The 72,089-nt window shown below is 36.9% G+C and overlaps 2 protein-coding genes across 3 annotated transcripts; one reads left to right on the top strand and one right to left on the bottom strand.

Annotated features, from left to right (window-relative positions):
- Window positions 1-37,051: 37,051 nt before the first annotated feature.
- On the bottom strand, window positions 37,052-40,802 carry LOC141542863 (transmembrane protein 176B-like). Its single transcript, XM_074267508.1, has 7 exons — window positions 40,622-40,802; window positions 39,670-39,882; window positions 39,097-39,207; window positions 38,685-38,741; window positions 38,240-38,464; window positions 37,678-37,797; window positions 37,052-37,467 (listed from the first exon to the last, which is right to left on the bottom strand). Exons 2-7 carry the CDS (start codon window positions 39,865-39,867, stop codon window positions 37,375-37,377), a joined length of 804 nt encoding a protein of 267 aa, XP_074123609.1. The 5' UTR covers window positions 39,868-39,882; window positions 40,622-40,802; the 3' UTR covers window positions 37,052-37,374.
- Window positions 40,803-46,325: 5,523 nt separating this feature from the next.
- On the top strand, window positions 46,326-56,300 carry LOC141542862 (transmembrane protein 176A-like). Of its 2 annotated transcripts, none has more exons than XM_074267506.1 (7): window positions 46,326-46,464; window positions 47,599-47,823; window positions 52,297-52,407; window positions 53,075-53,131; window positions 53,376-53,585; window positions 54,469-54,600; window positions 54,936-56,300. In XM_074267506.1, the coding sequence occupies exons 2-7, from the start codon at window positions 47,608-47,610 to the stop codon at window positions 55,014-55,016; spliced, it is 807 nt and encodes a 268-aa protein (XP_074123607.1). In that variant the 5' UTR covers window positions 46,326-46,464; window positions 47,599-47,607; the 3' UTR covers window positions 55,017-56,300. The 2 variants fall into 2 exon arrangements, with proteins under 2 accessions (XP_074123607.1, XP_074123608.1); XM_074267507.1 differs by having other exon boundaries at window positions 54,469-54,664; window positions 54,899-56,300.
- The last annotated feature ends 15,789 nt before the right edge of the window (window positions 56,301-72,089 follow it).

Genomic DNA, 72,089 nt, shown 5'->3' with positions numbered 1-72,089 from the left:
AATCTTTTAACACTTCAACACTGTTGTAGAGTTCTTAATTTATTGCATCTTCATTTTCTTATTTCCAACTTATTTTTCTTTTTCTATATGTGCTTGAAACCTATCAGTCCATTCAGCTGTCAAGCATAAAGTGCACTCCATTGCAGAGCAATTTTCCAGGACTGTGGATCTAGGATTACATGTAAGCAATATTTGTATTTGGCTCATGTGTTTCAACAGTTTGACAAAAATGGTCACATGTTCTTATATTCAGTGATCATATATATTGGATTTTCTACTGTAATCTTAATTTCAAGAAAAGTATACTTTTTTTACAAAATTTTGTTAAAAGAATATCCTTTGTCAGATCATGTGTTTTGGTTTTTAGCTTAGAAAATTTGTTCAAGGTAGCTGTGTAACAAAGGATTATTGTCCCCCAGAGCTATAAAAGGGAAGTGTAACTCATCCATTCATTCAATAGATATTTTAATCAGATGCAGTACCATAGAAGTGAAAGGGACCTTAAAGATCATCTAGTAGTTCCAAAACTTTTTGGTCTCAGAACACCTTTACACTCTTAAAAATATTGAAGATCCTCCTTTCAAGAGATTTTATTTATGTCAGATTATTATGTTTATCAGTATTTATCATAACAGAAATTTAAATTCCTTACATTATTACGGAAATAATTTTCTTTTTTTTAATTTAATTTTTATTTTATTTTATAATTATAACTTTTTTTTTGACAGTACATATGCATGGGTAATTTTTTACAACATTATCCCTTGCACTTACTTCTGTTCAGATTTTTTCCCTTCCTTCCCCAACCTCCTCCCCCAGATGGCAGGCAGTCTTATACATGTTAAATATATTACAATATATTCTAGACACAATATATGTGTGTAGAACCGAATTTCTTGTTGCACAGGAAGAATTGGATTCAGAAGGTAAAAATAACAGTTTACACTCATTTCCCAGTGTTCCTTTTCTGGATGTAGCTGATTCTGTCCATTATTGATCAATTGGAATTGGATTGAAGGAGTCCTACCAAATTCCTTTTATGACACAGACATGGTACTGATATCTAAACCAGGTAGGTTGAAAACTGAGAAAGAAAACTATAGACCAATCTCCTTAGTGAATATTGATGCTAAAATCTTTATTTTTTCGCTTTTTAAATTAATTTCATAATTATAACTGTTTTTTGATAGTATATATGCATAGGTAATATTTTATTTTACAACATTATCCCTTGTACTCCCTTCTGTTCCAAGTTTTTCCCCTCCTTCCCTCCATTCCCTCCCCTAGATGGCAGGCATTCCCATACATATTAAATATCTTATAGTATATCCTAGGTACAATATATATGTGCAGAACCGAATTTTGTTGTTGTTGTTGTTGCAGAGGAAGAATTGTATTCAGAAGGTAAAAATAATCTGGGAAGAAAAACAAAAAAAATGCTCACAGTTTACACTCATTTCCCAGTGTTCCTTTTCTGGATGTAGCTGATTCTGTCCATCATTGATCAATTGGAATTGGATTGAAGGAGTCCTACCAAATTCCTTTTATGACACAGATATGGTACTGATATCTAAACCAGGTAGGTTGAAAACTGAGAAAGAAAACTATAGACCAATCTCCTTAGTGAATATTGATGCTAAAATCTTTATTTTTTCGCTTTTTAAATTAATTTCATAATTATAACTGTTTTTTGATAGTATATATGCATAGGTAATATTTTTTTTTACAACATTATCCCTTGTACTCCCTTCTGTTCCAAGTTTTTCCCCTCCTTCCCTCCATTCCCTCCCCTAGATGGCAGGCATTCCCATACATATTAAATATCTTATAGTATATCCTAGGTACAATATATATGTGCAGAACCGAATTTTGTTGTTGTTGTTGTTGCAAAGGAAGAATTGTATTCAGAAGGTAAAAATAATCTGGGAAGAAAAACAAAAAAAAAATGCTCACAGTTTACACTCATTTCCCAGTGTTCCTTTTCTGGATGTAGCTGATTCTGTCCATCATTGATCAATTGGAATTGGATTAGCTCTTCTCTATGTTGAAGATATCCTCTTCCATCAGAATATATCCTCATGCAGTATCATTGTTGAAGTATATAATGATCTCCTAGTTCTGCTCGTTTCACTCAGCATCAGTTGATGTAAGTCTCTCCAAGCCTCTCTGTATTCCTCCTGTTGGTCATTTCTTACAGAACAATAATATTCCATAACATTCATATACCATAATTTATCCAACCATTCTCCAATTGATGGACATCCATTCATCTTCCAGTTTCTAGCCACTATGAATAGGGCTGCCACAAACATTTTGGCACATACAGGTCCCTTTCCCTTCTTTAGTATTTCCTTGGGATATAAGCCCAGTAGTAGTATGGCTGGGTCAAAGGGTATGCACATTTTGATAACTTTTTGGGCATAATTCCAGATTGCTCTCCAGAATGGTTGGATTCTTTCACAACTCCACCAACAATGCATCAGTGTCCCAGTTTTCCCACATCCCCTCCAACATTCATCATTATTTGTTCCTGTCATCTTAGCCAATCTGACAGGTGTGTCATGATATCTCAGAGTTGTCTTAATTTGCATTTCTCTGATCAATAGTGATTTGGAACACTTTCATATGAGTGGAAATAGTTTTAATTTCATCATCTGAAAATTGTCTGTTCATATCCTTTGACCATTTATCAGTTGGAGAACGGCTTGATTTCTTATAAATTAAAGTCAATTCTCTGTATATTTTGGAGATGAGGCCTTTATCAGAACCTTTAACTGTAAAAATGTTTTCCCAATTTGTTACTTCCCTTCTAATCTTGTTTGCATTAGTTTTGTTTGTGCAGAAACTTTTTAATTTGGTGTAATCACGGAAATAATTTTCATGGATCCCCTGTCAGAGTCTCAGGATCCATTGGACCACATTTTAAAAAGTACTATTCTAGTCCAGTCATTTTTTTTAACCGATGAGAGAACTGAAACTTGTGAGGGTGAGATCTGCAATAAATGAGGAAGCAAAATTTGAACTTCTGAGTATATTGATTTCTTAAGCAATGCATGTCAATTACATAATAAATCAGGAGCAGACCTCAGCTTTTCACTGGACCTGGAATACAAGAGGAGACAGATTTTTAGGTATTTTTTTTAAAAACAGGTTATTAAACCCAAGGTACAAATTAAATAATCTGATTTCTGAATGGAGTGATGTAATGATTAGGGACTTACCAAGTTTAGAAGGGGAGAATGAAAAAGTGCAATTCCCTGAAATTAGAAAAAGAGGTATCCCATTCCCCCCAAATGTGTATATTCAATCAAAGGAATATGGAAATAATAACTGATTAACCAATTTGGAACCAGTTTTCAGTTAAGGCATATGGGTTGCTTGAGGTATATAATTGTGAGAAAATTCCTTGCATCAATCTTCAAATCTGACTCTGCTTCTAGTCAGCATAAATTAGGTCCTTAGTGAAAGATCAATAAGCAAAAGGTAAAGATGGTTCAGTTTCCCAGACATGGCTATGTTCAAACAATGCAAGAAAATTTTCTCACAATTCCTATAATTGAATAAAGTTTCTCACCAGACAAAAATTAGACCAGACCAATAACTGAATAGAAATAAATAAAAATAGAAATAAAACCTAAAAATCTAAAAACTGCAAGATTCTTTGCAAACCACCAGTCCAGTAGACTTTTTTGTTTGGGTTTTTTTTAAGCTACTAGTCCCAAAATATTTAGTGATAAATCATCAAACATTTGTTGGCTACCTATGTTGCCAAGGAGATATAATACAAAAATAACCAGATTGGAAGTCTGGATTCTAGTAAGGGATTAGTCTTTTCGATACTCAGTTGTCAAGGTCCGGGCTAGCTGCTCTGAAGGGCTCAGAATAAGTCCTGGCCCCATAATGTCCTGTCGTCTCTAAGTTATTATCCTTCTCTGGGAGGAGATCTCTTTTCTGTAAAATCTTTTCCTCTATGAGCAGGTTTCTTGGGAAGCTTCTGGAGCCTCCAGCCAGAGCGAAGGTAGAATCTGGAATCCTCTTCTTCCTGAATCCTGGCTCTGAATCTCCTCAAGCTTCCCTGAAGTTCTCCTGAGAAGTCTTGTTCTTCTCCCAATCTAGACTGTCCTTCCAGACTGCCATCTAAACTCAATCTCCCAGTCTAAACTCCCATCCCAACTCAATGTCCCAGTCTAGACTGACTCTTCAGACTCAATGTTGCCTTCTTTTATCCTCCCAGAGAATGGAATTGTGAGAACTTCCAGGCGCTTGTGGGAACTCCTTCAACCAATGAACAGAATTCTCCTTTTAAAGGTTGTGTAAACTCCTTTTCAGAACTCCTTTTAAAGGTGTAAACTCCTTTAAATGTATAAACTCCTTTTCAGAAGTCTAGAGGTGTAAACTCCTAAAGGTGTGAACTCTGAGCTAGAGAATTGTTTAGACAACCTGAGTTATCACCTTGTAATCCTAACACTCAGTTTTCTCATCTTTTAAAAAATGGAATTAAATTCAATCAGTTGCAAGATCCTGTTATAAAATTATATGATTCTATGATTGCAAGATACCATATATCCCAACTGATAATATAGCTCTTATTGGTAACTTTAATTACCATTACCACTATCCCTTTCACATCAAAACCTTGGAAGTTTCCAAAAATTCTAGGATCCTTGGATCCATGTACTGACCCAATCTTTAAAAAAAAAAAAAAAAAAAAAAAAAAGCTTTTTAGTAAGAATTATCCTCCAAGAGAAATATCTGGCTCAGACAAAAAATAGATAGCAACTTATAAGCCTAGTGGAAATTGTAATACTACCCCCAATATCTTTTGTGAAATAAATGTGGTATTGTTTTTTAGATCAGGCAAAGATAACCATCAAATACAATCAATCCTGTTGTCAAGCCACATACACATTCCTAAAAGTCATCTCATTGTACATGGTAAAAATTTATAAAGATAGTTTACATAGATAAATGGTCAAGTCTCTGAATTGACAGAAGGAACATAATTGTTAATGATCACTTGAAAAATGCTCAAATCCACTTATAAACAAAGAGGTGAAGTGTATTATTTCACACCCATAAAAATTGGCAAAAAAAAAAAAATTAAAGAAATGAAATTATATTGATGGGATTGTAAAGAAACTGGCAAATTTATTCATTGCTTGTGAAATTGCAGACTTGCAGAATGTTTCTGGAAAGCCATCTAGCTTTATGCACTAATTTTTTTAGTTATTCAGTGATTATATTCTTAGAAATATTCCCCAAAAATGTTATTTAAAACATTTTAAACAATTTAAATTTATTCACAGTATTTTTTATAATTACAAACAAATGGAAATGACCTAAACATCAGTAGCAATTGTCACATATTACTATAGAAATGCTATAAAGAAATATTTGAAAGTTCATATGGTTATAAAGAGTCATGTTCAGGTACAACAAATAACAACAAATGAGGAATATGAAGAAATGTGTAAGGACCTTTATGAGAATGCAAAGAAGGGGGGAAAAGTATAACAAGAAAAAGCAAGTACACAATAATCCTAGCTGAATAAGAAGAGTGAAGGGGAATCAATCCTGATGGATTTAGAAGTGGAATTATACTTACCCTTGAAGTCAAAAAAGACACAGGTTCAAGTCCGTCCTTTGACACAAATTAGTTGCATGATATTTGGTAAGTCAATAAACTTCAGGCTGAGTTCTAAAATTATAGAGCAGACTCTGACTTGATTTGATAGAAGTAATTGAATCACTAGTAATCATTGGGTCCAGAAATCATGCCTGATCCAGAAAGAAAATATTTGAAAATAAGTTTAATTCATTATATTGGTATTAAATATTCTTTAAAAATAAGTCATTTTTTAAAGTAGTTAAGGATGTATCAGGCAAACCCAAAAAGGCAGTGTAGAGAAAGCTCTACAACTGAGATCTCTCAACAATCCCCTCCAAACAATTTTAAAATAATTCCTCAGATCAAATTCTGGAGTGGCATAGCCAACAACAGATCAGGATAAAATGTATTCCCAGACAAAACAACTTAGGGAGTTGGAAGAAAAAATCTGTGCCACTGGGGTAGGGGGCTGGCCTCTAGCATACATGATAGCAACATCACCTGTGGAACTTAGTGGCAACAGCAGCAGCTTCAAGAGCTCTTGGTCTGAAGATGGTAAGGGCATGGGACAACTGATCAGAAAGAGATTACCAGGGACTCTTTGCTAGCACTGGGCATAGGACAGGACATTGTTTGACATCTCCATTACTCATACCCACTTATAGGCTTGGCAATTTTAGGATAAAGAGGAATGCTTTCAGGGGACAAGAGAACAGAGACCCTAAGAAATATTTGCAGTCATAAGGGAAAAGATACTGTCTGAATATGAACTAGAGCGCCAAACAGAACCGTTACCACATTTCTCCCTGGATAATAACACTTTGAAGCATCCAAAAAAACAAAAACAAAAACAAAAAAACAACCCAGAATTATCTCAGAAAATAGTAATATGAAAAAGTTTAAAGCTTAGAACAGTACCTCACTCACTCACGTGAACAGAGCCCAACTTTGACATGAAGTTCAAAGTTAGCAGTAGGTTTGGAAGAACAAAAAAGAACCTAACTATAACATCAAGTTTTTATGGTTATTATGGTTACAGGAAAGATCAAGACACAAATTCAGAAGAAAATGATTCAAAAGAACTATAAGCCAAGTCTCAAAAAATGCAAATGAGATCAAGCCCAATAAGAATTCCTGGAAGAACTAAAAAATTGTTTTCATGATCAAATAAGAGTTAGAAGAAAAGTGGGATAAAGAAATGAGAACAGAGCTATAAAATTATGAAAATACAATTAACAACAGGTTTAAAAAGAAGCACAAACATGCTAAAGAAAATAATACCTTTAAAAACATAATTGGCCAAATAGTGAAGAGATGCAAAACTTCACAAATGGAAATAATTTTTTTTTTTTTTTGGCTGAGACATTTGGGGTTAAGTTACTTGCCCAGGGTCACACAGCTAGGAAGTGTTAAGTGTCTGAGGTCATATTTGAACTCAGGTCCTCCTAGCTGCCCCAGAAATAATGCTTTTTTAAAAAAAGAATTAAAAAAAAAAAGAAAATAGTTATAAAAATTCACTGAAAAAAATCTTTTAAAATTAGAATTAACAAGTGGAAACTAATAACTAAGACATCAAGAAACAACAGAGTCAAAAGAATAAATAAATAAAAGAAAATGTGAAATGTTCCATCAAAAAAACAAATGATATAGAAAATAGAATGAAGAGTGAAAATTTAAGAATGATTGTATTACCTGAAAATTATGATTTTAAAAAGTCTAAAATATTTTAAGAAATTATAACTGTCCCAGTAGCTTAGAGCTAAAGGGTAAAATAGAAATTGAAAGAATCTACTGATCAACCCTTTTTTTTTTTTCAACCCTTTTGATTCTCAAATGAAAATTCCTAAAAATACTCTAGCAAAATTTCAGGGCTCCCAGATCACAGAGAATATGCTAAAAGCAGCCAGAAAGAAATCATTCAAATTCCTTGGAGTCTCAGTTAGGATCATGCAACATTTAGCAGTTTCCAAGTTAAAGGGGCAGAGGGCTTGGAATATGATATTCTAGAAAGCAAAAGAGTTAGGTTTATAATCCAGAATAATCTGTTCAGCAAAATTAAGTATAATTTTATTCAGCTAGATGGCACAGTGGATAGAGCACCAGCCCTTAAATCAGCAGGAATTTGACCTCAGACACTTAATACTTCCTAGCTGTGTGACCCTGGAAAAGTCACTTAACCCCATTCTCCTGGGGGGGGGGGGGATATAATTCTTTGAGGAGAAATGAATATTTAATGAAATAGAGAACTTTCAAGCATTCCTAGTGAAAAGAACAGAGCTGAGTAGAAAATTTGGCTTTCAAATATAAGACTCAAGAGTATCTTAAAAAGGCAAACATGAAGGTAAATTCAAAGATAATAAGGTTAAATTGCTTATATTTTTATATGGGAAAATGATACATATAATACTCAAGTACTTTCTTATTAAGACAGTTAAAAGAAAACTACATAAACAGAAATCACAGATGTGAGTTGAATTGGTTTGATCTTAAAAAATGAAGGAGTAAAGAATGAGAAAACAGAAGAGGAATAATAAGTAAAATCATTATACATAAAAGAAATATTCAAGGAAGAGATTTTCCAGTGGGGGTGAAAAGGGAGAAAGAGGAATGGACAATGAACCTAACTGTCATTTGAACTGAGCTGGGAGGGAGGGCATAAATGCATACATACATACATACATACATTTAATATATATATACACACACACACACACACACATATATATATACATAAACTTGGGTACAAAAATCCAGCTTACCCTTTAGGAAAATAAGAGATGAGTGATGTTTGGGGGGGGAGCACAAAAGGAGAACAAATAAAAGAAGGCAGTGGTGAGATACAAAATGGACTTTTAAGGAAAAGGGTTAAAAAAATAAAATGATAAAACAGAAAGAAAATGCACAGTGATCAAAACTATGAATGTAAATAGAATAAACTCACCTATAAAATGGAAGTTGATAACAAAATGGATTAAAAACCAGAATCCAACTATATATTGTTTACAAGAAATATACTTGAAACAAACACAGTTATAAAGATTCTGACAGAGGCCTCATTTCCAAAATATATAGAGAACTGACTCTAATTTATAAGAAATCAAACCATTCTCCAATTGATAAATGGTCAAAGGATATGAACAGACAATTTTCAAATGATGAAATTGAAACTATTTCCACTCATATGAATGTTCCAAATCACTACTGATCAGAGAAATGCAAATTAAGACAACTCTGAGATACCACTACACACCTGTCAGAATGGCTAAGATGACAGGAACAAATAATGATGAATATTGGAGGGGATGTGGGAAAACTGGGACACTGATGCATTGTTGGTGGAGTTGTGAAAGAATGCAGCCATTCTGGAGAGTAATTTGGAACTATGCCCAAAAAGTTATCAAATTGTGCATGCCCTTTGTTCCAGCAGTGCTAACTACTGGGCTTATCTCCCAAAGAAATACTAAAGAAGGGAAAGGGACCTGTATGTGCCAAAATTTTTGTGGCAGCTCTTTTCGTAGTGGCTAGAAACTGGAAAAGGAATGGATGTCCATCAATTGGAGAATGGTTGGGTAAATTATGGTATATGAATATTATGGAATATTATTGTTCTATAAGAAATGACCAGCAGGATGAATACAGAGCGACTTGGAGAGACTTACATGAACTGATGCTGAGTGAAATGAGCAGAACCAGGAGATCACTATACACTTCAACAATGATATTGTATGAAGATATATTTTAATTGAAGTGGATATCTTCAACATAGAGAAGATCCAATTCAGTTCCAGTTGATCAGTGAAGGACAGAAACAGCTATACCCAGAGAAGAAACACTGGCAAAGGAGTGTAAATGTTTGCACTATTGTCTTTCTACCCAGGTTACTTATACCTTTGGAATCCAATTCTTACAGTGCAACAAGAAATTTGGTTTTACACACATATATTGTATCTAGGATATACTGTAACACATTTATTATATATGGGATTGCCTGTCATCTAGGGGGAAGGAGTAGAGGGAGGGAGGGAGGGGAAAATTTGGAAAAGTGAATACAAGGGATAATGTCGTAAAAAAAAAAAATTACCCATGTACTGTCAAAAAAATTATAATTATAAAATTAATTTTAAAAAAAAGGAAAAGAAACAGTTAAACTAGAGCAGAATTTATTATGCTTCAGCTGAGATAAGAAAAATATTAGGCTAGGGTAGCAATTATATACTCAATCAAAAGAAAAGCAAAAAAAAAAAAAGACAATTAAAAGTAATAATCATGATGAAGGAATGCTTTATATAATATTATTAATAATATCAGGACTTAATTCCATAAGAAAAAAGTTCCAAATGTGGTATCTTACCCATAAGGGACACCTTACCTTGCAGCCATAGTTACTGAATTGGAACTAATAGTATCATATATTTAAAGGTGGAAATTACTTGAGTGCACAATGAGTCCAAACTACTTATTTTGTAGATGAGGACACAGAAGTATGAAAAGTGACTTGTCCAAGGTCATGTGACTAAGTATCTAAAGCACTTATTCCTGACTCTTTTAATTCAGTCTATCAACTATCTATGTGATGATGTAGGTCAAAACACTGATTTTATTATGCTTGATATATATCTTTCCTGCCTAGACTTAAGCTCCTACATCAGCCTGCCTCAGGTTTCTCATTAAAGAAGTTAATGGAATTTTTACATTTGTGAAGAAACATTAGCTTCTAAAAGTGTGTGTTTTGATTGCAGGATGAGCAACAAGCAAAATATTCATTTAGTAAAGGAAGAAAACAAAATATTTGAAAGAATTTTTATGCTTTGGAAATAGCAAGAAAAATTACCCAAACTTGAACATCTTATTTTAGGTATAACATGAATATTAGAATAAATATGGATATAATGATAGAATATGAAAGAAGCCTTATCTTTGAAGTTATTGTTGACATATCTAAAGGCTAAATAGCAATACTTAACTAAAGTTTAAAAAGAAGACATTGCAGCTATACACAGAAATATGAAAAACTAGGGAATTGGCCTCAAAAGACCTGTTTGCACCATATGAATATTTTTCTTCATTCACCTATTTAAGGGCTTTCTGGAATATCTTCCTTTTTTTATGGGATTTCCATGTATCAGGAAAGGGATTTGTACTAGAAGCAAATGATTCCTGCAAATAAATACTGGGGTCTCTAAATTCATCCTTAAAAATAGTAGCTAAAACACTTAGCACATGCAATCTTTTATCTTTATGAATTTTTAACCCTATTTTTTAAAACCAGACCTTCTTGCTCAACTTTCAGAAGTCTCTGAGATATCAGGTGTGTATGCATCAGAAACATGTTGAGCTTCTCTCTTGGGAACTGAACATCAAGCCCAAGCATTCCTAAATTAACTGCTACCATTGGCTGAAGATAGGGGAAAAAAATCACTTGCCAAGATTTGTGTCTGGTCATGCCCCAAGGAAGCACCTCCTACTTCTTCCAGTCCAACCTGGAAGAAAAGAATTTGCTTTAGTGGCCCCACTCAAAATCAGGGCCTGGATAAAGTAAACAGGATAATGCTTTGCAATTCTAATCCCTAACCTCCCAACCCCAATTTATTTTACCTTAAGTACTCCAGGAACAAATATAAATTTCCTTTTCACTTCTCTATTTTCCTCTCAGGAAAAAAAAAAAAAAAAAAAAAAAAACCTCTTTATTGCTCTTACTGTACTTATGTTATAGTAAAAACAATAAAACAGATAATGTAGATAATGTGCTCTGCAAACCTTATAAAAGTTTATAAAAATGGCAGCTGTTGTTGCCAACTGCTGATAGCTGCTATTATTTCTTCCTAGCCTTTCACAAGTTCCAACTTGAAGACGTGACTTCTTCCACAGTCCTTCCCATCCTTACTTTACACAGAAAGGGGAATAGAAAGTGTTAACTTCAACTGAGCTTTTCTTGAACCCAGAGGCATTTCCTTTTTTCAAAGTTTTGGCTTTGTTCTGCTTCTTGCATGATTTGGGACTTTTGCTGTTTTCTTTGCCATCTGGTTTTTTCTATTTTCAAGTGCTTTACAAAATAGCCAACTATAATAATTTGATCTGCATTTGGCTGCTGTTTAAAAAACACAATGATAAACAGCTAGTTGTTTCTGCTTGCTCTCTGTTTAAAAAAAGAGAAACTATAATAACCTCAAATTTCATCATAGGAATTTTCCACTGAGAACAGGATTTAGAGGAAAGGATGTTAGAAAACACTGACTTCAAACCCCTCCTTTTATGGATGAAGAAACTGAGGTCCAGAGAGTAAGGCAGCTTTTTCATTTTCAAATAGCAAATTAGTAGAAGAATGAAGACTAGAAATCAGATCTTCTCCTTATAGCCCAGTGCTCTTTTACATTGGATTTCAGTATTGGGCATGCTTTCATATGCTTCCACCCTTTCATCTCAATAACCAAATAATTAATTCTTTAATACTCATGATGAAGTTAAATGAAGTTGATGAGGTTTAGATTTGGGGTACCCAAATGAAATTAGGGTTTCTGATGGTCAGAGAGTTAAATAAGATCTAGTGGCAGCACAAGGGTAGGGAGTTCTGAGGATTCCCTTTCTGGCAGCACAGAGGTTCTCTGTAAAGGAATTTACAGACTCAGAAATCTAGATTGATAAAAGAGGTTTATTATGGGGATTGGAAGTAAAGTTAAAGTCTGGTTAAAGTTTGGTCTAGGAAATAAGTGAGGGTAAAGAGAGGAGGGCACTGGAAACAGTATTCCAGGGGGAAGATGCTCCTTAGGGTGTCAAGCATGGTGTTGTCATGTTTGGAACCTCTGCAGAGAAAGGGTTTTAGTTTGGCTCTTTTTTGTAATGAGAGATTTAGCTAAAGAGGCCCATGGGTGGAGTCCCAAGTTGACTCAGATCTGGTGGGGGCTGGGACAAGCCCTATTGAATCTCCTATTGGAATTCAAAGGGGGGCTTTTGACCAGGATTTGTGAATCAAAGGTGCAGGCTTAATGCTGGGTGTGTTTCTTGCCTGAGGGCAGGTGTTAGCCAGTCCCAGGATTTGAAAGGGAAAAAAAACACTTTTAGGAATGGACCTATCTAGAGAGTTGGTGGGTGGAGAGATTGGAATTCAGCTAATCTATTCAGAGTTCAGGTTTTGAGACTGAGGTATTTTTCCTAAGCCCATTGTGCCTCTGTATTAAGAGACAACTTAAAGGAGAATGAATCTCTAAGAATGGAGAAAGGAAGTTGACCCATCTTGTCAGAAGCCCCAAATTTTTCCCTTTTACAGTGTCCTTCTTTAGATGTCTCTAGGAAGGTGAGACAAAAAAAAACTTTATCGATCTGCAGGTATTTCTCTGCCCAGGCATCCCTGGTGGTGAAGACAAGCCTAAACCAACGCACAAGGGCTCTTGGGATAGCTCCTTCCAGTGACCCCTGGGTATTTTGAGCTGTCCCCCCACTATAGAAGGGTGATGTGGGGGGCTTACCTCAATGAAAAAAACAAACAAATAAATAAATAAATGAATGAATAAATGAATAAACCTGGTGGGAGGGCCACCAATGATGAGGGTAGGGTGGAGAAGGAGAGGTGTAGTAGGAATGGGTGTGACATTTCTTTGTTCTCCATTCAATAGTTCCTCGCTTAACAGTATTCATATTCTATAGCCCCTGGGCTCCTTGAGCCATAATGCCAGAAAAACTGAGAACTGTGATACAACAGAGCAAGGGAGAATTTGTCAGGGACCAGGTATAGAACAGAGAACAAGTCTAGAGAGAGCTTGAGAAAAAGACAACAGGAAAGACAGACCTCTTTACTTAAAGGTGTTCACTGAATTGAAGTGAAGGAGTTTTGAAAATAGCTTCAGTTTCTCCCACAGACTTATTTCCTGCTGTAGTCAGGGAATGAGAGGAGAAAAGAAAGAAGTCATATTTACTCTCTTAACAATTTAATTTGCCTTGATTTGGAATTTTATTACCCAGCCATTATTCCAAAGGTCTTTCTTGAAGCTACAACCTGGCCAGGGTTGGAGCCTAGAAAATAAATCTTTAATTGTTGGCAGGCACATAGAATGCCAATCCAGAAAAAAATAAGACAGTCAAAAAGTCTTGGGGACTGAGAAAATTAGGAGCAAAAAAGTTCCCACCTGTAAGTTTGGGTAGAAAAATGAGAGAGGGGGGGAGGGGAGGGAGAGGGAGAGGAAGAGAGAGAGGAAAAGGGAGGAGAGGGAGAGGGAAACCCTGGTTTAGCTAGGCTATTCATCTCTCCACCAGCAGCTGAGGAAAAGTTTAAGCAAGTGCCCTGAGGCTAGGAAAAAAAAACTGAGAGTGGTTTGGAATCCCCTGTCTTTGTTGGCAGGTGGCAGGGATTAAGGGTCTAGGAAGGGCATGGCCCGCTTGTTCAGATTGCTGGTGAAGTTCTGTTTTAAAAGTTGGTGAAAACTTTTCCTGAGATTTGAGGAGATTAAGATTGAGTCCCCAATCTCCCCACTGTACAATACCCCAATAAGGGGGAAGGATAGAAACATTTAAATGGCAGGTTGCCAAGCCATATGGAAGAGGTCTGAAAAAGGCCTTAAGTTCTGTGATCCCCATTCCATGAGGGAGGGGGAGGAAAGGCCAGAGCAAGGGTAGGGGAGAAAGAGGTGCCATCTTACCTGGTGCATTCAGAATCAAGGACCCCTCTGGCGATTCCATGCTAGAATTTGAGGGTGAGGGGTAACTCATCTAAGCCCCCAAATCTTGCTGGGAAAGCAAGACCTGAAGAAGAGGCTACTCACCCTTGTCCAGGGAGTAGTAGCTATGGGTAGAGACATATCTCCATGGTCACCCCAATTCAGTACCTTTTTCCTTGTGGCTATAGCTTGACCATTAGAGACTTCATTGTATCTAACAGTGGAGTGGAAGAAGGGCCCAAACACGGCTCCTCTTAAGTTTCTCCTGTTATCTCCCTAGAACTGATCAAAGAGAGTGCTGGCCTGGGACCCCCCCCCCCCAGAGGGGTGGGGTCCCCAGAACAGCTATGTGTCTTCTTGGTCTGGGGTGGGGGGTATTAAAGAGACACTTCCTCTCTTGTCTTGGAGTTCCTGCCTGAGAGCAGGGCTTTCTGGAAAGAGAAAAAAAGTTTAGAAATGCTTGAGATGTAAAGGAAGGTCCTTTGTCTCTGAAGGAGTTTGACAGATACTTTATTATTTTTGTCTACCAACAATCATTTCAATTTGATTAACATAATAGCATGAAAAGTGCTATGCTGGAGTATGAGATTACAAAGATGAAAAATTAAGTATTCTGTCTTTAAAAGATTATAGTTAATAGAAGGGAGAAGATTTGAACACATTTAAATATAATAGGTAATCATACTTTGGGTATCCACTGAGTAATGTAAGCATAAAATGTGAAGTGTAAAGTGTCCAAATGATTACATATCCTACCCTCTTGAAATCTACTGAAAGACAATATTATCCACAGAAGAAATATAATTTCAGTTGTCCATTGGCAGGAACAGATAAAGGGGGGAAGGGTACACAGAGTCCAAGAAGGCACCAGTGCATAGAATCTCAAGTGAGACACATTGTCCAAGGCATGACACTACACCCAGAACCTTCTCAATTCAGGTTGTGTGATGGCATAAAATATGCTACCCAGTCATCAAGCATTTAACAAAGATGGTTTTCTTTGCCCTGACATAGTAAGAATATGCAACAAAGTTGATAATACTGTGAGGGATAGAAAATCCTATCCAAAAATGACTACTCAGAGATCACTCATAGAAAAGCAGAATTATTTATTAGAATCTCGAGAAGCAAACCCCATCCTGGTCTGTGAGCCAGATTCACAGCAGGAGAGAGCCACTCCCTTGAAGATGTTTACAACTTTTATACATTTCAGACAAAGAACCTCCGAAATCCCACCCTCCATAGGTTGTGATTGGTCATATTTGGTCAGTGGAATGCAGCCGACAATGTGATTTATAGCCTCTTCGGCCACATATAGGTTAATCTCTATTTGGGCAAAGGAATGCAGCCTAGGCCTTCACGTGACTGACCAATATGTGCTTAATCTGTAAGTTCTTCACCATATCTTACTCCACACAATACTATGCAACCTATTTACATGCCACAAAGATACAATGGCACTTAAACTTCCCTATTCGCATCATAGTTCTTTAGAGTATGTGATTTATGTGGTTTTAAGCACCCACCAAGTCTCAGAGACTTAACCTCCAAACTGCGGATGAAAAATGCCAGTTACACCCAGAGAGAGAACTATGAATTGAATCATGGTATTTTCACCTTTTTTTTTGTTTCTTTCTCTTAGTTTTTTTTTTTTTTTTTCTTTTTGGTCTCATTTTTCTTACACAACATGACAAATATGGAAATATTTTTTAAAGGATTGCACATATTTAGCCTATATCAAATTGCTTACTATCTTGGAAAGGGGGGAGATAAAGGCAGGAGGAAGAAAAATTTATTTTTTAATTTAATATTTTCCCCAGTTACATGCAAAACAATTTTTTACATTTGTTTTCAAATTTTTGATTTCTAGATTCTCACCCATATCCCTACCCACAATTAAGAAACCGCTTGTGAAGTTATGCAAATATTTCCATAAAAGTCAAGTTGTGAAAATAAAACAAATCAAGGGAGAAAAATTTTAAACACAAAGTTTTACAAAAAAAGTATGTTGAAAACTATCTTTACATGTATTTGGAAAAATAAAATACTATTAAAAAAAGAAAAAAGGAAGTCCTCTTCTAGGAGAACTCCCAACATTTAAAAGTATTTAGATCTTTTACTAGATAGTTTCCTGTGTATGGGAATACTAAGACAAAAGGGGAGAAAAAAAATGGACAGAACAAAATTAAGAAACTCTAGACCTTTTCTTCCCCCTTCAGAAGGACCAAGTCTCCAGTCTTACTGATTCATGTGATGGATGATGCAGATGTTTGCAATTCACAGTTGGGTCTCCTGATACAAAATAGTAACAATGAACCAGAGCACCCCTAAGAACAATACATAAGTTATCTCCATTGTAGAAACAAATTTTTTCTTCTAATGGGAGGTAGGATCAAGAGTAACTCTAGCAACAGCAGGGACACTAAAGTCTTAATTCTGCATTCCACATCAGGGTCATCTGTTCTAAAGTAGCAAAATAATAAGCCATCTGTAGGATGCATACAGTCCTATCCTATTCTAAGTTGAAATGAAGGTTTTCCCCTTTACCCACTCAATATCTACTGGCCCACCTGCAAAAACCTCTCCAACAGCCACTTCAGGGAAATGAAACAAAATCTATACCTCCTTAAACCTCTGTGAAGGGGCTGCCCTCTACTTCCACAGTGATTAAGGAAAGACTCTGCCATACCTTCATCCAGTGACTCAGAATTACAACCAAATTAGCTAAGGGATGCCTTTTCTTCCAAGAAAATACATACCAATGATAGCAACAATTTTATTTCCTGCAATCTATTAGGAAAGCAAGAAGCTTCTCAACGATTTCATGCCTTGATGTCCCAAGCCTTTCCTGGGAAAGCTTTTCAATTGAGAGGGATATGAGCTATTTTTCCAAGATATATGGAGCCCCTTGAGAGGATAAGGACCTTGATGGAAAGGCAACTCCTTGCTGAGAAAGGAATAAGGAAGATCCAGAGTGGATCAGCCACAATTGTGGCCTGAAACAGTTCATTCTTATCAGGCAAGTCTTACTGGAAACTATATTCAAGCAACCACTGGACAGAGAGACCTTCCTCTTTCCTCAGTAGCATTGATTAATCACAGAAAGGGCTTCTGAGAGATTGGATACTTGACCTGGTCAATCAGATACATATTTATACTGCTCCTGTTCAGCATGAGCAAAACCTCTTGGCCTAATAGGATAATGCCATTTTGCATTTGGGTAGAGTTGAGGGTCCCTTGAGTTTAGGGATAGTCCTTGTTAAGGGACTATGGTAATGTTTCCAGCACAGCATATATCACCACCAAAATTTCCTATTTGTGTTGGGCTTTCCCCAACTTTTGTGGTTCTTATAACACCTCCAATACCATGATAGGTACTGACATGCTTTGCAACTTTATGAAAGGGACCATCAGTAAATTATTCTGTTTTGATCCTACAGGCATCTTTTGAGTGTCTGATACTTTTCTCTTCCTGGCTCCAACTTCTTGGCCAGACTTACGACCATTAACTAGGAACAAGTATAAATGAAAATATTCCCTGCTTCTGATCTAAAAGAATCCTCAAGGCTCTCTCACATACCAGCCATGCAGCATAGAGTTCAACTCACTGTAAGGACAGCTGGATGCCTACTCCTTAGGACATGGATCAGCAAACTACAACATAGCTAAATCCTGCATTCCTCTATAAAAGGTACTCTGCTCACAGACCATACAAAAACAGGTGATGGGCAGGATTGGACCCTTAGTCCATAGTTTGCCAACCTATGCCCTGGAGTATCTCCCATTACCAGATTAATGACTACTGAAAACCAGTGGCATATTCTTCTTGTAGCAAATGGAGCCATCAAGCCATTCTCAAGAACTACTGTGTCAGCACAAGAGGCAGTATTCCAAGATGTTATTTGTCTGTGAAAGGATGCTAATACCAAAAGGCTAAGCAATAATGATCTCTAATTTATCATTTTTATTTAGCAATAGGGCTCCTCATGCTGTTCCCATCTTGCTAAAGGGATCATCTTGCATCACTCAACTCATAATAGGCAACTCTGGACAAAAGAAAAGAGCCAGAGTTAGATCTGAGGTTACCCAGGTGGGGGTTTCAGCCAGAAGGCATGGCTTAAATGACTGAAAGGCTAAACATTTGTGTGTAAATTGGGATGAGGGACACAAAAAAACAGTCTATCAAACCAATATGCTATAGAATCTTTCTCCCTTTTAGATCCCTGTCAATGGCAGATTCCTGCCATAGGAATTTATCTTTACAAGACTGAATGAGAATAACAACCCATCTTAACTATATAAAAGATCCAAAGAGTTTTCCCAGTGTAGAGGAAAATTTAGTTGACTTTAGACTTTCCACCCCACCCTCCAGGCTGTGGAAAAGCCCAAAAAGCCTTTCAGTAGATTACATTAGGCTATTCCCTCAGAAGCCACTCCAGGCACTCCTCATATTTCTGTTTGAACCTCTCTTGCATCCATCTCAGTTCCTTAATGGAAATGGTCTCTCCCCCCCCCCCACTGAGTTCCCCACAACCACCCCCAATTGCTCCCTCAGAAGAAAGTGTTGTCCTTTCACTTGGGAACAGGGATAAAATAAACTTTCTACCCAACAGTAGGAATTCCCTAGTCTCAGTCCCCAGTCTGCTGCTCTCTGGTCTCCTGGCTCAGGAGGAACTGAAATCTCTGGGTCAGAAACCATAGGGTGATTTCCTGGCTAGGCTTCCTCTTTTCCCACTCACATCAGAATAAATCTCTTTACTTGTGTGACCAGCAGCCCCATTAACTACACCTTGGCTTTCACTAAATGATGGTTGAAATCTGAGTGCCTTGTGTCTCAGGGCTACAGAACGTGCAGGCTCAATTTACTTTCAGTCTTATTATGCTGGCAATCCACCTTGCAGAAGAATCAACAGCATCCAGAGAATGCTGGTCTTGTTGCTTTCTTTACCCATCAGAATGGTCTCCTTCAGCACCCAGTAAGCCAATACCCCTCTGCCTGAGCTGCAAACTTAAAGACTCAAAAAAAAAAATGCTATACACATCAAACTCCCAAGAAACTAATTTACTGACCTAGAAAAAATAACAACAAAATTCATCTGGAAGAACAAAAGGTCAAGAATGTCAAGGGAATTAATGGGGGGGGAGGGAACGCAAATTGAAGGTGGCCTAGCTATACCAGATCTAAAACTATATTATAAAGTAGCGGTCATCAAAACCATTTGGTATTGGCTAAGAAATAGACTAGTTGATCAGTAGAATAGGTTAGGTTCACAAAACAAAACAGTCAATGACTACTGTAATCTAGTGTTTGACAAACCCAAAGACTCCAGCTTTGGAATAAAAACTCACTATTTGACAAAAAACTGCTAGGAAAATTGGAAACTACTATAGCAGGAACTAACATTGACCCACACCTAACACCATATACCAAGATAAGGTTGAAATGGGTTTATGATCTAGACATAAAGAATAATATTATAAACAAATTAAAGAACATAGAATAGTTTGCCTCTCAGACTTGTAGAGGAGGAAGGAATTTGTGATCAAAGGAGAACTAGAGATCATTATTGATAGAAAATTTTGATTATATTAAGTTTAAAAGTTTTTGTATAACAAAACTAATGCAGACAAGATTAGAAGGGAAGCAATAAACTGAGAAAACATTTTCCGATTTTGATAAAGACCTCATTTCCAAAATATATAGAGAACTGACTCAAACTTATAAGAAATCAAGCCATTCTCTAATTGTTAAATGGTCAAAAGATATGAACAGTCCATTTTCAGATGAAGAAATTGAAATTATTTCTAGCCATATGAAAAGGTGCTCGAAATCACTATTGATCAGAGAAATGCAAATTAAGACAACTCTGAGATACACTCCACACCTGTCAGATTGGCTAAGATGACAGGAAAAGATAATGACAAACGTTGGAGAGAATGTGGAAAAACTGGGACACTGATGCATTGTTGGTGGAGTTGTGAATGGATTTGACCATTTTAGAGAGCAATTTGGAACTATGTTCAAAAAGTTATCAAACTGTGCATAATCTTTGACCCAGCCGTGTTTCTACTGGCCTTATATCCCAAAGAGATCTTAAAGGACGGAAAGGGACCCACATGTGTAAAAATGTTTGTGGCAGCCCTTTTCATAGTGGCAAGAAACTGGAAACTGAGTGGCTGCCCATTAGTTAGAGAATGGCTGTATAAGTTATGGTATATGAATGTTTTGGAATATTATTGTTCTGTAAGAAATGACCAACAGGATGATTTCAGAAAGGCCTGGAGAGACTTACATGAACTGATGCTGAGTGACCAGGAGAACATTATACATGGCAACAAGACTATATGATGATCAATTCTGATGGATATGGCTCTCTTCAAAAATGAGATGATTCAAACCAGTTCCAATTGTTTCAGTGATGAGAGAGCCATCTACACCCAGAGAGAGGACTGTGGGAATTGAATGTGGAACACAACATAGCATTTTCACACTTTCTGTTATTGTTTGCTTGCATTTTTGTTTTCCTTCTCAGTTTTTTTTCTTTCTAGATCTAACTTTTCTTGTGCAGCAAGATAACTATACAAATATGTATACATATTGAATTTAGCACATATTTTAACATATTTAACATGTATTGGACTACTTGCCATCTAGGGGAGGGGATAGGAGAAAGAAGGGAAAAATTTGTAATAGAAAGTTTTCAAGGGTCAATATTGAAAAATTACCCATGCATATGTTTTGTAAATAAAAAAGCTTTTATTAATCAACTCTCTAAGGAAAAATCCCCAGGACCAGATGGATTTTCATGTGAATTCTACCAAACATTTAAAGAACAATTAACCCTAATGCTATATAAACTATATGAAAAAATAGGGAATGAGGAAGTGCTACCAAATTCCTTTTATGACACAGACATGGTACTGATACCTAAATCAGGTAGATTGAAAACAGAGAAGGAAAATTACAGACCAATCTCCCTAATGAATATTGATGCTAAAATCCTAAATAAAATATTAGCAAATAAAAAAGCTTTAATAAAAATTAAAATTAAAAATAAAATAAAAAATAAAAATAAAAATAAACAAACAAACAAAAAAGACTTTTTCAACAGGAAGCCATGCAGCATATTGCCATCCAATCACACCATACTATTCTCCATAGGCTAGGACTTTTTTATGTTCCTCAGTGATTAGAAAGTAAAGCAGGACTAAGGTCAATCATGTCCCAAGGACAACTCCGTCTTTTTTTAGTTAAACTTATCACATATAGAGACCTTCCTACCCAGTGCTGAGGAATTTTTCACTCCCCAGTCTGGACTCTGCATTTATCATTCTCTCTTTAAAAAAATACTAAAATTAAGAAATCTGGGGCTCTGCCCACACTTTGTGTGGACTTTCTTTTATTACCCTAAACTTACCCTCTCCAAATTAGTATATGAAGTAAATTTATAATTAGCTAGTAGAAAGTAACAATAGTAGAAAGATTGCAAAGGGGAACTTAAAAGTCTTTCACAAACTACCATATAAATTAAGGAAATATAACAGTTACTTGCAAACTGTCTCATAAATTAGAAAGCATAGAAGCCCCTGGCAACTGCCTCATAAATAAAGTGTGGTCATATCCTGAGATTGGGTGCCAAATTAAAGGAAGCCATTGGGATTTTGGTCTGTAAGCTTCAAATAAACTCCAGATACAAATAAGACAGCAAAATACCAGTAAAGCATTATGCCAATGAACTAACTCTAAACCACTGCTATTAACTTCAAATTGATAAGGATATATTCATGATTTTCATCTTGGGAATTCAAACACCTCCCCATAGCTAAAGGTCCATGATGCACCTGAATGCTCCCAAATCTGATCTTCATTTATTGTACATGTGTGGGACAAGACCACTGGCTCAAATAAATCAAATAAATTAAGGAGATTTCTCCAGGCAAAAGCAGACAGGAATTTTATTACAATCTAATGAGAAAGGTCATCTCCTTCTCCACAAGCAGGCAATGAGAAGTAAGACCCAGTTAACAGACAAGAATTATATAGGGGCCTGGGCTAACACTGCCTATAGCTGGATCTTTTCCCTGATTATCCAGGACAAATGAGCTCACATTCTAAGTCATAAATGAGGAAAAATTTTCAACCCAACCACATCTAGAATTACTAAATTACCTTATATGGAAGTTTCAATTCCAAGGTGGCCCCAACTTAGTCTCACAAAGAAAAGGTCCCACTCCTTGTAAATCACATGATTTCTGGAGAAAGCTGGTCCTGGGGCACAGCTGACCTTCACTCAGTCTTTAGAACATTTTCTCCATCTTATGAGACAGCTTTCACAGTTCACTTCACCCATAAATGACTCTGTGCCCTTCCACCTCCCCATTCTTTTTCCCACAATAATTTCAAATAAGTATACCAAGAGGAATTACATTGCAGGTTACTGAAATAAATGGTGAATTTGATTGCTAAACAGTTGTCAATGAGCATTCAAAGTTCATGGAGAAAAAAGAGATGCCATGGAACAGAAGAAAAACATTGACCTGATTTTGATTGATAGTATCTTTGTGATTATACCATATGTAAGTAAATAACATATTTCTTTGTAAAAGTTCCACTATGTTACATACATACATAATAGATGGCTCAATAAATATTTATTTAACAACTGAAGGTTGAAGTGTTTGCTAGAATTAGGGCAAAGCATAGGCAAAGATTTCCCTCTCTTCTATGTGATCCTAGACCAGCGATCTTTAAGGGAGAAGAAATTGAAATCTAGGATCTGGTTTCACTTCTGCAATCAACTAATTTTTTGACCACAGGTAAATCATCTATCTGGAACCTCAGTTTTTTCAACTATAAAATGAGTTTCGATTCCTCTATCTGAACATAAGCTTCTATCCTAATTTTCTCTCTACCTCATTTCTGCTAAAGCGGTTCTTCATATCCACAATTCCTCTCAGTCTATCCATCTCTAAGTATTTTTTCAGACCACAACCTCCAGTCTGGCTTCATTTTCTTCCTTTCCCAATCTTGACCCTATAGCCAATGTCTTCAATTATATTCTGTTCTCTCCTAGAGAATTTCTTAGTTCCCTTGTCCTATCACTTAATCACACCAAGTTAAACTCCAAGCCAGAAATACCTCCACACTATATTCTCCTCTTATACTCATGAGCTGCCAAATAACCACTGGAGAAAATTATATGATCATACTGCGTAGGTAAATTACAAGTTGCCAAGCTGCCTAATTGCAGGCAGATTCAGGTAGGTCAAGTAGCAATGTAATCTGTTAAAATCTAATGACTACCATTGTAGCTGTTCCAAAATTTCTTCTCTCCTCAAGCATACCAATCTACTTTCCTTTCAGCAGAGGATTTTATCTTATACTTTGTTAGAAAACAGCATCCATTTACCAGTTTCCTCTTCTCACATTTTACATTTCATATTCCTTGACATCGTCCTCAATTCTACCATCTTTTGCCTCAGATGAAGAGATAGCCATTCTTGCAGAGATCAATCCTTCCAGTTGTATTGTTGGTCACATCTATTCCTGTCTCATCAAGCATCTTGTCCCCATATTCACCCACTCTCTAATTTTCAGTCTCTCCCTATTTACTGGCTCCTTTCATGTTACCAACACACCCAAGGCTTTTTAAACCTCTTCATTTGACCTTTCTAGGTTCTTGAGCTATCATCCTATATTTTCACAGTCAGATTTCTAGGGGGAAAAAAAAACCACTTGTTTATATTTGTGGCTTCCCACTTCCTTTGCTTTCACTAACTTTTCCACCCCCATAAAAATCTGGCTTCTGGTCTCTTTACTCAAATGAAACTATTCTCTTCAAAATTACCAATGATCTCTTAATTTCAAAATCTAATGCTATTTGCTCAGTCCTCAACCTTCTTTACTCCTCTGTAGTATTTTGTAATGTTGACTTTTCCCCCTCCTGCAATCTTCTCTCAGTTTTTGAAACATTGTTCTATTCTGGTTCTTTTCCCCATTCTCTGATTCCCCTCAGTCTCCTTTAGTAGGTCATCATATATATTTCATTCACTACGTGTGAGTGTATAAGATTCCATTCTGGCCTTCTACTATTTTTTCTCAACAAAGTGGGCTCAATGATTATTTCTTTGCAGATGATGCCCAGACCTATACATCCATCCCCTGTGGCTTTCTAGAGTTCCAGTACTATATTACCAACTGCTTACTGAACATAATGTAATTATAGTTCCCATCCCTAAAATCAACACAAATGAGATCTTCTTACCAACCCTGAAAAAAAAAAAACATTGTTCCTAATTTCCTAACTTACATAGTTCTACTGAGAGCAGAAACTCCTCTAATCATCTGAGTATGCAATCTTGGAGTCAACCTTGATTCCTCACTCTCCCTAACCCTCACATCCAATAAATTGGGAAGTTTTGTCAAGTTATATCCAGTACCTTGCATCTGTCCCCACTTGCACAGCAAGCTTTCATCATTTCTCATCTTAACTATGGCACTGTTCTCCTCAATGGTTTTTCTACATCAAGTCTCTTCATTCCACCTGTCTTCCACATAGATGCCAAAATGAGATTTCTAAACTACAAGTTCTAAAGTAAAGTACATCATTCCTTGATTTAAGAAGCCTATATATCTAATACCTAGAATAACATATAAATTTCTTCATTGAAGCTTTTGATATAAGTTTACAGTCTCATAATTTACAGAGATAGGGAAGTCAGAAATAGAAATAGGATCAGGAGGATGGGAAGGAAAAGGAAAATTGCTTCAGTTTGAGACATTTGGTCTTGAAGTGTCAGAGCTGCATTCCAACAGAAATAACCAACGATGACTAGAAATATTAGTATGGAATTTAAGAGGATAAAAGCTATAGGTTTATGAGCTATCCACATAATTTTGCAAGTTGAATTCTGGAAATAGATGAAATCATCAAGGATAAAGCTAAAAAAAAAAAAAAAAAAGGAAAAACAGATGTGGTGGGTTATAGGGTCAAATTCTATTTAGCAATTAAGAAGGATGGGGACTGAGAAAAAGCTACTGGTAACATAAGAGACTAAAAGAGTTAGAAACCATAGTATAGGAGCTTGGAGTAAGTAGTAAACAAATTGTCATAGGTCAAGGCTGACCAAGACAATCTGGTACCTCCTGTTCAACCCTGGAACAAAATGAAATACTCATAGGATTGACTCAACAAAAGATTTATTTAGCCATGGCAGGAGGAAGATATTCCACAATGTTATTGAATAAGGACAACATATTAATTCAGCCAAGTACAGCTTTCTAGCATGAGTCATGCTATCAGACCTCAATTAGAAACCTCAGAAAGTGGATCTTACTGAGACATCTAGGAAGCCCAATCAATGGCCTAAATCTTGGTCTCATTTTAAGGGAAAAGTATCCTCAAGCTATTGCATCCAACATAAAAATAAAATATATAAGTCCAGAGTACCTTTCCAGAAATGTAGCAATGAATAAGAAATGAGAAGTGGAAGTTAACTTGAGAAATTAGAGTTGGGGATGGGGAAATTAACAATGAAAGAGTTGAATTTACTGAAAAGAGAAAGAAAATCCTAGAGGATAATGAAAAAGATAGAATCAAGTGAATAGGTGAGGGATTTAACCTTGCCTAGAAGAACCACCATTTCTTTGGGGATGAGAGAGAATGAAATTCAACTAGACAACAATCATTTAGGACCTCTGGAAAAGACATTGTGCTATGCAAAGTAGATTTGGGGAAGAGCCTGGAAGAACAGAAACTGAGACTCCCTGATCAGATTGGAAGGTTTACTTCCCACTAATAAAGGAGTGACCTAAACAACCTGATAATAAAACAAGAAAGTATACTCTAAACAACCCATTAATATAATAAGTTATTGGCCATTAGATTAAGATGACTAAGAATATAGAATTTCTAATAATTGACAGAGATGAGCTATGTGGCCTAGATAAAAGACAAGGTGACCCCACTTTAAAACATTTAAAAGAACCAGCTTTTAAGGATTCATTTGTGTATCTTGCAGAATGAAGCAATAGGGAGTGGACTTTCTTTCTCCCTCCCTTTCTTCCTCCTTATTCCTCTCTCTCTCTCTTTCCCTTCTTCCTTCTCCCTTTCCCCCACCCCTTTCTCTTTCTTTCTCTCTCTTTTTCTCAGAATGTGTGTGTGTTTCTGTCTCTGTCTCTGTCTCTGTCTCTGTTTCTCTCTATCTCTCCTATCCCATTCCCTAACAGCAATGGAATCCTGCAGGACAAAGCCATAGAGAACATGCTTGTATAGAACCTGAGAACAGATTTAAAGGATATTGATTTTTGGACCTCAACTTTCTAGTGATGAAGTTGTTTACAAAAAAAGTTGCCTGGAGCCTGGACTGGGAATGATGCTGAGATCCCAAAGGAACTGAACTAGAAAGGCTTCCTTCTTGTTCATTGGAAAGAGTTTTGATTTTATTTAATAAGCCTGGACATGAAATTTCTCAGTGAGCTGGCAAAAAGCCTCACTTCTGTAAACCAGCAGGAAATCCTGAGACCTAGTATGGTGGTGCAAGCAAAGGCCAATACCAGGAATCTTGACAGTCAGGGGAGCCAGCTGATACCAAGTCTGGAAACCACTACATATTTTGATGCAGCCCTAGGGCAGGAGGGCATCCTCAGATAGAGAGAATTCTGTCTGCTTCAGTATAGCACTAGGCAACCAGTCATCCTCCACTGGCCAGACCTTGATATGCTTCAGCATAGACCTAGGGAAACAAAGAAACACCATGCTGAGCGTTAGCATGCCATTCACCAGCACTAGAACCTCACCTCAGGACTAGATAAGCTGCCAGACCACTACAGCCTACAGCACTACCACCCACTATAGACCCTGCTCCCTCAGCCAACACCAGACACAAGGGTCCCCATAGACCTCAAGGCAACAACAGTGCAGCACCAGGTATACAACCAAGGCCTGCAGCCACAAGCACAAAAAGCCTGAGACAGTCATCCTTCCAGGATGGGACCAGAGTTAAAATTTAAAAGAAAGGAAAAAGCCCCTCCCCCCAAAATGAGCAAAAAACAATAAAAAAAGAATATGATCCTAGAAAGTTATTATGGTGACAAGGAAGACCAAGACACAAACTCAGAAGAGAACAACAATATCAAAACACCTATAGATAAAGCCCCAAAGAAAAAAAGGAAGTAGTCTCAGCTCAAAAAGAACTCATGAAAGAGATCAAAAAGGAGCTTAAAATCATATAAGACAGGTAGAAGAAAAATAAGAAAAAGAAATGAGAATGATGCAATAGAATGGGGGGGGGGGAGAATCAACAGGAAAACTGCTTAAAAAGTAGAATTGGTCAAATAGAAAAGAAAGTTCAAAAGCTAGTTGAAGAAAACTGTAGCGAGCTGTCGTCTCCAGAAGCTGCTGGATCGCTCTCTGGGAAGAGATCTGCTGTGTCTACTCAAATCTCTCAGACAGATTCTTCTTCCTGTAACGAACCATTGTCTCCAGGTAGTTTCTGTTAACTCTTGTCCAGAGAAGTGACTTCCCTTCCTGCAGAGAGCCGACTTCCCTTCCTGCAGAGAGCTGCATCAAGCAAGATGTAATGCAGAGTCTCTTCTATCTCTGGGTGTCCTCTCTTTTATCCTCCCAGAGAATGGGCGTGGGATAATGCAAGGGCTTCTGGGAAGAACCACTTCAGCCAATGAGCTTGCTCCTTCTATCAAGTCAACCTGAGTTCTCACCTTGTAATTGTCCAGACAACCTGAATTCTCACCTTGTCACTATCCAGACAACCTGAGTTCTCACCTAGTAATCCTAACAGAAAACATCATCTTAAAAAGTAGAATTGGTCATATAGAAAAGAAAATTCAAAGGCTAGTTGAAGAAAACAACATCTTAAAAAGTAGAAAATAGAAGTCGATGATTCTATAAGACATCAAAAATAGACAAATTTTAAAATGAATGAAAAAATGGGGGAAAATGAAAAATACTTCAAGGGAAAAATAACTGAACTAGAAAATAGATCTAGACAATGTGAGAATCATTAGACTGCCTAAAAGACATAATTCAAAGGAGGACCTGGTCAGCATGTTTCAAGAAATTATTAAGGAAAACTGTTCTAATGTCCTAGAACCAGAAGGCAAAATAGGCATTGAAGAAATGCAGTGATCATTTTCAGGAAAAAGATCCCAAAATAAAAACTCCAAGAAATGGTGTAGCCAAATTCCAGAATCTCTAATCAAGGAAAAAATACTACATGTTGTCAGAAAGAAAAAATTCCCAATCAGTATTACACAGAACTTAGTAGCTCCAATACTAAAGGACCAGAGGTCATGGAACATGATATTCCAGAAGGCAATGGATCTATGACTTCAACCAAGAATCACTTCCCCAGCAAAAGTAAACATAATATATCAAGGAGGAAAATGGTCATTTAATAAAATAAAAAGATTTTAAACTTTCATAAAAAGAATAGAGCTTAACCCAAAATTTGACCTCCAATATCAAGACTCAAGAGAAACATAAACAGGTAAAAATGGAAAAGAAAACATAAGGGATTCAATAGCACTAAACTGTTTATATACATACATACATACAGGAAGATGATACTTATAATTCTTTAAAATTGTATTGCTAATAGTATATCTAAAAGAAATATATGTAGATAGAAAGTATGGATATAAGGTGAATTTGAAGGAATGATTAAAAAAAAAAAAAAAAAAGGAATAAGAGAAGCACACTGGGTCCAAAGGGAAGGAAGAGATAAAATGATATACATTATTTTCTTTTGGTGAGGCAACTGGGGTTAAGTGACTTGCCCAGAATCACACAGCTAGGAAGTGTTAAATGTCTGAGACCATGTTTGAACTCAGGTCCTCCTGAATACAGGGCTGGTGCTCTATCCACTGGGAAAGTGGGTAATGAGCATCATTTAAACCTTACTCTCATCAGTATTAGTTCAAAAAAGGAATTATATATACAATCATAAAAACCTATCTTACCTCACAGGAATATAAGAGGGGAGGAGTTTTAAGTAAAGTCAAGGGAGATGGCAGATTGGGGAAAGTGGTAGACAGGAGCAAACCTCTTGTGAGGAGGAAAAGCGATGAAAGGAAAGGGAAGACAAATAGGAGAAATAATAAAATGGAAATACATAAGTAGTAATCATAACTAAATCTGAATGCGAGATGAAGTCTTTCATAAAACAGAAGCAGAATGCAGAGTGAATCAAAAAGCAGAATCCTATGTTGTTTTTAAGGAACACATTTGAAGCAGAAAGATACACAGAGTAAAAGTAAGCGGCTGAAGGAGAATATATTGTGTTTCCACCAAAGTAATTAAAAAAAAAAAAAAAGGCAAGACTAGCAATCTTGATCTCAAAGTAAAAGCAAAAATTAGACATAATCAAAAGAGATTAAAAAAAGAAAACTGAATCTTGCTAAAAAGGCATCATAGAGAATGAAGCAAGACCAATGCTAAACATATATGCACCAAGTGGTTATAGCATCCATATTCTTAAAGGAGAAGTTAAGTGATACACAGGAAGAAATAGATAGCAAAACTATACCAGTGGGGGATTTCAACTGTCCCCTCTCAGAACTAGAAATATGCAGCCCCCCAAAAAAAATACAAGAAGAAAATAAGGAGATAAATAGAATATTAGAAAAGTTAGAATTCTGGGAAGATGGCAGAGAAAATTCCAAACTCTCTAGATTTTCCCCAGAAACAAAACAAAATTGCACCTCAGGGCAAATGTAGTTGATGAAAAGCAAATAAAAGTTGGGACCAAACAGTAGTCCTCCTGGAACAACTTGAGATAATCCCAAAGACAGAGCCTAGGAAGGAGGTTTGGCTCCTGTGAAGTATAAATGAGCTAGATTCACTAAAACAGAGAGCTAGAAGCCCTAAAACTAGATTGGATTCGAGGTACCCTCAGGCTCAGCCACAGAAATTTTCACCTTCCACACAGTGTAGAAAGTCAGCCCTAAAAAACTGAGGGAACTTCAGTTTCAGCTGTGCTGCTGAGATATTCCCTGGGAGAGAAGGAACCAGCATATACCTGGATAGTGTAAAAGCAGTAGGGCAGGAAAGCTGCTGGCTACAAGCACTTATAGGAAGATGGAGTTCTTGGTTTAGGGCTCCAGGCCATAGGGGAGAACTTTAAAAAGACCTAAAGTCAGAGACACTATCTCCCAAACCCCAGAATTAGCAGTGATTACTCTAACAAGCTATTATTATTATTATTATTTTTTTTAATGAGCAACCAAAGAATCTTTCTATAAAAAGTTACTATGAGAACAGGAAAGACTGTAATTGATCTTCAGAGAATACAGAAGTAAAAAAAAAAGTCTCTCTTATCCCAAAAAGTAATATTAAATTATTACCTGCCCAAACAGAATTCATAGAACAACTCAAAAAAAAAAAAAAGATTTTAAAAATTAAATGAGAGATTAAGGGGAAAAAGATTTTAAAAAGAACAATCCAAGAAATATAAGAAGATTATGAAAAGAAAGTCAAGCAGCTACAAAAGGAGATCCAGAGACTTAAAGAAGAAAATAACTCCTTGAAAAACTAGAATTGGGCAAGGGAAACCAGTAGAGCTTTAAGACACCTCACAAGAAAAACAACAAATCTGGAGAACAGACCAAGAAGAAAAAATATAATAATTGGACTTCCTGAAAGCTAGGACCAAAAAAGAAAAACCTTAATACAATAATATAAGAAATTGTTAAGTGACAGAATAAGAGGGGAAAATAGAAACAGAAAAAATTCACCCATCACTGAAAGAGATTCTATAAGGAAATCCTACAGTAACATCATTGCTAAATTTCAAAAATTCAAGATCAAAGAAAAAATTTTACTAGCAACAAAAACAAACTCAAATATGCTGGAGCTACAAATAGAATCACACAAGATCTACCAGTGACTACAAGAAGACTGCGTGCAGGTTCTGGAATATTATGTATTTCCAATCTAAAGAACAAGGCTTGCAACTGAAAATATATCCAACAAAATACTGAATGGGAAAAAAATGAATATTCAATGAACTGTCAGATTTCAAGATTTTGTGGCAAATAAATTTGAACGCAATAGAAAAATTAACATATGAGGGCCAACATCAATGATTAATTTAAAGAATTCAATAAGTAAAAACTATGTAAACTATATGACTAAAATTGTCCTTAATAATTGAGTAATACAAGATAAAAATTAGAGTAGAGTATAATGTGATTCTAAAAAGCAAAACCATGCAGGAAAAGAGAAAAACAGTAATTGTGCTATGTGAATGAGATATGAGAGCAAGAACTGAAACAGAGGAATTAGATGAGGGTGGGAGCGCTGTTAGTTCTGGAATCATTTTCATATCAGGAATGGATTAAAAAGGGAACAATACATATACATAGATATTGAGAAAGATATAGATACATAGAAGTATAACATTTTCCAAAATCTATAAAGAAATAGAAAGGGCGGGAGGGAATAAAATAAAACAGATTATAGAAAAGTGTGTAGATTAGCAGGAGTGGAATAAAGTGTGTAGATTAATAGGAAAGGGATAAAAAGAGAAGGAAAAGGTGAGGGCAGGATATAAGAATGATACTTGGGGCAACGGGAAGGTTAAATAATAGCAAAGCAAGCTAATAAGTAGAAGTCAAGTAGAAGAATTAGAAGGACAGCATACAAGAGATAATATGTATATGTGTATATACATATCTGTATATACACATGTGTATATGTGTAAATATAAATATGTCTGTGTTTAACTATAGCTTGTTTGGGAGAGGTGGGGAGAAAAGAAGAAAAAGAAAGCATGAAAAAGTGCACAGCAGACAGCAAAAGAAAATCTACAAGAAAGCAAAGATGGACAGTTCCAAATACAATGTGTTCTATTATATGCACTTTCTGAAATGGAAATTTATTGTTACATACTGTGAATCCTCTCTTGTGTTTTGCTATGCACATATTTTTTCTTTTTCTTTTTTCTGTTTTTTTATTTGTTTTAAATTTTGAAAAAGAAAAATTAGATATGACAGATCTTTTTAAAAAACTGAATGGGAATAGAAAAGAATATACCTTTTTCTCAGCAGCATCTACCATCTACACAAAATTGGACCATGTAATAGGGCATGAAAATCTTGAAATCAAATGTAAAAAGGAAGAAATATTGAATGTATTCTTTTCAGATCATAATAAAAATTAAATTAAATAAAAGGTAGTGGGAAAACACATTAAAAATTCATTGGAAAGTCAATAATCTAATCCTAAAAAATAAGTGGGTCAAACATCAAATCACAGAAACAATAAATAATTTCATTAAAGAAAATGACAACAATGAAAAAACAAACCAATTTATGGGATGCAGTCAAAGCAGTACTTAAGGGGGGAATATATTTCTCTAAATTCTTATATCAACAAAATGGAAAAGGAACAGATCAATGAATTAAGCATGCAACTAAAAAACTTGAAAAAGAACAAATTAAAAATACTCAATTGTAATAGGCCAGAATTCTGTACTTGAAACAAAGATTCTTACAAGGTGTTAACTCAGTGAAATTGATAAGGCAATGGTTATCTACTTTAGCATAGTAATTAATAGTTCCCTGGTTCAGTATCTGTACTTAGTACTTAATATAATTCTGTAAAATTTACACTTAAAATGATGTAATTATAATAGAGTATATAAGAGCCACTGGGGACTGGAATGGACTTGGAGAAAACAGAGGACTAGAGGCTGAAACACAAGCTCCAGACTCAGGGAGACTTCAATACCGAGACCGTTGTGGTAGTTCTTCTACTGCCCCCACAGAAACCAAGACACATTCTGGAGGACTTCCAAAAAGCTAGCCCAGGCCCCAGGCAAGGAGACAAGATTGTGAAAGAGACAATAAAGAATTTGGACTTTATCCCTGGCTATTCTCATGGTGATTACTCTGCTGAAACAAAGGCTGGTCTAGAGACCTCCAGAAAACCAATCAGAACACTACACTCACTTGTGCACTAAATTCAAAATTGTCATTCAAAGACAAAATTAGTAAGAGTTAAAGTTAAAAAAAAAAAAAAAACTATTAAGCTAATAAATCTAGGAGATAATTTTATGGGAGTTGGGGAGGCAATAAGATAAACTAGTGTCAAAATGTATATATGTATGCATAGATATATTTGTGCATACATGTGTATATACACATGTATAAGTATCCAATATCAAAAATGAAAAGAGTAAAATCACCACCAGTGATAAAAAAAATTAAAGCAGTTATAAGGAAATATTTTGCCCAATGATGATATGTTAATAAATCAGACAATATGAGTGAATTCATTGAATATTTATGAAAATATAAATTTCCTAGATTTACAGATTTGGAAAAGCCAAAATTACCCCATATTAGAAAAAAAAAATTGAATAATCCATTAATGAACTCTCTAGGAAAAAAGTCTCTGGGGTCAGATGGGTTTACAAGTGAAGTCTACCAAACATTTAAAGAAAAATACATTATAAACTATTTGAAAAATAGATAAAGGAATGCTATCAAACTCTTTTTATGACACAAATGTGCTGCTAATATCTAAATCAGGAAAAGCTAAAACAGTGAAAGGAAATTACAGACCAATTTTCTTAATGAATATTGATGCAAAATTTTTTAAACAAATTAATAGCAAGGCAATTATACTAATATATCACAAATATTACACATTGTGACCAGGTATGCAGAGGTTGATCCAATATTAGGAAAACTATTGACATAATTGACCACATTAACATCAAAACCAACAAGAAATCATGATTGTCTCGATAGATGCTGAAAAATCTTTTGAAATGTACAGTATCCATTCCTTTTTAAAAATACTAGAGAGCATACAAATTGGGGCAGCTAGGTGTAGCAGTGGATAGAGCACCAGCCTTGAAGTCAGGAGGATCTAAATTCAAATCTGATCTCAGACACTTAACACTTCCAAACTGTGTGATCCTAGTCAAGTCACTTAACCCCAATAGAAAGAAAGAAAGAAAGAGAGAAAGAAAGAAAGAAAGAAAGAAAGAAAGAAAGAAAGAAAGAAAGAAAGAAAGAAAGAAAGAAAGAAAGAAAGAAAGAAAGAAAGAAAGAAAGAAAGAAAGAAAGAAAGAAAGAAAGAAAGAAAGAAAGAAAGGAGGGAGGGAGGAAGGAAGGAAGGAAGGGAAGGAAGGAGGGAAGAAAGGAGGGAGGGAGGGAGGAAGGAAGGAAAGGAAGGAAGGAAGGGAAGGAAGGAAGGAGGGAGAAAGGAGGGAGGGAGGGAGGGAAGGAAGGAAGGGAAGGAAGGAAGGAAGGGAAGGAAGGAAGGAAGGAGGGAGAAAGGAGGGAGGGAGGGAGGGAAGGAAGGAAGGAAGGGAAGGAAGGAAGGAAGGGAAGGAAGGAAGGGAAGGAAGGAAGGGAAGGAGGGAAGGAAAGGGAAGAGAGGAAGGGAAGGAAGGAAGGGAGGGAAGGAAGGAAGGCAAGGAGGGAAGGGAAGGGAGGAAGTGAAGAAAGGAAGGGAAAGAAGGAAAGGAAGGATGGAAGGAAGGGAAGGAAGGAAGGGAAGGAAGGAAGGAAGGAGGGAGAAAGGAGGGAGGGAGGGAGGGAAGGAAGGAAGGAAGGGAAGGAAGGAAGGAGGGAAGAAAGGAGGGAGGGAGGGAAGGAAGGAAGGGAAGGAAGGAAAGAAGGAGGGAGAAAGGAGGGAGGGAGGGAGGGAAGGAAGGAAGGAAGGAAGGGAAGGAAGGAAGGAAAGGAAGGAAGGAAGGAAGGGAAGGAAGGAAGGGAAGGAAGGAAGGGAAGGAAGGAAGGGAAGGAAGAGAGGAAGGGAAGAAAGGAAGGAAGGGAAGGAAGGAAGGGAAGGAGGGAAGGGAAGGGAAGGAAGGAAGGAAGGAGGGAGAAAGGAGGGAGGGAGGGAGGGAAGGGAGGAAGGAAGGGAAGGAAGAAAGGAAGGGAAGGAAGGAAGGGAAGGAGGGAAGGGAAGGGAAGGGAGGAAGTGAAGGAAGGAAGGAAAAAAGGAAGGGAAGGATGGAAGGAAGGGAAGGAAGGAAGGGAAGGAAGGAAGGGAAAGAAGGAAAGAGGGAAGGGAAGGAAGGAAGGAAGGGAAGGAAGGAAAGAGGGAAGGGAAGGAAGGAAGGAAGGAAGAGAGAAAGAATAGGAATAAAGAGAGCCTTAAAATGTTAAGTAATACTACAGTAGAGAGAGACACTCATTCTCTCAGCGAATGCTGAGAGGAAAATATAAAGTCTGATTCTGGAAAATAGAAATATCAGAGGTATTCAAAACAGGTGCTTAATGGGTACTTTTGAATTGTTTAGTATTATAATAATCATAATAACAACCAAAATTTACATAGTGCACTGTTTTGAGTGCTCTACAATTATTATATCATTTGAAACTCACAACTCTAGGAGGTAGGTGCTTTTTTTATCCCCTTTTTACAGATGAGAAAACTGAAGCAGACAGATGTTAAATAACTTTGCCAGCCACACAGCTAGTGTCTGAGGCAAAATCTAAAGTCAGTTCTTAACCTCTAACTCAATGCTCTATCCACTATCCCATGTAAATGGTGAAATAAAAAGGAAGTTAGACTTATGAGAGGAAAGTGGGGAAAACTCAGTTTATTAAAGAAGCAAATGAAGAATAAAAAGGTGTTCTGTAAAATATAGCCATAAGGTTAACAAGGGCTGAAAACATAGGATCCATTTTCCTAAGAAAGATAGAAAAAAAGTTTTATATTTATTTGGTTCTTGTTCTATCTGTGATGTTCTTGTTAATAATTTTTTTACTTCAAGTTATTAGAACTTAAAATAATTTTTTTCATTGCTATATGTAGTTTTAGAGCTAATCTTTCTCATAAAAACAAAGCCCAGCTGGGCATCAGAGTGCATCCAACTAATTCCAATTGAGACCAATGGATCTCTTAGAGTTTAGGAGTTCTGAGCTACAATGGGGCTATGCTGATCAGGTGTGTACATCTTGTTTGGCCTTAATATGGTGAGTCCCTTAGGGGTGAGATGCTCTGGAGTTATCTAAGGAGGGGACAATTTAGCCAATGTGTCATTCCTGTGCCAATTATTAGTGGCATTAGGCCTATTAGTAATACCTCCAGGCTGAGCAAAATGGGAAGATCCAGTATTTTTTAAGAGAATTAATAAATCTAAAAGCTTTCAAGAAGTCATCCCCAACATATTCCACTATGAGATGGCTCACACACACACACACAAAAAATTTAAGGGAGAGTCAATTGGAAAAGAACAGAACACTTTCAATCCCACCCCCAGCTAAGAATCAGAACTATGAGCTATGGACCAAAAATTATGATACCCTCCTGCAGTTGCCATTGCAGCCCATTCCTCTCCATTTCAATAGTGCTAAAAAAAATTGTACTATTTGTCAATTGTTGTCCAGTCTTGTCCATCTCTTCCCAGTTTTTTTGTTGTTTTTTTTTTTGACAAAGATACTAGAATGATTAGTCGTTTCTTTCTCCAGCTCATTTACAGATGAGGAAACTGAGACATGTTTAGGCAACTTGCCCAGAGTCACAAAGCAAGTTTCTGAGATCATGTTTGAACTCAGGTCTTCCTAACTAAAGGCTTAGTGTTGTATCAGCTACGCCATATAATTGCCCAACTGCCCAAGGGTCAAGCCAGTGACTCACTAGGTGGGAGTCAGGTTCTTCTCCCATCCTTTGCACCTGCAAAGACTAGAAATGCTCTTGCTCCAGAGCCTCACACACCCCCTCTATTTCACCTGCTCCAAGGAAACGACATCACTGCCCCTCCTCAAACCCAGAGTAGAAAAGGTTAAAGAAAATTGAAAGAAGCCACCATCTGAAATCAAATTATTTATTATTTGTAAGCAATCTGAGGACAAGGGATCGATGAGTTTGAGGAGACTAATTGGAAAAAGAGTAAATGTAACTCCTCATGGAACAAGAGTAACAGGATAAGGGCAGTCAGAGGGGTAAAAAACAAAGAATATATTAAAAAAAAAACTTGAAGGAGTAGGAAAATTCTCAGTAGCTTAGCAGAACTGGCAATAAAGGTGCAGGGTTTAGGGTGAGGGAGAGGGTTCTCAGTGATGTTCTATAACTGTCACAGAGAGCCTGTGAGGTGGCCAGATGCCTCCAGAGACAGGGAACAATTCCAGGCAGGTCACAGTTTAATGATGCCAGTGGGTTTCTCCTTGCATGGTGAGGGAGGAAGTGATTCTTCTCCTAGAAGCTCCCTTTCACATCCTTCTTCAACCTAAGAATAGAAGGAGAGAAGGTCAACTCCCAGTATATGGCAAAAAAGTAAAGGAGCAAAGAGCAGGAGAGGTTGGTTTTCTCAGAGCAAGGGAAAAGGATACAGCTTCCAAAAGGACAGAGGGACCAGGGGTAGGCATTGGAAAGGGGGCTGAATGAAGAGTTAAAAGGCAGGGATCCCTGTCCCCCATGACCTCCTCCCATGATTCACCTGGAATTGAGAGTCCTGGCAGCACAAGTTACGGAGAGTCACACCCAGGGAGGCCAGAGACACAAGGAGTATCACAGCACAGATAGCCAGCAGTGTGGCCTGAACTCCTTGGAACAAATGCTGAAGAATGAAAAGAGGAAGAGTTTGATAGGTTGCTATCACTATGTTCTGAATGACCATCATCCTTTTCACCATCACAATTCCCATTAGCCCCAATTCCCCTAAACATTGTAGTTATAATTAATTTCTTCCACCTCACTGTTAGTCATTTATTAATCACCCTCAACAAGTGGCTCCGAGTGATGAAAGAGAATTGAAAGTAAAGCATTCCAAGTTCTTTTCCCAGAAAGTAAGAGGATTTTCATCTCTTGAATCTCTGCCCATTATAATTCCAGGTTGTTTACACTCCTAACACTTGGAAGTTTAGACAGTTACTTCAATCCAAGGCTAACCATGTCAAGCTTCAGGCATGTACCCATTTGCCCTCCAGAATTCAATCCTGCAAGAATTGGAGGAGTAAATAATGAAAAGGACTTACAGCACCCCAGGTCTAGGTTCTCACCAAAAACATGTTCATATTCTGTGTGCACTCTTCAGTCCTCCAATCTCTATAATCAGAATCATCCCTACCATACCAGGTCGTGAAGGTTTCTGGCTTAGGGTAGTCACAGATCCATTTCAGATTGGAAAAGCGATATGAGGAGTCCCTAAAGCTGTACGAACAGAAGACCAGGGCAGCAATGGCCGTGGAGATGTTGATCAGGGTAAACAGAACAGCAAGACGACCCTAGAGAGGGAATGAGCAAAAAAGATCAGTCTTTCTCTGGTCACAACAGTGTCACAGGGCTCCTTACCCTAACCCCCTCGAGGAGGACTTTCAAAGCCAAACAACAAAGAACAAGGAGGGGAAGTAAGTGCAGAGGAGTAGGAATGGGAGAGGAAGAGTTAGAAGGAGGAGAAAAGAGATAAATGAGCCCAAAAGGAAACAGAACAGCTCCCACTCTTACCCACAGTTTACTCTGATATTTTTCATAGATGATGGCCCCAGCTCCAGTAATAACAGCCTAAGAAAAATAAAGATCAGAGAAGGTTACCCATTTCCCTTCCAAGCTCCGACCTAGCCTAGACAATAAGAAAAGGTCTAGGAAAGGGGGAGAGAAACCATTCTCATGGCTTGGGATCCAAATCTCCCTATTCCATCCTTTCCCTTTCCAATCCCCCATCCCCAACCTCTACTATCCTGCCAACAAGTCCAAATTAAAAAGGATAGGAAGCCAGGTTTTTCATCACTTGAAAGATCTCTTTTTCTTATGCCCCATATATCTGTGTGCCCCTGTTCTTTCTCCATGTCCATTGGTCCCTTTCTCATTTTCTTAATTCCTTCAAAACTCCCTTTCCCCTAATCCTTTCTCTACTCACCATGGCCCCTGCCCAAAAGGCACAACCTGTGGTCTGCAGATGAATCCAAGGCCCAAAATACAGGAGTATTCCAAAACAGCAGCTCAAGGCCCCTAGCAATATCAGTGACACCTGCAAAGGAGAATAGCAATTCAAATCCTGCTTATGGCCTCCCCAGTCACAGGGAGCAACTGAGATAGGTGCTACCCTGACAAAAACCTACAAAGACAATCTTGATTCCTTATCCCTCAGAGTCTTTCCTCAGATCAAGGAACTCTACAACCTGTCTCAGTTTTCCAAAGCCAGGGTCCTCAAAGCTGATAAGTTTTTTCTCATATCTAATGCAAAATCCCTCTAGTTTTCCGAATGAGAGATCTTGGACAATACAATTTACTTCCCTTCTTAGTTTCTTACTGTGTAAAATAGGAAGGGGTCAGGGATTAGACTGAATATTTACTAAGGTCAGTACCATTTTTCACTTTCTATGATTCTGGCTTTCTTCCATTTTCTCTTTGCAGTTTCATGGGAATGGAAAGACTGTACCACTCTCCCCCAATTCATATCATCTCCCACACGTATTGAACTCACTCTTACCCCAAGTGCCAGCTGTGCCTGGAGCACCCTTTTGGTCAGTTTGTTTTGGGAATAATTCTTAGTTTTCAAGAAGGAGCATCCTGCCTGGAGGAGCTTGGCCAGAGCTGACTCCTGGTGGATATGAATATTGATTTGAGTTGGCTGGGAGTCCATCTCTGCTGCTTCAAGCCCATTCACCTTTATCACACTGGTGGACATTTCCTGAGTCTGGACCTAAAAGAAAAGTAAACAAAAAGGAGACAGGAAATGTGGTAGCTGCTGCTAAGCCTAAACAATGAAGGATAGGTATAGACCAAGACTGATTCCCATGGAAATTTACCCCAAGAACTTGAGTTCAAATTTTAGCCCTGCTACTGTATTCTACCTGTATACTTTAGACAAGCGTCAGTTTCCTCATCTGTAAAATGAGAGATTTAAGCCAGGTCACTTCCAGGATATTTTCCAATTCAAAATCTATGAACCCTCCTAAGGTAAATTCTCCCAAAGATAAAGATGTTCCTTAAATACTTCTCTTCTTCAGGGATTTTCCTTTCCTCAGAGGCTCCATTTGGAGACATGACCTATCCTTCCTCTTCTAATTCTCCCCTCCCAATACTTCCCCTGCTTCAGCTCCAATCGATATGGCCCTGCTACAGTAGATCTACTCTTGTGTCTCTTTCCTCCTCTCCTCTCCTATCTTCATCTTCCTTTTCTTCCTTCCCCATCATTCAACCTCTGGCTCCCCCTTTCCGTTTTAAATGAAAGGAGTAAAAGCCAGGTCTCCCTAAGATTCATTTCCCCCTTTGGAGAGGAAACCCCCTCATTCTTTTTTCACCTCCCCCAGTCTTCCATACCAATGTCAATTGAAAGGTTGAACCCCCAGAGAAATAAACATGCAATCGGACCATGCCCTCAGACATGGAAAGCCAAGGAAGCCAGGATCCACAAACTAGGAACAAGATTATTAGCTTACCTGGTTGGTCCTTTGCCTCAGTAGGCAAAGTAAGAAGAGTGATGGGTAAAAGCTGAGCAGGGACTGAGGAAAAGGCAAGAAATAGGAAGGAAGCAGTAAGGAAAAGAGGCTTAAATCTTCAGAGCTCAATCACTAAATTGTTTTTCCTGAAGTCAGAGAGCTAGGGCCCCACCCTGGAGGAGGAGCTGCAAGAAGGCAGCCAGCCAAAGGGAAGGGCAAGTCTAGCCTTTGCTGACTCTAGTTACAGCCACTGCTGCAAATTGTTTCCCAGAACTGATGCTTGAGAAATACCCTGTCTGCCCAGCCAGAGTCAGAACTCCAAGAGAAGAATTGAAGACAAGAATTAGTAACTTGACTTGGCCTCTGGAGACCCGATTTGAATTCCTACTAGCTGGGCTACCTGGGCAATTCTTTAACCTCAATATCTTCATCGGTAAAAGAAAGGATTGTAATAAGTGCACTGTTTCCCCCATTTTGTTTTCATTCAGTAGTTTCAGTCACGTGTTTCTCTTTGTGACTCCATTTGGGGTTTTCTTGGTGGAGATACTGGATTGTTTTGCCATTTTCTTCTCCAGCTCATTTTACAGATAAGGAAACCAAGGCAAACTGGATGAGGGATCACACAGCCAGTAAGTCTCTGAGGCCAAATTTGAACTCGGGCCTTCCTGACTCTAGGCCTAGCTCTCTATCCACTGAACCACCTAGCTAACCAATTTTTCCCATGGGGTTGCAGTAAGGAAAGTACTTTGAAAACCTAAAGAGCTACAGAAACATGAGTTATTATTGTAATTCTCTCACCAATTTTATTATAAACTCCCCCAGTGTAGTCATAATGTCTTTTCCTATGTGCCCCAGGCTTACACATAATAGCTAATAAAAATAGCTAATATTCATAAAACACTTAAAGTCTATCAGGCATGGGGCTAAGCATTTAACAGTCATTACATTCTATCTTCACATAACCTTGCAAAGGAGATGCTATTATCATCCCCATCTTTCAGATAAGGAAACTGATGCAAAAAGAGTCAATGACTTGTTCAGTGTCATTCAACTAATAAGTGTCTAAGACTGAATTTAAATTCAGGTCTTCATGATTTCATGCCCTGAACTACCAACACAGCAGTGTGATCTGTAGCCCAGAGCCAAGACTGTGTGTCTCAATTTAATCCTTCAGATATATCACAAATTATTCTCCTTGGCCGGTGCCCTCACTCAAAAGTTTCTCCTGAGAACATCAGAATGAGATTCATTTCAAGCTCTAGAAACCTAGAGTTTCATCTGAGAATATAAGAATATAGTCCATATCTAGATCCCTACAGATAAGTGTGAAATTTTAAAAGTTCTAGACATATTTCTGTGTAACAATCATTTTATTAATATCAACATGTTTGTTAACAAAAGAATGGTCATTTGGCCATCTCTCTCTTAGCCCAAGAATATGAAGAAACTATATTCATGAGTATCCATTGCTTCTTTACTTCCTTGTAAATTTTTCTTTTGTTCTTGGCTGTGTAACTTTACCCCACCCTTGTCATCCTCCACAACCACCCCTAAGCAGGCTATAATTAATGACATATTTATGTGTATATATATATATATATATACACACAAGTATATATGTATATACATATATATATATATATACAAGTATATATGTATATACATATATATATGTGTGTATATATATATATATATATACACACACATATATGTATATATATATATATATATATATATATATATACACACACACATATATATATATATATATACACACACACACAAATATACATACAGCTTTCTTATCCCTGTTGCACTTTGCTTTAATTCTGCTCCTTAACTAGTCTTGCTATTACTTAATCTCCCCCCACCCTTGGATTTCTTCCTTTTCTTCTTCTCCCAGCCTTTGCTTCCCCTTCTGCCCATACCTCCCCCCTTATTTCTTTATAGATTTTGGAAGGTGCTATATACTTCATGGTATATATGGAGTATTGCCATTCCCAATGTGAGTGGGTTTCCAGAACTATGAGCCCTTTTCCCCTTTCTGATTCTGTGTCTATTCTTCTTCTGCACTTCATTTGTATGAATACTATTTTTACCTTAACTCTGCCCCAATCTTTCTTTTGAGGTACCATATTGTTGTTAGTCTTAAACATATGGTATACATTTCCCATGCTTAAAAGAAAAAACATAAAACAATTTATCCATGTTGAGTTCCTTGAAATTGATCTTTGATATTGGCTCTAGCAAGTTTGGGTTTGGTTGAAAGTCCTGAAAATGGGCAAATTCATTGAATGTCCACTTTTTTCTCTTTAAATATAATTTTGCTGGATACAATATTTTTGGCCATAGGCCTAATTCTTTTGATTGTTGGTAGTTATGATTCCAGAATCTGCAGTCTTTTATTGTGGCTACTGCTAAGTCCTATATTCTAATTGTAGCTCTCCAGCATATTTGAATTGATTTTTTTTCCTTGTTTCTTGCAAAATTTCTCTCTTTGATCTGGGGGCTTCAAAATTTGGCAACAATATTCCTATGTGTTTTCCACAAAAGGATCTCATTGAGGGGGTGATTGGTTGGTTTTTTTCTATTTCTACTTTCCCCTCATGTTCTATCACTCCAAGACAATTTTCTTGGATTATTTCTTGCATTATTACATCAATTCTTTATTTTTTTTTTTTTTGGTCACAACTTTTAGGCAGTCCAATTATTCTTATATTTTCTGTTCTTTATTTGTTCTCCCTATCTGTTGTTTTTCTTATAAGACATTTCACATTGTGTTCTATTTTTTCATTCTTTAGAATCTGTTTTATTTCTTGGTCTCTCATAGCTTCACTGGCTTCCTCTTGCCCAATTCTAATTTTCAAAGAGTTCTTTTCATCTTTGAGACTCCTATTTCCTTTTCTAGTTGGTTAACTTTTTTTCATAATCTTTTTCTTAAATGGTTTTCAATTTTTTTTTTAAATTTTCTTCAATGTCTCTCATTTGATTTTTTAAATTCTTTTTTGAGTTTTTCTATAAATTTTCTCTGGACAAGGCACCATTTCATGTTACTCTTTGGGGTAGAAGCAGCTCTTTTTACCTCCTCTGAAGATGAACCTCAGTATTCCCTATTCCCATAGTAAGTTTCTTCGGTAAGATTCTTCTTTGCTGATTTTTTTTATATAAAAGGTTTTAGTATAAGTATCTTTAATCATGGGGTGGGAGATGGTGCCTCTAGCTTCACTTAAACCCTCCCCTCTGACCTGTAACTCCAGACCAAGAGTTCTACCCTCCAGAAAGTGTTAGCAGCAAGCAGTGTCCCTGCCCCCTTGCTTCTGCACACACCAGATATTGGTTCCTTCTTGCCCAGGGTCCTGTCCCTGCAGCATAGCTGGATCTGATATTCCTAATCAGTCGAGTTTCATTCAGTGTTCCCCAATTTAGATCCCAACTCCATGTGCTGTCTAGGGAGGTGAAAATTTCTGAACTTCTCGCTGAGGCTTCAGCCAAATCCAGTCTGCCCCAGGGCTCCCTGCTTGTTTCTATGGAACTAGCCCAGAGGTATTTGTACTTCACATGAGTTAATTCACATGGGGTCTTTCTTCAAATCTTCTTGGGCTATAGCAGGAGGACCTCTGTTCTGTTCCAAGTCTTCTTGATTTTTCAGCAGTCTAAGTCTGCCATGAGGCACAAATTTGTTCTATTTCTGAAGGAAATGTGGAGAGCTTGAAATTTACCAACCTACTCCACTATCTTCCCAGAATGCCCCAAACTATTGTCAATTTAATGGAACAAATATGTTTATATTCAAACTGTTCATTTCAGTAAGACGTTCTACTTTAATCACAAGTATCAATCAGCATAAGAAAACATTGACTAAGTCCACATAATGCAAGATAGGACAAATTAATATATAATTCTATTATAATTTGCTCTCACTTTTATCATGAGAATCATATGCTTTTTTTTCAAGCTGGAGTGGATTTGAAAAACCACTACAGATTTCTTTATTCCACTTGTGTCTTTTTAGGGACTAGGCTAAGAAATGAGCCTGGTGGGCAGGGGAACTTGGCAAATTGGTGTGGTGAATTTATTATGCCCAAGGGACAAAATTTGTCAATATAGAATTGGTCATAAGCAGGAGAGATCAACCAGTGTCCATAGCATGCTCATTATCTTGTCCAACAGAGAGAATCAAGCAACACCTACAATCAACACAATGATTTTAAAAAATCCAAATCCAGGTGTGCAGTTATGAAATAACAGGAAAAAAAGAAGAACAGGATCAAAGGGCACAGTTTATTTACTGAGTTTGGCAGTCTGAGTCATAATGTCCTGATGATGGAAGCCATTCTCTCAGCTTCTTTAACAATAGAAGAGTAAACAAGACCCTAATGAGCATGTTCAATAATTATTTTCATCTACTTAAATTAAAAAGTGTTCCATCTTGATTCTAAATAAGGCAGACCACCTGCTAAACTTTAGGGATCCTGAGATCCCAATTCAGTGGCACTCCTCTTTCTGTGAATACCTTAGTTGCATGCAGAGAAAAAAATCACTCCAAATAGCCAGACTCCAATTTTGATAGTGAATGTTTAACCTGAGGTCCCATAATATTGCAACCACTTTAATTAAGTTACCCCAGACACATCATGGGGTCAAGGATTGTTAGCCCTCTCATATACAAAACACTCTTTCAATTGAAATTTTGAAATTCCATTTTGAAAAGTTCTGAAATTGCAATCCTCCAATGTCTATCTATGTTTCTATCTATCTATATCAGGACTTCTTAACTTTCAATGTGTGTATGATAAAATCCATGAACCTCCTCTCAAAACAGTATTTTTAAATTCCTAAAGTAGGATATATAAGATTATAAAGGAAACTCATTGTAATGAAATATAATTATCAAAATAAGAAAAGGAAGGAAAAGAGAAAAATAAAAAAGGAAAGGAAAACAAAGTCACAGAGCCCAGGTGAAGATTCTCTTTTCTATTTGGAGAAAGGGAGAGATTTTCATGTATAATGTTTCCTACAAAATTTTGGTTAATTTGTTAATTTGGTTTGTAAAGGAAGAAAGAGCTAGAGAAGTCAGATGAGGTCAAAGGTGTATATCAATATGAGAGAGAGTTGGGACTGTGCTTAAACACATCAGCCAATTAGCCCACACTGAAAAAGTCACAAGTCAGGTGAGATTATCAGCTCTGAAAAACAATAAGACCTATGATTTTTAATGCCACATCCATTGAAAAAGTATCCAAATTTCACAAAGCCATTTTACAAATTCCTAGTTCTTTATTCCTTTCCTTCTGTAATCTCATTCCTTCTTATAATGATCCAAAACTCCATCCATATCCCTCCCACTTCACCCCTACCTCACCCCACCTCAGGGTTAGTTTTTCCTGCTCCATAGTTTTCAGGCCTGTCCAACTCTTCATAATTCTTAATAACTTGTCAAAATCCTGGGTGCTTTTAGTTCTTACCATCTCTGCTCCCACTTCCCACACTATCTCCCTCAGATTTCCAAGGTTTCATTGCCTCCCAAACAGGAAACAGAATCAGCTTGGCCTGACCATTGGCCCTGAGCCATTTAAGCCTGGAAATTTTATCTGGTCCCTTGTTCCCAATACACAAATCACAAGTCTTTACCCAGCTCAGGCCCTGCCCTCTCTTCTGCTTTCCAGAGACACTCCTCCCTTCTTAGTCAGGATGTCTAGCTCCTCCCATTTTTACTTTGATTTCACTTCCTCTTGTTGCTCTTTCAGACAGGCTTTTACTTTATCATATTTCTGTTTTCTCCACTGGTCTGTTCTCTTCAACCTCATTCTCCTGTTCTGGTCAAGAAGGTTGGACCAAACAAGGTAAGAGAAGCCATACTCCCCAAACTCTAGCTCTCTCACTTTCCCCAGCCCCACCCCAAGATTTCCTAGACATAGCCAATTCTCTAGTCTCTTATCCTATTTACCCAGAAATCCAAACCTCTCTATGTATTATTAGTTTTTACATGTTTACATGGGGGAAAAAAAAAACCATACTACTAGTGATTATATTTAAGAGAAAAAAGACAGGAGAGTAGATAGGAGGGACAAGTTCCCACATTCTATATTGAAGTCACCTTTTCCTATTTCCGAATTCAAATCAATGATTCTGGAAGCTTAAAGGAATCATGAACAGCAGTTTCAGTGAATAAATAAAAGATTGCAATATCTCCCTTCACCAACTCCTCTCTTCTAGCACCAAAAAAATACAGATTGTTTACTCAGCTTTATCCCTTAGCCTTGGGGAAATGAGCAGAATAGAATAGCAGTGCCAAGAAAAGATAAGGAAAATGGGGAAGGCAGTGGGGCTTTGACCTAGACAAAGATACCCAAGAGAAGGGAGAGGCATTTTGTGAACAGTGAGGTGTGCAGGTTGCTTCACTCTAAGCTTTTTATTGCTCCATCTACTGAGTGCAGGGGCTTGAGAGAACCTGGAAGTTCTGCCCTCTAGCCTTGAACAATTCACTGTGTTGTTTAGAATCTTGGCAATCTTGTCTATAAAATGAGTTTAATACATCTCTACTCTTCCACCCAACCCTGCCTAAGGATAGAATGATATAATGGATCTGAAAATATTTGTTAAGGGGTTATTAGCATTATTGGCATTTGAGTTGTAATGGAACTTGGATTGAGGAGACCAAGTTTCTCAGACTTACAGAGAACACCAATTCTTATTCTATGACCTGGTGTCCACCATTCAAACTTCCTCTGAGTCTGACCTCTTACATTACAATCCTCTATGCAGATGGGGATCGATTGTATAGGTGATTAGGGGACGTTAATGGAGCCTACAAGATGCTTCTGCACATTTAAGGTGACCTTCAAGGGAAAACCAAATCCAGAAGATCAGTCAAGGATGCTTTAGAAGTGGAAAGTCAAATCAGTCCATTATAAAGACAATCTGGTTAAATGAAGCTTTACCATGAGCTTTGATATCTTAATCTCACTTCCTCCTAGGCCTGCAAGATGATCCCCAACGAGATGAACATCAATGGTATTAAGATAAATGGGTTGGAAGCAGCTGGAACCTCCCAGCCACTTCACATCAATATCCACATCCACCAGGAATCAGTTTTGCCTGAGTTTCTCAAGACTGGGAAAACCCTGTTGCAAATCTTTGTTAATTCTGCTGGCACTCTTGAGTCAAGTATGAAAAAGAGTAGGCTACAGTTGGCAATCTGGGTAAGTGAAACAGCCCTCAAATAAGAGCAAAATTCAACATGAACAAGGGGTCTCAATATCCAGGCAACAAAACATATCTTATTTTTCCTTCTAATCAGGAAAAAGTGTTTTGTTGACATTCAAGTTACTACCATTATTACTATCCAGCTTTATGTTGAATATACTTTTCATCATTCTCTCCTAATGAATGTACAATTCCTAAAGAGATATACTTTTAGGGGCAGCTAGGTGGCCCAGTGGTTAGAGCACCAGCCCTGAAGTCAGGAGGACCTAAGTTCAAATTTGGTCTCAGACATTTAACACTTCTTGGGCAAGTCACTTAACTCCAGTTGCCTCAGCAAAGAAAAACAGAGAGAGAGGTGTTTAAAGAAATCATATTGGACATAAATTCATTCTTTTATGACTTACATTCCTTTTTTGCTATCTTTTTCATATTCTGTAACAAGGTACTAAAACTTTTTTTAACTGAGGAATGCTAAATCACAGAAAAGACCCCAAAAGGGAAAAAAAATTAGTTTAGATCTTCTGTATTAATTTCAGAGGAGACATTGAATAGATGAGACATTTAGGTGAAACTCATTTAAATTTTCTATTGAGAATGGGGAACTCAAATGGATAATCTAATCGGTTTGGGTGCTCCTACCTTCAGTGCAGAATGCAACCTACTTGTGCCTGTTCATCCTACATAACTCTTATATATGATTTCCCGTGAATTTGAAAAAGGGTGTGCGATGAATAGAGGGCTTTGCCTTAGTTTCTTTTAACATTGTAAAGATACTAATGGAACAGATAAATTATCCACCTTCCCTCTTATAGTTTTACAATCCTCTAATGATGTCTTCTACTCTATCTCCCCATTATAATTCCTCTAAGTATCAAAGTGAATGGAGTTCTGGGCCTGGATTAAAAAAAAAAACTGGATTCAAATCCAGCCTCAGATATATACTAGCTGTGTGACTCTGAGCAAGTCACAACTCTGTTTACCTCATCTGCAAAATGAGCTGGAGAAGAAAATGGCATACCATACTAATAATATCTTTGCCAAGAAAACCCTAAATGGGATCACAAGGCATAACAAACACCTGAAACAAATGAATAACAAATGTGGTGATATTCTTTTATTCAGTTCTTTGTAAAGTCCAGCACCTACAGGATCAGTGTTACAAAAGAAGAACTTTAAGGGACAAAGGGGGAAGTGAATGAGCACTTATTAAGTGTCTACTATCTACCAAGTACTGTGCTAAGCATTATACAAATATTTCATTTGATTCTCACAACAACCTTGAGAGGGAGGTGCTATTTACCATTTTACAGCTGAGGAAACTGAGGGTCATGCTAGATTTGAACTCAGGTCTTCAGGACTTCAGTGTTCTATCCACTGAACTACCTAGCTACCTGGGGACCTCTTATGACTCACTGCCATAGAAAAATATCTGTAGAATGTCAGTGTTTAAACGATGGGCATTTGATTTAGGGAAAAATCTGGCAACATTAAAAGGACGTGATTACTAAAAGACAATTCAAAATAAAGACCATAATAAATTATGTTTTGGATATGTTGATTTTGACATGCCTGCAGAACATCCCAGTGAGGATATCAGATAATTTGAGATATGGTACCAGAGCTCAGGAGAGAGAAGATGGCTAGATATATAGAACTGGTAGGTATCTGCATAGAAATGAATAGTTGGATTGACAAAAGATGACCAAAAACAGAATTACAGAGGGAAGAGGGGAGGATTCAGATCCAACCCATAGCATACAACCACACATAGAAGGTGAAATATGGAAGATGAACCTAAGAAAACAAACTCTTTTAAAAATACAAAATATTCACAACTCTTTGGAGGAAGCAAAGAGTGGAAAATACAAGGGAGCTGACTATATATAAAGGTAAGGGTCTGGCTCAACCACATATTCTCTACCACTACTCTACTCCCAAAGACAAAATAGCAGTATGATGGCGTGGAAAATTACTGAGCTGTGTTATCAGGAAATCTAGTTTGTCTGATATTAGACAAATTCCCAGGACTTCAATTTCCTCTTTTTATTTACTTTGTTTAAATCTTATGAAGTCACAAAATATTAGATGGAAAACTACCCTTAGTTGCCTAGACTTCGGGAAGAGTAGCTTAGCATTGATGGGGAAAAAAAAAATTATGTGACCATGGGATTATCCTATCAACTTCTCAGCTCCGTTTAGGAAGAAATAATGTCTTTAGAGGCTGTTTCTCCTCCCCCATCCCCTATCTCAGCACCTTACATAGTGCACTACACATAGTAGGAGCTAAATATGTTTTTCTTTAATTGAAATGAGTTTAAACTTAGTTGAATACTAACTCCTCCTTTCCTGGTTTCATTCTATATCCATCTATAATCACAAAGGAAAATTCAAGATTATCACTATCCCTCACAAGGAATCCATTTTATCCAGAGTTCGCATATGCCCAGTTCATACCCCAATGAACAGCTAACATTTTTACACAAGTGATATCAGGTTAAGATTAACATAAGAGCAGGCTTATTACTGTGGTGAGCTTAAAGTTTGAATAGTTTCTGAATCAATAGACTTTTAAAAGCATATCTATTGTGCTTTTGCAACTGGGGAAGAGTGGTACACTCTGTGTGTATGTGTGCTTGAATAAGAGAAAGATAAAGACAAAGAGTCTGAAACTTTGTTATCACCAACTATAAGAATCAGCTGTTTCTATCCACTATCCACTTTTTTGGGTCACTGATCAGCAATGATTTATCTGACAAAATGATAGGCTAACAATTATTATGATCTATTTTAACAAGGTTAGGGTTGAACCTTCTATGTGCATTCTATGTTGGATGACCCTCTCTTTTCTTGACATGGTACTGGATCATTTTCCTTCTTCATTAATATCTAAGATTCAAAACAATCAAGTAGTATCTTCTGATATTTCCCCATTAATCACTAAAATTCCAAAACCTTTCTCATCAATTAATCATTCAGCTTTGAGCCTTTACCTGAAGGAAGCTTTTTCCCCATAAGAGTTTACTCATTTCTTCTTTTATCAAGCCCATAATTTTCTAGGTTTAAATATCAAGATTACTGGCTATACAATTCATTAACAGTAAAACAGGCAATAAAACAAAGACAAATAATTATTTGCAAAGTGTCAGCTGTAAGAAAAATCATAGCTAAAGACTTCTAGGAATCTAGAGGTTAGACCTGTAACCTCAAGTACTGATATCTCCTCAGTTCTGGAAAAGGTACCACTATTCGACTCTCTCTGGATGCCAATTAAAATCTCTTCTCAAGAATTTTCTTCATGTTTCTTGACAAGAATTAAAAACAGTTCTTTCAGGAAAGAAGTTCTCTTAATCCTTTCTTTTGGTTTTCTCACAGTTTTTCTTAAGTCACAACAGCTAAAAATCTCTCCAGAATGATAGGTTAAACTCTTAGCCTCCCCAGAGACTTCTCAAAGAATGAGAGTTAAACTGTAACTATCCAAGATTCCATTGTCTCTTAAAGTAGCAATACTTGGAGGAGATACTTTTTTTTAATAGTATTTTCTTTTTTCCCCAGTTAAATGTCAAAAAAAAATTAGCATTCATTTTTGAGATTTTTGAGTTCCAAATTTTTCTCCCTTTTTTCCTCCTCTCCCTCTTCCAAAGATAGTAGACATTTTGATGTACTTTACATATGGGCTATCATGTAAAATTTATTTCTATATTAATCAGAGTTGTGAAGGGAGAAACAGATCAAAAGGGAGAAAAAACACAAGACAGAATAAAATAAGTGAAAAATATGCTTTGATGTTTATTCAGAGTCTATCTATTTTTTATCTGGTTATGGATAGAATTTTCTTTTGTGAGTTCTTTGTACTTGTCTTAGATGTCTGGTTGCTGAGAAGAACTGAGTCAAACATAGTTGATCTGTTGATACTTTGTACATTTTAATACTGGTCTGCTTATTTCACTTTGTATCAGTTTATAAAAGACTTTCCAGGTTTTTTTGAAATCTGCCTGTTCATCATTTCTTATTACACTATAGTATTCCATTACATTCATCTACCATAGCTTGTTCAGTCATTCCATAATTTATGGGCATCCCCTTAGTTTCCAATATTTTGTCACCATGAAAAGGGCTACTATAAATATTTTTGCATGTGTAGGTTCTTTTCCCTTTTCTCTGATATCTGGGATACAAACCTAGTAGGAGTATTACAGGGTCAAAGATTATGCACAATTTAACTGTTAAAGTAACAATATCTATAGTCTCTGTGAGAGAAGTTATTGAAGTTGGTGTTACATTATAAACAATTCTGTCTTTCTCTTATAAATTCATACTTTCCCGTACAACTGTAAGTAATGACTATCCCATTACCCATCTCACCTCAGCCCTTCTCTTAGCCTGGAAATTAGGAGCAAGAAACTTGTCTCTTAAAATTTAAGATATATGAAGGAGGTTAATTGTGGGGGATGGATGTCTTTGTCTCACAGACTGCACAAATAATATTGGGAGTCATGAGTGGAGCCTTAGGAATCCTCTTCTACATGGGCCCCTTCTTTGAATTGTGGTATTCTGGAGCTGCTTTCTGGACTGGAGCTGTGGTGAGTACAGTAAGAAGGGAGGAAGAAGGAAGATAAATGAATCTCAGAGAGGAAGGGCACAAACATCATTATTAACAACACTTTTTTTAGCATCTATAATGGCCTGGCTCTGTGCTAAATATTGTAAAAGATACAAATAAAAGCTTCAATTTCTTTTCTCAAGGAGCTTATCATCTAGCTGAAGAAATAGGATATGGAAATAAGCTCCAATAGAGCAAAAACTATGATTTATGCATCTTTGTTCCTTGTATATTATAAATGTTTGATGAGTGTACTAAATGAATGAATTAGAAGGAAAGTAACAAGTCAAGGAATATTATACTGTGTTATAGATCATCGGTGCTATAAGGAGAGATCACTGTGGATTGGGGTGGTCAGAAAAGGCTTCATGTTTTGAAGCCTTTGAACTTTGAAGAAAAATTGTATTTTGACCTCAAATTTCTCAGATTCAGATTTCTAGGCCTACACAGATCTCTTCCATACTTATCATGCTAACCTTTTTTATTTTATATAGAAGAGAAGCCATATCCCATATGCAATAGCCCTGTTGTAGCAAGTTGTATATCCTGGGCAGGAAGAGGAGAGAGAAGAATTGAGGGGGTGAGGGCAGGAGAGCCTTGTTATGGCAGAAGGGAAATTTGTTTTTTATATCTTTTATCTTCTCCAGGCTATCGCCACTGGAGTTGTTGCTATCATTCAAGAGAAACGGAAAGGTACATGGTGGGTAAGTGTCTGTCCTACCCTTGGCTCAATTCATTTCCCCATGTTCCAGTCAAAGGTAACCTTCAAGCTCTCCTATGCCATCTTCTTAAATCACCTCTACAAATCTTTGCCTTTGAGTCATGGAGTCTTTTGTGAGCTACAAAGATAGGAGTGGAAGAATTTAACCCTTTCCACACCAAACTGATCTGTCGAAGTACTAGGCAAAGCTCTAACCAGGCATGGCCCCTATCTTCTCTCCTCCATAGGTCTTCCTGAAAATTCTATTCATTCTGGCAACTATTTGTACTTCCATTGCTGCCATTGTCATTTATGTTGCTGACATGGGATACTCATTCTACTACATATATAATCTATGTGATAAAAGTAGAGAATGGTCCTCTCGGTCCTTCATTACTCCAGATCCACAGGAAGCCTGGAGGATAACCCAGTGCAAGAGCTACATGAATATGTTTCAGGTGAGCATACATTTTAGTATAATGGGAGGAAAGAGCAAATGTAATGGATAATCAGAACTATAACTAGACCAAAGGAGCCTAGGCTTTATCCCAGGATGAGCAGTCGCACAGGAATGGGGAATTAGCATCTAGGACAAATGTAAAGGGCCCTTGCTAAGTGATTTTTAGCTTCCTAAAAAAGTAATCTGTGACAAGGCCTAGGTTATAAGGCAACATGATGGTGGAGTACAAAGGGTACTATGGATGCAGGAGCTGATTCAGGAGGGCACTGATTGAACTTTTCACAAGAGTTCTTAAGGAGGAACCTAAACTCTGGCCCAGCCTAGACAGAGGAGGAAATGGGTAGTCCCAGTCCACAGAGCCCATCACCTCAGTGTCAGTAGTCAAGAGCATATTCCTCACAACATCTATCGTATGAGGTTTTTGTTTTTTTTTTTCAATTTTTTTGGAAAATATTTTTGTCGTCATTTTACTGATGAGGAAACTGAGTCTCAGAGAAGTGAAGGGGCTTATCCAAGATCACATAGCTAGTAAGCAAAAAGATAACAGAGAAGCACAATCATCCTTTAAATCAACTATGCAAAGTAGAAAGGGCATCAGATGAGGGATTCTAAGAGCTGGAAAGAAGCTTAATAATACCTTTCATGTCACAGGTAAGGAAACTAGAGTCCTGAGAGAAAAAAATGATATGACCAAAGTGCCATAGCTAGTTAGTGATGGAACTAAATCCCAAACTCTGAATCTCTGCCTAATACCATTGTTGGCAATGATGGTAGGGCAAAGTGGACAGAATGTATGATGATGAGAGACTAGTGAGAATGAAGACATGTTAAGCAAGCATGGTGGCAGGAACAGTTACAGCTGCCTTTGATTCTATCACCAGAGCCTGTTAAAAGGAATCAAGATCATGACACTACTTGTCTGGATCACACTGTTGGTCGTGACTCTGGCCCCTATAGTGTTCACTCTTTTGCGCTCATGCTGTTGTCGCCAAAGGAACTTGCCACCTGAGGAGGTAAGATCTCAGGGTGGGGGCCATAGAGTGGGAGAAGAGCAGCAGTAGAAAGAAAGTTTTTGAGGTGACAGAAAGTCCACCTAATTTCATAATCAAACAAAGTATGTTCATCAAATGAATGGGAGCAGGGTTTCCCCTCCAATACATAATTCTAGAGATGTTCTAGTGATTAGTTTGAACCGTAAGTCCTAAGTATTTGGGTACAGTGGCAGGGGTTTCTTTGGATCTGGAGAACCCTAGATCCAGGCTTAACCACCCCTAGAAAAAGAACCTTACTTTTAGCTCTCCCCCTATATAGATCTAACCTCTAATCTTTTTGCCTCCTCTACATTTAGGATGTTAATGAGAAGAAACCACTTGAAGGAGATTTGAGTTTTGCATCCCCTACCAATTTGCCAGAGGCCTGTGAGGCCTGAGCTTCAGCTGGGCTAGCTTGTTCTGAAATAATCTGTTATTCTCCTTTATATATACATATATCCTGATGTCATTTCTCAGCACTTCAGCCTGACTCCAGATAGTAATAAAGCTCATCCTGCTTCTTCTCACAATTTCTGGGCATTCCATGCCTATCATCCCAGCTTTGGCAAAAATCTGATAATCAAATCATGACTGAAATACTGGGACCTGCCTTCTTGTCCAGTCCCTTTATATTCCTCTGCCTTCTTATTTCCATCTTTTCCAAAGTCTGAAGGGAGGTGGAATCGAACCCAAAGAAGAGGACAGGCTCCAATCTCTTGATTCCTTCCAAGTGTTGATGGAGAAGGAAGGACCAGAGTCATAAATAATGTGTTAGAAGAATCTAGAGCTTTGGCTAGAAGTGGGAAATGCTGCCATTAAGTGAAAGCTTAATATAGCTGATTATAGCTACAGCTGAAGCCAAGGAGAAAGATAGCTGAGGGAAGAACCTACCAAAAATTTTAGAGAAGTAGAGAGCAATTAGTCAAGCAAAATGGCAGGGAAGGAAATGGACTTGGAAACAAGCTTTGCTCTTCTTTCCTGTCCCTTCACCTCTAACCTTCTCCCCCATCATACCATCAAAACCTTGTGCCCCTCACCCACACAGCCATCTAAATTGCTAAATATTCTGGGATCCTAGCCAGAAAACATCTCTGCTCCTCTGGATGAGAGCCAGACTCAAGGAGATTTCCCTACCCCCACTCACCCAGCACAATCTTCTAGACAGAATAGTTCAGAATGAATTAACCCTTACCATAACACTCAATCCCATTACCCAAAGCAGTGATCTCTTCAGTATATACAAAGTGAGCCATAGGATGGGATCAGCCAAAGAGACAAGACAAGAACAAAGGAGCAACTGCTTGGTATTTCCCTGTAGCCAACTTAACCTTTCTACTTGAGTCACTATGTTTTTCAGAGGGAGACAATTAACATGTCCTTGAGAATCAAGTCAGTTACAAGATAGGAACCAGTCAGTCTGCAACAGATTGATAAACTGCTCATGCAACTGGGACCCTTTCAGATAAGCGGAACATCTTCTGTCCTTGCTCCCACAGGCCCAAGCCCTCCCGCTCCTTCATTTCCCCTTTCCTACTGTTCCTTTCCTCTTCCCATGGCAATCTCATTTAGGAAGAGATTGTCCTCCACTCCTCCCATGAGATTTTCCCTTTTTTCACTCACAAATATTCAAGTTTTCGCCAAGCCTGCCAACTTCTTTCTCTTGTAATAAATTATTACTCGTATCTTGTGGAGTTGTGATTTCTGGTTAATAGTGGTATAATTATAAATAGCACTGAATGTAAAGTTAAGAATCTGTGTTTTAATATTGATTACTCACTAGCTATAGGACTTTGAGTAAGTCACCTCTGAGATGCATTGTAAAGTAAGAGTTGAACCAGATCAACTCTAATATACCTTTGTATTGTAAATCACATGATCTCTTTTCTTTCTTTCTCCTCCCTGAGAACAGAATCTTTCCCCAAAAAGAGTGGTTCTCTTTTGCCATTAAATTCAAGCTCTACTGTTGGCACCACAAAGGGATAGACCTGGACAGCTAGGGTAGAATGCTGAGCAAATATTCCTGGATTCAAAACATGTTCAAACTAAGAAATCACTGGAATCGTGTTTAATGAGATTGTGGTCTCATGGACATCACTTAGGTTTTGTTGCAGAGTCCCCTGACTTTAAAGCTTATAGAGGATTGGCTTTTGCAAAGTCAACTGAAAAATGTCCCTGATCTCTTGAAGTTATCCCTAAAAACATAGCAAGAAACATAGTTAGCTGCCTTCTGGGGCCCAACTTGCTAATTAAAGTGGGAGTTGGGACATGAACTGTGCAGAGCGAAGTGAACTATAAAATGACTATCCATCAGTCCTGTTGGCTATTTCATCTCTTTATATAAACATTAGCTTCAACTTCCTGGGAAAATATGTTACTTCTCATTTAAGTGTCATTGTTTACTTGGGAATCACTGTGTTGAGCATTTATTTTTAAAGAATTAAAGCTGTCCATACCTGATTTCTAAAATACACTAGCACCTTCTGAAGTCCTACTCTGTGGAGTCTCTGGAACAGACCAAAACCTAAGCTAAAAAATTTTCCCCAGTGCTCTGCAATAAGGGTATAAAGAATGAAAGAAATTTGTCTTTAGAGATTAAGTTTCCTCAGGACTGAATATGGTTGCACACACATCTGAGTCCAAAGCAGAGTCCTTTTAGTTTCAGTCAGTCAACAAGCAATTATTAAGTACTTATTTGCCAGGCACTAAGTTAAACACTGGGAATATAAATGCAAGCAAAAAGACTGAACCTACCTTCAGGGAGCTTATATTCTAATAAGGAAGACAATACATGAAAGGAAGTTAAGGAGCTGGGGTTGGAAGAAGGTGCTAGTGCTGGGTTATAATGAAGAAATCCAGAGAAGTACAGCCTGGTGGGAAATTAAAAGATGGCTACTAAGCACCTATCTTCCCTAAATGGAGGTTCTGAGATGAACCATCCAAGTAGAGGAAGAGGCCCCAGAGACAGAAGGTACTTTCCAGGTATGAGTTCCAGAACTGAAGCATCAGGATCCCCTTGCCTAGATCACTTCTCTCTTTTCACTCCTTTCTTTTTACTCTTAGTAAAAAGAGCTATTTTCCAGAACTAAGATCAAGCTAGCAAATTGTGCCCTGAGGTTGACATAACATTTTTTGTGCTAACCCTCTGGATGAATTCTACTACAGGATTGTTTTAATCCCAGGTGGTCTCTGAACTCAGACAAGCACCTGCAGGAGCCACATTGTGGTCATGAAGCCCTGCTGTGAATCAAACTTGCCTCCCTGTCACTGTAACCCCCTCATTGTCAAGGTTACAGCTTACTTTGTAGCCACTAGAATATGTATCAGGGCTCAACCTCACTGCAATGGATCTCCTCCACATTAGAACTTACCCCGACACACATAACTAGTTTCCCTCCTCCAACTGAATAGAGATCTAAGCTTTGCTGTTTATAACCACTCCTAGCTATTTGGTTTTATTTTATTTTTCACAGTTAACAGTCATTGTGATTATTTCTATGAACTCTAGAATTTTTTTTCCAAATCAAAAGTGATTGGTGAATAACCTCTGGTCATTTGTTTTCAGGATTTGACAGAAGTTATCTTTCAATATGAAGACGGTGAAGTACAAAGAAGTATAGCTTAGTAGGCAAGGAAAGAGGACATGTTGCTCCTATTGCTGTTGTTATTGTTAGATAATTTAAAAGAATAAGAATTTTACTGTGATAGGAAAAGAGTACTCTGTTTCTTCTAGTATCAAAGAATAGCTTCAAATGACCAATGTGTAAGTTTGTCTCTATCCTAGAAAAGAAGATGGAAAAAAATTGAAGAATTTTTTTTTTAAACTTTCAAGGTTACTGCGGAAATAGCTTCCTTGAAAAAAAGTGAAAAGTGCTTTACATTTCAGAGAAGAGAAGCTAATGAGGCAAAGGAAAATCCTAGTATTTCAAATTTATTTATAGAATAAAATTCCACAAGAAAAGAAGGATCACTAAACATTGGGAGCTTAATAGCAGACACAAGACTCTTTACAGAGGGGAGAGCCAGACCACTTCAAGAAGAAGCAAATTCTTGTGTCCCAAATAATGACATTTAGTCACTGTGCCCTCAGTAGAGACAGAATCAGAAATAGTGAGATAAGATTCATGTAGTGGAGATCACAATTCTTTTCTGAATGGGTACAGTTTGCTATTTATCAACTAGATGTTGATAAGAAGAGAATAAAAATACTCTTCAGGCATGTATCCATGCCTTCATGGAGAACCCAAAACTTGTCATACGCGATAAGCACAACCCACTTCTGGTGTTTCAAGTGGAGACAATTATACCACCAGGATGAATCTTTAAGCATGTTAGGCTTTGAATCTTATCAGGAAAATGAAAATTTTAGAAACATATATAATGTCCTCATCATTCCTGCTGATTATTATTATTATTATTATTATTATTATTAAGACAAGAGCTTTAGAAGGGAAGCTTTTGAAGTAAAAAGATGACCAAAAGGGAAGTTTGAGTTTTAGACTTGACTTAAAATATTAGAAAGATGGACTCTTGGCCGGGAATGGTATAAAGACCTTTAAAATTATATTTGGACCACTCGGTGTCTTTGTTGAGCAAAGCAAGCTAAAACTGTCAGTCTTCACCTGTATCAGAAAGTCTGTTTTCCAAGGAGCAACAACCTTATTATATTCTTAACATGGGTATACCTTAACTAACAATTAATTCCTCATCTCCCTCTAGAGAGACTGGCTTTCTTTTCAAAATCGACACACTGATTGCCTATGGGGAAAAATATTTAAAAATTAAATAAACTCAGGAAAACTTCAAAGTGGTTATGTGATTCTTTAAAAGAAAATGAGAATTTAGTCTGATTACTCAGAGTTTTCAAGAAGTAAGATGTATCTCACTGACCTGCAGTAATAATGGTCTCAGACAAGCCCTCCATCTTCTTCAAACACACACACACACACACACACACACACACACACACACACACACACACAATGGTGTCCATGTGTCCCAGATGCTCAAAGACTCTGAACTCATACAGACCAGATCCAATCCTTGTACCTTGAGTCAAAGAGAATTAATTTCCCTTTTTGATTTGTTATACCTTTACCCCTGAATTTCAATCTGCAGAAATCTCCAAAATAAGACTTAAGCATAGTTCATATCTAAATTTTCCCAAATATGAATAATATTCAAATATGAATAATAGTATCCTTAATTTCTATACTCATAGTCATAATGGGTTTGATAAGGACCAGATCTCTTCCTCAACTAATTTTCTACATATTCCTCCTTATTCCAATTGGACTTGGAAGTCTACAGAAGAAAAAGTGGACCAAAAGGCTTTGAGCTATGTCTGCTCACTTTTACATGTCATAAGGAAAAAAATCAACTCCTCTGACAAAAGCCCTTCCATCCTCATTTTCAGAACTAATAGGAAGAATTCCCTGTGTCCTATCATCAAGATGCTGGAGTATAACTACCTTCATGTGAGTGAATTTCAGACAAAGGTTTTCTCTGTATTCTCATTAACTTGACTGAGGGATAATAAATAAATTGATAAATGATTCTCCTTATCAATCTTTCCCCACAAAAATAAAAAATATTAAGCACTTCTTCAGAGGATTATGGAGCCCCATTGCTCTGCTATGTCCCAGAACTTTGCTTTATATGCCCTCCAGTCTAGGTATATAAGTCTCCTCAAACACCCTAGAAGTGACCATTCATTATCCTCCCATTCCTGTATTAAGGGGTCACAAGTCACCCTCTCCAACTCCATCATGTGCTTCATATATTGACCTAAGCCTATCAATCCTGGAAACAGCAGCCAAGGATAAGCAAAAGCCAGCCAAGAGAGAATGTTCCTTGGGCAGATTCCAGGGATCCTGCTACCCCCACCAGCAAAGCCCAGAAAAGCTTTACTCAATGTGTCCAATCCTGAGCTCTTCAGAAAGCATTGGGGATTCCAGACTGCTCAGCTCCACTATTGTTTCCCTTCCAACTGAAAGTGGTTCCCTTTTAGGGACCCAAACTTAGAGGACTCCCTATACTTCAGCCCCCTCTCCTTAGATCTGATGTTTTTCTTATAATCTCCAACTGCTCATTCCCTTTTCTTCCACTCTATTGAATTTTAGGCTTTAAATAAAAACAATAGGATCTCATGTCTTCCAAACTGATACCCATGTACTCACTCTTTCATAAAATAGGAAATTTTTCACCTCTCTCTAAAGATAAAAGGAAATCCTGCTTTTCCTTTCCTTGCCTCCAAATGAACCATCAGAAGGAATCAGGTTGCCTCAGTATTTTTCCCACCCCAAACCAAATGAAAACTTTCTTCCCTGTGTGCCACCTATAATAGTATTTCCAAGTAACTAAAAATTTAAAACAGCACTGTTTCTCATTGTGAACTGAAAATAAACTAAATGTACAAGGAAACAGTTAAATAAATCATGCTACATTTATGTGTAGCCCAGAGTCTCTTAATTTCAGGCTTAACTGCCACCTTTTGAATCTCTCTGGAACCAGAAAGATTTTAAAGTAGGTGTTAAGCTGAACAGATTCTGGAGGAATCTCCAATTGAAAAGGAGATTGTTCCAAAATGATATTTTAACCTCTCTGTAGAAGATAGAATAAAAGGGTTGCCTTCTGTGCTTGTGACTTCTTCTTCTCAAAACAAAACAACAACAAAAAAAAAAAAAACCCAAGATGAAAAGAGTTGGGAGCAAAGAAAAAGAAGCTGCCAAAAGAAAGAGGTGCCAAGTAGGAGGACCATGTAGGAAGAAGGCATGGTCACTGGAGTCACCTGACTCCTATTGCTGCAAGCTATTAATTTAGTGAGCCAGGGAAGAGAGCAAACTTCCTTTTCTTCCCTATTCTATTTTATAAACTCAAAGAAAAACCCTATAAAAATCAAGAAGTGGAAAGAAAGGGGAAGATAATTGATGGCAATGTCCTAGTAATAGAGAAGTTGCTTAGTTTCCTTTTTGCTTTAACCCCACATTTAATAAAACTCGTCCATGTTATAGATTACATCTATGGTTTCTGAAAGAAGAGTACAAAGAGAATGAAGAAGAACCAAATATGGTTATATTAATTTCCAAACAGCAGTATTTCATTTTTCCCTTAGATTAGGGTACAAGATGGAGAAAATGTTAACATTACAAGCAACCATATTAGGGCTAGGGAAATGATTTGTTCAGTTATCTTATTGAGGATTTGCTCTCCCTCTTGTGGCCAGAAGAGATATTGGAGCTGGCTAAAAAAAATTCACCGGACATTATCAATCAATCAATTAATAAGATTTTATTCAGTGAGTGAGTAAAACAAAGTGTTCCCAATGTAACCAAATGAAAGATTATGGTCAAACCTTCACTTCCACTTCAAAGTAAAAAAAAATTGCCAGATTAAATTAAAAAAAAAAACTATTGAAAAAAGAGAAGAATGAAAGTAGATTCCAAAAAGGTACTCCCCATAGAAAATTTAAATTTAAAAATAGCAAAGATTGCAAAATCAGTCTCAAACCTTTCTTAGTCCCACCCATGTACCTAATCTACTTCAGATTCCCTGTTTAGACAACTGGTTATGTTACCTATTAAGGGAGAAAATCACCCTCTTAAAAATATGTGTGTGTGTGTGTATATATATGGGGGGGACAATTAAAAATCAATTAAAGACTTCATCAACTACCCCAGTTCAAAAAATATATATTGCAAGGAACTAGAACATTAATGTAATATTTTATTTTCTGATGAAAAGATTGTCCTTATTCACATAAAAGGCAATTTCTCTACTTGTCATCTTGATTTCATTCACTCAAGTCCTCTGAGAGGTTGCCCTTACAAGTATCCTTTCTCTCTCCAATCTTTAATCCCTCTATTTTACCTGCCATTTATCAGCTATCTACAAACACATTCAAGTCTCCCCTCACTTTAAGAAATCTTTACTTTCTCCTACCATCCTTACTAGCTACCATCTCCTACCATTTCTCCTTCTTCTCATAACTAAACTTTTAGGAAAAAAAAATGTCAACTACATTTATTACCTCTTCATTCTCTCCTTTCACTTCTCCACTCCTTGCAATCTAGTTTTTTTTTTTTTTTTACTTCACCACTCAAATGAAACAATATTCTCCAAAAATACCAATTATCCTTTATTTTCAGAATCAATGGTCTTTTCCCAGTTCCCAACCCTCTTGATCTCTGCAACATTTGGTTGTACTGATCATCCCCTTTTAAAACACATTATCTTCTCTGGAGTTTTGGGTCACTGATCGCTCTTAATTCTACCCCTAGCCCAAACATTTTCTCCTTCTTGGTCTGCTTTGCTAGAGTATATGGGTTCCCTCTTCTCTACTTTCTCTTTTGATGATCTGATTTCCTCTCATGTGTTCAATCATCATATATATATATATATAAATGACTTCACGAAATATATCTAGTCCTACTTTCTCTCTCCTGAGTCCAGCCTCATATTTCCAACTGCCTGCTACAGTTTCATCTGCATATCTCAAAATCTTAACCAAACTCAATTTAACCAAAACAAAATACTGTATCTTCCCCAATCCAAAAAAAAAAAAAAAAAAAAAAAAAAAAAAGTAAAGAAAAATCCCTCTTCCTAAATTCCTTATTTCTATTAAAAACACCATCATTTTCCAAGTATCTATTTCTCAACCTTAGACTCATTTCTGTCTCCTTGCTCTCCTTTATCCCCCATATCCAATTAGTTGCAAAGTTTCATTAATCCATATTCTATAATATCTTTAATGTCTATCTCTTTTTCTCCACTCAAACGGACACTACCACATTCAAGCCCTCATTATCTCTTAAGTGAATTCTTGAAACCACATTATATGTAAGGGAAATGTGGAAAGAAAGAAAGAAAGAAAGAAAGAAAGAAAGAAAGAAAGAAAGAAAGAAAGAAAGAAAGAAAGAAAGAAAGAAAGAAAGAAAGAAAGAAAGAAAGAAAGAAAGAAAGAAAGAAAGAAAGAAAGAAAGAAAGAAAGAAAGAAAGAAAGAAAGAAAGAAAGAAAGAAAGAAAGAAAGAAAGAAAGAAAGAAAGAAAGAAAGAAAGAAAGAAAGAAAGAAAGAAAAAGAAAATAACTGTTAATGGTCAAGCCCAAAAGATAAAACCCACAGTCTTGGAGGAAGAAAACAGGATTACAGATTACACTAAAAATTCTTCTCTTTCTGAAATAACATATCCACATCCTCCAATCAGAACAAGCCAACTAGAATTTTCCAACTGGATTGCCTCTCAGCTGAAGGCAGAAATAAGAGTTAAGGGTTTCAGTTAACACATTTGGAATTCTCAATCAGCTCTATGGAGTCAGAGTAAAGATTCTATCTATGAATCTCAGACATCCCTGAAACTTCAATGGCTATCCCCCATGGGTCACAGAGCAATTTATCAATGGTGCACATAAATAGAGCAATAGACTTCTTGTATAGTACAGACCTTAATATACCCTAGCAAGACTAGATAGTAACTCTGAACTTCTAGACAAAATAGAGGAAATGAAAACCCACAAGAAAGGCTATGAACCCAGAACAAAACTCAAAAAGTTTCCAGGCAGCCAGTCTATGTAAATTCACTAACATTTGATTTCCTGCTTAGAGTTTACTTAATGTCATACTTCTGAACTTTTTCTCTTTATTCACCAAGCATTTGCTCTTCAATTAATTCTCACTTCCAAACCCAGGAGAAAAACAAGTGATAACCAGCTCTGTGACTAAAGGAATGAGGGTGCTGGGTAGATATGATGACCCTGCCAAATAATACAATATAGAAATGGTAGAATACCGAGCCAAGAGCTCAGGTTTCAACCCTTTTAACCTTCAGTTCTCCTAAGTCCACTTTCTACCTTGGGGACGATGGTAATTCCTTCTGAGCTTTGCCCTCAATCTTTCTTGAAAGTGAAAAATAAGATCCTACTTGTCTTTCTCCATGGTTGAGAGCCCAACCTTGCATAGGAGCTCCATAGATTGTAAGATTACCAGATTTCTCTCACAGAGTAAGAAAAATGCTGCTGCTCCTTCATTTAATGTTTGAGATCAAAATTTGTGAAGAAAGATTTCAACTCAGTAGAAATGTACTATTTTGACCTCAGTAAAGACAATATTGTCTAAAAAAATTAAAGTTCCAGAAAACAAGCCTACCCTGTGGTAAGAGAAGCTCTATGTGTTCCATGGAATCTGAATCCCATATACATACAGTAACTTGGCCTCTGAATTTTTCAAAAATATTTAATCTATATTTAATAATAGTTATAATAATATATTATATATAATAATATAACAATAGATATTACTGTTATATTTCCTTTCAGCCCCTGTTGTTCTTCCAAATCCATTCCTAATATTCCAACTTCTAGAGATGCAAGGATATTTCAGGAAGTAGAAGCATACACAGACATTGGCCCCAAAAGTGTTATTTTATTCATTTCAGGAATTCACAGCAAGAAAACTCTCTTTACCACTACATAAGAAAACTACATTACTACACTTATCATTGCATATTATCACTACATATTAGCAGCTATCATCAACTCACAGTCCAATGCCTGGGACACTGAGTTTAAATGACCTTTTCTGTGTGTGTGTGTGTGTGTGTGTGTGTGTGAGAGAGAGAGAGAGAGAGAGAGAGAGAGAGAGAGAGAGAGAGAGAGAGAGAGAGAGAGAGAGAGAGAACAGAGACAAAGACAGAGACAGAGACAGAGAAACAGAGACAGGGTCAGAGACAGAAAGAGAGAGAGACAGAGAGACAGAGAGAAGAGAAACAGAGAAAGAAAGAGAGGTATTTGAACTCAAATACTCCAATCTTGGAGGTTGGCTGGCTCTCCACTGCCAGGCCAACTCTTGGGTAGAAATTCTCTGAGGAAAAGGAGTCCCTGGTTGCCCAACCACAGCAGAAAGCCCTCAGCCTTATCAGAGAATTGCCCTGGTGACAGTGCCAGCAGGGACATGAAGCTTATAGATGTTTTCTCTATCTTGAAGATGTGCTGGGCTTTCCCCAGCCTATCCTTCCATGTTCTCATTGTAACCACCTAGCACAGGTAGCTGCTAACTCCCCTGAAGGTTCCTATGGAATCTCTACGTTTGTTTCTACTATTCAGCTTTATTCAGAGTGATATGAGATGATCTCTCAGGGAGAGCCTGTGAAGCACCAGTGTATCCATAGGAGGGAGCTCTTGGATCAGGATGAGGAGTTTAGCAAGAGCTAAACTCCCTACAAACAGGAGCTCCTTGTATTTAGGGAAGGGACCTTTTCTTGGCCCTTCTGCTCCTAGTAGCTTCATTCAGAATAGTCACCTGCTGGGTATTTGAGCAGTGATCTATCCTCCCCTATCTTCTTCCAAGTTCCCAAATCCATACCCTCAGCATTATCCTTAGCTTCTCACCCTCCTTCATCCCATATAGGCAATCAGTTGCACAATCTTGCTGTTTCTACCTTCAATCTTGCATCTGACCTCTTCTCTCTTCTCAAAGAGCACAAAGCCATTTTCTTGGACCAAGCCCTCACTGCCTCTCATCTAGATTACTGTAGCACCCTCCTAATTATTCTCCCTGCTTTGGGAATCTCTCTACTGCATCCCATCCTACACATTACTGCCAAAGCAGTTTTCCTCATTCATAAATATGACTGTGCTACGCACATCTCTGATACTAAATAAACTTCAGTGTCTCAATATTGCCTCTAGAATTTAATACCAATTATTTTGTTTAACTTTAACTTCAGCTCACAATCTTGCTCAAATATTCCTTTCTAACAAGAGAAAGAGAGGAGAGAGATAAAACCAAATTGATTTCTCTCTTCCTCATACCACATTCTATTTTTCCATCTTCATGCCCTTTCAATGACCATTCTCCATACCAAAACTCCCTCCTCACCAGTGTCTTCCACCTAAAGCCTTTCTTGATCCCCCTCAAAGGCCAGTGCCCTCCCTAACTATCTTATCATTAATTATTTTGTCCTATTATTGATTCTCTGTATTGATTTTATATATATATATATGTATATATATATATATATAATATGTATGTGTGTATATATGCACTTGTGTTACCATTAAAATATAAGCTTCTTAGAAGTAAGGACTATTTTGTCCACTATACTTGTATCCTTATTACAGCTCCTGATACATAGTACATGTTAATAGTTACATAGTTAATAAATACTAATCATAGATGTAGAATTGCAAAAGACTACATAAGACATTTATTCCAACAATTTCATTTTACAAATGAGGATACTGAGGCTCAGGGAATTCCAGTGACTTATCTTAGGTCACACAGGTAGTACCAGAGACTGACTTTGAACTCAAATCTTCCTTCATAGACACTCTCCTTTGGACTGGACCACACTGTTTCTCCAACCTGAATTCTTCCTGAGTTGTACCTGGTCCCTTCTAAGCACCCCATTCCATCCATGATAGCCTTCTGGTCCAGTTTTCCTCACCTAGTCCTGGCCTCCCTTCTTACGAGGATCAGGCCTCTATGTTCAAACCCCTGTGCTTCTTGACCTCTATGCCACTTTTCCCAAGAGAAGATCTTCATTTAGACTTGATAGGTCTCTCTCTATCTTCAACTTCAGACTTATATGATATACACAAAGGTTTTCCTAATGGAAAACGTCTCTCCCAGAAATCCTTCCCAAAACAACTCCTTTTCTTTCTGTCTAGAACCATCCAGAGAATAGCCAGGAGGACAAAAACTGTATTTGAAAAACAAAAATCTACTAATATCTGTAGTGAATGGAGGTCTGGCCTAGGTTCAAGTTTGCTCACAGGTCTAGAATTCAATATTTATTGTGTCATTTACTTGCAAGGTCCTGTGCTGGACCCTGGGGATATAAAGGTGAATTAAGATATGTGCCTTCAGAGAATACACTGTTCAGCCAAGTGTCTCATCAGATATTATTTGGAGCAAGAAAAGGTAATAGGTAAAATTGAAAAAAGGAAAGAAAGGGATCATGTAGAGCTAAATCTCAAAATCTACCTCAAAATTTCAATCATTAAAACAAGTAGTTTTCATGCATATCCTTTGACCAAGTAATACCACCACTAGATTTGTATTCCAAAGAGATTAAAAAATAAAAAAATGAAAAGATCTATATATTCAAAAAACATTTGTAGCAGTTCTTTTCATAGTGGTAAAAAATTGAAAATTCATTAATTGTTGAATGGCTGAACACATTACATATGAATGTGATGGGAATATTATTGTGCTATAAGAAATGATGAGCAGGATGTTCTTAGAAAAACCTGAAAAGACTTAAATGAACTGATACAAAGTGAAATGAGCAGAACCAGAAGAACATTGTATATACTAACAGCAATATGTGATTATGAATTGTGAATGACTTAGCTATTCTCATCAATACAATGATCCAAAGCAATTCTGATGGGCTTATGGAAAATGCTGTCTATTGCCAAAGAAAGAATTAATGGAGTTTTTCTTTATTTTTCATGGGGTTTTTTATCTGTAATTTATCTTTCAACATGACTAATGTGGAAGTATATTTTGCATGATTGCACCTGCATAACATATTAAATTGGTTGCCTTTTCAATGAGAAAGGGTAGGGAGGGAAGAAGAAAACTTAGAACTAAAAAAAAATTTTAATGAATTTAAAAAATTGTTTTTATATGTATTTGATTAAAAAAATTGAGGGGCAGCTAGGTGGCACAGTGGATAGAGGACCAGCCTTGAATTGGAGAGGACCCGAGTTCAAATCTGGTCTCAGACACTTAACACTTCGTAGCTGTGCGACCCTGGGCAAGTCACTTAACCCCAGCTTCAGGGGAAAAAAATTGAACTTTTAAAAACTGATTTTAATTATATATATATATATAAAACTTACAAGTAGATACATGGTCTAGATATAAAAGATCACAGCATAGACAAATTAGAGAAGCAAGAAAGACATTGTCTTTCTGATCTAAGAAGTGAGAAAAATTGATTACTAACAAATGAAATAAAGGATCATATAAAATAAAATTAACAATTTTAATGATATAAAAATTAAAAGATTTTGCTAACAAATTTAAGGCAGTAAAAATTAGAAGGGAAACAGAGGGGAAAGTATGTGCAATAAGTTCTCTGATAAAGGTTCATTGTCAAGATATATATTAATTCAAATGTATAAAACCAATAACCACACTCCAAAAATTAGTCAAATTATATAAACAGACAGTATTCAAAAGGAAATATCCAAGCTATCAAAATCATATGGGAAAAAAGTTATAAGTCACTCATAATTTGAAAAATGCAAATTAAAGCAACTTTGAGTTTCTATTTAATACTCATCAGATTGGCAAAGATGGCAAAAGAGAAAAATAACAAATATTGGAGGCCAAAGGAAAATGGACACATTTATACCCTGTTAGGAGAGATGTAAATTAGTTCCATTCTTGAAAGTATTTTGCAGCTAGAAATTTACAGAAATAGTGCATAATTATTGACCCAGACATATCCTCCCCAAAAAAAATCAAAGAAAGAAGACTAGAACAGCTCTTTTCTAAATGGAAATTGAAGAAGTGTCCTCCCACTATAGAATGACCAGACAAGTGATTATATTTATGTAATGAAATAATATTGTGATATAATGAAAATGATAGCTTTAGTGGAAAAATGAAAAAGCCTCTGTAAATGGATGCAAAATTAAGGGAGTAGAACCAAAACAATTTATAAACACGGAAGAATATAAACTTTGAAAGTCTTTAGAACTCTGATCAGTGAATTGACAAATCATGAGTTCAAAAGAATAAAAATGAAACACTATTTAACCCCTGACAGGGGTTCATTGTGTCTACTGTTAGATTATTAAAGACAATAACACTAATGGGGGGTCATGAACTATAGTTTTAGGCATATAGATCAGTAGTATACCTTGAACCTGAAGTAACCATCCCACTAAGATCCCAAACTGTGAATGTGATTTGTATGGGATTAACTATAGGAAAGGTATGATAACCCAGAAAGCATGCTAGACATGTAAAGAGGGAAGCTGCTTAAAGTTTGAAGAAAAGACTGGCAAGAATTCACCATACTAAATGTCTTCCCTTCTTACCTTCCAGAAGATAAAGACAAAATAATTGCTAAAGAACAAAAGTTAATCTCCAGTGCTATATAGAAGGAGTCCTACCAAATTCCTTTTATGACACAGACATAATACTGATACCTAAACCAGGTAGGACAAAAACAGAGAAAGAAAATTATAGACCAATATCCCTAATGAATATTGATGCAAAAATCTTAAATAAAATATTAGCAAAAAGATTACAGAAAATAATTCCCAGGATAATACATCATGACCAAGTAGGATTTATACTAGGAATGCAGGACTGGTTCAATATTAGGAAAACTATTAGCATAATTGAATATATCAATAACAAAATTAACAAAAACCATATGATCATCTCAATAGATGCCAAAAAAGCATTTGATAAAATCCAACATCCATTCCTATTAAAAAACACTTGAGAGTATAGGAATAAATGGACTTTTCCTTAAAATAGTCAGTAGCATCTATTTAAAACCATCAGTATGCATCATATGTAATGGGGATAGACTGGAACCATTCCCAGTAAGATTAGGAGTTGAACAAGGTTACCCACTATCACCATTACTATTCAATATTGTATTAAAAATGCTAGCTTTGGCACTAAGAGTTGAGAAAGAGATTAAAGGAATTAGAATAGGTAATGAGGAAACCAAATTATCGCTCTTTGCAGATGATATGATGGTATACTTAGAGAACCACAGAGATTCAACTAAAAAGCTATTAGAAATAATCCATAACTTTAGCAAAGTTACAGGATACAAAATAAATCCACATAAATCATCAGCATTCTTATATATCACTAACAAAATCCAATAGTTAGAGATTCAAAGGGAAATTCCACTTAAAGTAACTGCCAATAGTATAAAATAATTGGGAAATCTATCTGCCAAGGAAAAGTCAGGAACTATATGAGCAAAACTACAAAACATTTTCCACACCAATAGAGTCAGATCTAAACAACTGGAAAAATATTAAGTGCTCTTGGATAAGTTGAGCAAAAATAATAAAGATGACAATGCTACCTAAACTAATCTACTTATTTAGTGCTACACCAGACTCCCAAAAAACTTTTAATGACCTAGAAAAAATAACAATAAAATTCATCTGGAAGAACAAAAAGTCAAGACTTTCAAGGGAACTAATAAAAAAAAAAAAGCAAATGAAGGCGGCCTAGCTGTACCAAATCTAAAATTATATTATAAAGCAGCGGTCACTAAAACTATTTGGTATTGGCTAAGAAATAGACTAGTTGATCAGTGGAATAGCTTAGGTTCACAGGACAAAATAGTCAATAACTTTAATAATCTAGTGTTTGACAAACCCAAAGACCCCAGCTTTTGGGATAAGAATCCACTATTGGACAAAAACTGCTGGGAAAATTGGAAACTAGTGTGGCAGAAACTAGGCATCAACCCACACTTAATACTGTACAACAAGATAAGGTCAAATTAAGACTATTTCTAGTCATATGAAAATATAATTAGTTAAAAAGTTTTTGTACAACAAAACTAATGCAGTCAAGATTAGAAGGAAACAATAAACTGGGAAAATATTTTCCGATTGTGATAAAGACCTCATTTCCAAAATATAGAGAGAATTTACTCAAATTTATAAGATATCAAGCCATTCTCCAATTGTCAAATGGTCAAAAGATATGAACAGGCCATTTTCAGATGGAGAAATTGAAATCAGTTTTAGCCATATGAAAAGGTGCTCCAAATCACTATTGATCAGAGAAATGCAAATTAAGACAACTCTGAGATACACTCCACACCTGTCAGATTGGCTAAGATGACAGGAAAACATAATGACAAATGTTGGAGGGGATGTGGGAAAACTAGGACACTGATACATTGTTGGTAGAATTGTGAATGGATCCAACCATTCTGGAGAGCAATTTGGAATTATGCTCAAAAAGTTATCAAGTGCACACCCTTTGATCCAGCAGTGTTATTACTGGGTTTATATCCCAAAAAGATCTTAAAGAAGGGTCAGGAACCTGTATGTGCAAAAATGTTTCTGGCAGTCTTTTTGTAGTGGCTAGAAACTGGAAACTGAGTGGATGCCCATCAGTTATGGTATATGAATGTTATGGAATATTATTGTTCTATAAGAAATAATCAGCAGAATGATTTTAGAAAGGCCTGGAGAGACTTACATTAACTGATGCTGAGTGAAATGAGCAGAACTAGGAGATCATTATACACTTCAACAACAATACCATATTATGATCAATTCTGATGGACATGGCTCTCTTCAACAATGAGAGGATCCAAACCAGTTCCAATTGTTCAGTAATGAAGAGAATCAGCTACACCCAGAGAGAGAACTATGGGAAATGAGTGTGGACCACACCATAGCATTTCCATTCTTTCTGTTATTGTTTACTTGCATTTTTGTTTTCCTTCTCAGGTTTTTTTTACCTTCT

This window comes from Sminthopsis crassicaudata, chromosome 5 (assembly GCF_048593235.1).
Source record: "Sminthopsis crassicaudata isolate SCR6 chromosome 5, ASM4859323v1, whole genome shotgun sequence".
Classification (NCBI taxonomy): Eukaryota; Metazoa; Chordata; class Mammalia; order Dasyuromorphia; family Dasyuridae; genus Sminthopsis; species Sminthopsis crassicaudata.
Note: the sequence above shows the minus strand (reverse complement) of the source record. Positions and strands in the feature narration are given on the sequence as shown.

Coding starts and splice junctions, on each gene's coding strand:
- LOC141542863 (XM_074267508.1), bottom strand. CDS start 39,867: ATGTCCACCAGTGTGATAAAGGTGAATGGGCTTGAAGCAGCAGAGATG. Junction 39,208..39,669: donor AGGCACAGCTGGCACTTGGG/GTAAGAGTGAGT, acceptor TCTCCTTTGCAG/GTGTCACTGATATTGCTAGG. Junction 38,742..39,096: donor CCTTTTGGGCAGGGGCCATG/GTGAGTAGAGAA, acceptor TATTTTTCTTAG/GCTGTTATTACTGGAGCTGG.
- LOC141542862 (XM_074267506.1), top strand. CDS start 47,608: ATGATCCCCAACGAGATGAACATCAATGGTATTAAGATAAATGGGTTG. Junction 47,824..52,296: donor GGCTACAGTTGGCAATCTGG/GTAAGTGAAACA, acceptor TTTGTCTCACAG/ACTGCACAAATAATATTGGG. Junction 53,586..54,468: donor GCTACATGAATATGTTTCAG/GTGAGCATACAT, acceptor TTCTATCACCAG/AGCCTGTTAAAAGGAATCAA.